At 37.9% G+C, this 60,948-nt stretch overlaps 1 protein-coding gene, 1 non-coding gene and 1 pseudogene across 9 annotated transcripts; 2 read left to right on the plus strand and 1 right to left on the minus strand.

Moving 5' to 3' along the window:
- Nucleotides 1–23,952: 23,952 nt before the first annotated feature.
- Nucleotides 23,953–25,124, minus strand: LOC118905687 (annotated as a pseudogene).
- Nucleotides 25,125–26,883: 1,759 nt separating this feature from the next.
- Nucleotides 26,884–26,954, plus strand: TRNAG-CCC. The gene has a single exon. It is a non-coding gene; the product is annotated as a tRNA-Gly (tRNA).
- A 260-nt stretch (nt 26,955–27,214) lies between these two features.
- Nucleotides 27,215–57,126, plus strand: TIA1 (TIA1 cytotoxic granule associated RNA binding protein). 8 transcript variants are annotated; one of them, XM_036872646.1, is made up of 13 exons: nt 27,235–27,516; nt 35,658–35,754; nt 38,779–38,877; nt 39,386–39,440; nt 39,611–39,643; nt 40,787–40,874; nt 44,089–44,164; nt 49,951–50,059; nt 50,447–50,542; nt 50,648–50,732; nt 51,198–51,321; nt 52,914–53,056; nt 53,979–57,126. In XM_036872646.1, the coding sequence occupies exons 1-13, from the start codon at nt 27,491–27,493 to the stop codon at nt 54,103–54,105; spliced, it is 1,158 nt and encodes a 385-aa protein (XP_036728541.1). In that variant the 5' UTR covers nt 27,235–27,490; the 3' UTR covers nt 54,106–57,126. The 8 variants fall into 8 exon arrangements, with proteins under 8 accessions (XP_036728542.1, XP_036728541.1, XP_036728543.1 ...); XM_036872645.1 differs by having other exon boundaries at nt 27,288–27,516; nt 52,911–53,056; XM_036872647.1 differs by lacking the exon at nt 39,611–39,643 and having other exon boundaries at nt 27,215–27,516; nt 52,911–53,056; nt 53,979–54,494.
- Nucleotides 57,127–60,948: the final 3,822 nt, after the last annotated feature.

Genomic DNA, 60,948 nt, shown 5'->3' on the forward strand with positions numbered 1-60,948 from the left:
CCAAGGAAGCCCAGAAACACTGTTCTTAAACAACACAGTAAACCAGTTTGACTTAATAGATATATAAAGAAAATTGCATTCAAAACAGCAGAATACACACTCTTTTCAAGTATACCTGGAACATTCTCCAGGATAGATCACATGATAGTCCACAAAATAAGTCCCAGTAAAGTTTAAAAGATTGAAATCATGTCAAACATCTTTTCCAACCACGACACTATGAGACTAGAAATCAACTACAAGAAACAAAAAAGTGCAAAAAACACAGTACAAACACGTGGAGGCTAAACAATATGCTACTGAACAACCAATGGGTCACTGAAGAAGTCAAAGAGGAAATCAAGAAATACCTGAAGACAAATGAAAAAACAAAAACGCAATGACCCAAAAGATATGGGACCCAGCAAAAGCCGTTGTAAGAGGGAAGTTTATAGTAATAGAAGCCCACCTCAGGAAACAAGAAAATTCTCTAATAAACAACCTAACCTTACACTTAAGGGAACTAGTAAAAGAACAAACAAATCCAAAGTTACTAGAAGGAAAGAATCATAAATAACAGAGCAGAATTAAATAAATAGAAACTAAAAAACAATAGAAACTATTAGTGAAACTAAGAGCTGGTTCGTTGAAAAGATAAAACAAAATTGATAAACCTTGAGCCAGACTCATCAAGAAAAAGGAGAGAGAGGGCCCAAATAAATAAAATCAGAAATGAAAAAGGAGAGGATACAAGCAATGCCACACAAATACAAAGCCTCATATGAGAGTACTATGAACAATTATATGCCAATTAAATGGACAACCTAGAAGAAATGGACAAAATCCTAGGAATGTGCAATATCCCAAGGCTGAATCAGGAAGAAATAGAAAATATGAACAAACCAATTACCAGTAATGAAACTAAATCAGTAATCAAAACACTCCCAACAAACAAAAGCACAGGATCAGATAATGTCACAGGTGAATTCTAACCAAATGTTTAGGGAAGAGTTAACATCTATCATTCTCAAAACTATTCTTAAAATTGCAGAGGAAGGAATACCTCCAAATTCATTCTATGAGGCCAGTATCACCCTGACACTAAAACCAGGCAAAGATATCACACACAAAAAGAAAATTACAGGCTAATGTCACTGATGAACATAGATGCAAAACTCCTCAACAAAATATGAGCAAACTGAATCCAACAATACTTTAAAAGGATCATACAACAAGATCAAGTGGGATTTATCCCAGGGATGCAAGGATAGTTCAATATCCAATAATCAGTAAATGTGATACATCACAGTAACTGACTGAAAAATAAAAACCATATGATCATCCCAATAGATGCAGAAAAATGCTTTCAACATAATTTGAGACACATTTATGATTAAAACTCTGAACAAAGTGGGTATAGACGTTACATACCTCAACATAATAAAGGCCATATATGAGAAACCCACAGCTAACATCATAATCAATGATGAAAAGCTGAAAGCATTTCCTCTAAGACCAGGAGTAAGACAAGAATGCTCACTTTTGCCACTTTTATTCAACTAGTATTGGAAGTCCTAGCAACAGCAATCAAACAAGAATAAGAAATAAAAGGAATCCAAATTGGAAAGGAAGAAGTAACATTGTCATTGTTTGCAGATGACATGATACCATACACAGAAAATCCTGAAGATGCCACCGTCTAGAGCTCATCAAGGAATTTTGTCAAGTTGCAGAATACAAAATTAATATACATAAATCAGTTGCATTTCCATATACTAACAATGAACTATCAGAAAAAGAAATTATGAAAATGGTCTTATTTACAGTCACATAAAAAAGAATAAAATGGGGGTTCCCTGGCGGTCCAGTGGTTAGGACTTGGCACTTTCACTGCCGTGACCCTAGGTTGAAACCCTGGTCTGGGAACTAAGATCCTGCAAGCTGCATGGTGTGTCAAAAAAAGAAAAAAGGAAAAAAAAAGAATAAACCACCTAGGAATAAACCTACCTATAAAATGCTGATGAAAGAAATTGAAAATGCCACAAACAGATGGAAAGATATACCATGTTCATGGATTGGAAGATTTCATATTGTTAAAACAAACATAGATTGTCCAAGGCAATATACAGATTCAAGGCAATCCCTATCAAAATACCAATGGCAGGGGCAGAGTCAAGATGGTGGAATGGGAGGACATGGAGTGCACATCTCCCCACAACTAGGTACCTACCAGATGCTGGTGGGGGACCTCAACACCGAGGGATGGGAGGAACCCCCGAGTGACCAGGTAGGACGTGGGGGGGAGAGGGGGGGAGGAGAAGTGGAGGCTGGACAGGACAGGCGCCCCTGAGGGGTGGCTGGGGGAGGGGAGGGGCTCCCACACCTGGAGGGACACTTGGGGGTTCAGAAGATTGGGGGGGATGTGACTAGCATTTTCCCTACCCAGTAGGGCCCAGGGAAGACTGATGGTGCCCTGGGTTGGGTCCTCTGCCTTCTGGGACCCCCTCCAGCTGCATGGGTCCTAGGGGCATGGAAGGGAGGGTGGGGGGAGAAGAAGAGGAGAGGGGGATGGGGAGGGACCCTCCAGGATCAGAGGATCAGGGGAGATGTGGCTACTTTCCCCTACCCACTCGGGCCCAAGGAGCCTCCTGGGGTCCCGGGCCTGGTCCTCCACCCTCCGAGGCAGGAGGCATTCTGGGGCTCCTCCTGTCTCACTGATCCTAAGCTCCACCCCCACTCCCTGAGGGCCTTTTCCGGACACATGGGTCCTAAGCCTAGACCATGCCTCCTAAAGCCTGCCTCTGCCTAAGCCCCTCCCCCCAGAGCCATGGCCTTTTCTGGAATTTTCTTTTCCCTCTTTTTTTGCTTTTGTGGTTTTGTTTTACCTTCTGGTTGTTGTTCCATCTATATTTTTATTTTTCCTAACAGATCTGTTAGTTTCTAATCTTACTTTATTTTTTTACTCTTTATTATTGTTCTGCTCCTTTTTTTTTTTTTTTTCCACCCCGTGCAGCTTGCAGGATCTTGGTTCATGGGCCGGGGGTCAGGCCTGAGCTCCTGTGGTGGGAGCCCTGAGTCTGAACCACTGCACTAACAGAGAACCTCAGACCCCAGGGAATATTCATCAGAGTGAGGTCTCCCAGAGGTCCTCATCTCAGCATTAAGACCCAGCTCTACCCAACAGCCTGCAAACTCCAGTGCTGGAAGCCTCAGGCCAAACAAGCAGGAAGACAAGAACACAATCCCACCCATCAAAAAAAACCAAAATGAAAAGACAAAGAAATATGTTACAGATGAAGGAGCAAGGTAAAAACCTACAAGACCAAATAATGAAGAGGAAATAGGCAACCTGCCTGAAAAATAATTTAGAGTAATAATAGTAAAGATGATACAGATTCTCGGAAATAGAATGGAGGCATGGATCAAGAAAATACAAGAAAGGTTTAACAAAGACCTAGAAGAAGTAAAGAACAAACAAACAGAGATGAACAACACAATAACTGAAATGAAAAATATACTAGAAGAAACCAATAACAGAAAAACTGAGGTAGAAGAACAAATAAGAGAGCTGGAAGACAGAACGATGGAAATAACTGCCGAGGAGAAGAATAAAGAAAAAAAATGAAAGGAATTGGAGACAATCTCAGCGACCTCTGAGACAACATTAACTGCATCAACATTTGAATTATAGGTGGCCCAGAAGAAGAAGAGAAAAAGAAAGGGTCTGAGAAAATATTTGAAGAGATTATAGTCAAAAACTTCCCTAACATGGGAAAGGAAATAGCCACCCAAGTCCAGGAAGCACAGAGAGTCCCATACAGGATAAACCCTAGGAGAAACACAGCAAGATACATATTAATCAATCTAACAAAAATTGAATTCAAAGAAAAAATATGAAAAGCAGCAAGGGAAAAGCAAAAAATAATGTACAAGGGAATCCCATAAGTTTATCAGCTGATTTTTCAGCAGAAACTCTTCAGGCCAGAAGGGAGTGGCAGGATATACTTAAAGTGATGAAAGAGAAAAACCTACAATCAAGATTACTCTACCCAGCAAAGATCTCATTCAGATTCAATGGAGAAAGCAAAAGCTTTACAGACAAGCAAAAGCTGAGAGAATTCAGCACCACCAAACCAGGTTTACAACAGTGCTAAAGGAACTTCTCTAGGTGGGAAACACAAGAGAAGAAAAAGACACACACAAAAAAACCTAGAATAATTAAGAAAATGGTAATAGGAGCATACATATCAATAATAACCTTGAATGTAAATGGATTAAATACCCCAACCAAAAGACACAGACTAGCTGAATGGATACAAAAATAAGACCCGTATGCCGACTCTTTGGTGGGGCTAATGGCAGACTCTGGGAGGGCTCATGCCAAGGAGTACTTCACAGAACTTCTGCTGCCAGTGTCCCTGTCCCAACAGTGAGCCACAGCCACCCCCTGCCTCTTCAGGAGACCCACCAACACTAGAAGTTTCCTATTTTTAACTTGAAGAGATAAGGAAGGAATACAAAGTAAGATCATCCTCCCCTTTTGGAAAACAGAGAAATGAAGAGTGAAAATCCTCAACTACAAGTATTTTACTTTAAATTATGGAAGTGAGTTCACAGATAAATGAGAAAGAGGGAGAAAACAGGAGATCAAGGCAGAGCTGACAGGAAGGGGATTAAGATGAGACGTGAATCCCCCTTGTGCCTCTCCATCATTCCTTCCCCTTCTTCCCCCTGTGGCCATCAGAGCAGTGGATGAACAGAGCTGGAAAATGGAGCACAGGGTAAAGCCGTGTAGCTGACAGGGTCTTGGTGCTGTGGCCAGGTGTCAGGACTGTGCATCTGAGGTGACAGAGCCAAGTTCAGGATATTGGTCCACCAGAGACCTCCCAGCTCCACGTAATAACAAACAGCGAAAGCTGTCCCAGAGATCTCTATCTCAATGCTAAGACCCAGCTCCACTCAACAACCAGCAAGCTACAGTGCTGGACACCCTATGCCAAACAACTTGCAAGACAGGAACACCACCCCACCCATTAGCATACAGGCTGCCTAAAATCATAATAAGGTCACAGACACCCCCAAAACACACAACTGGACGTGGTCCTGCCCACCAGAAAGACAAGATCCAGCCTCATCCACCAGAACACAGACACCAGTCTCCTCCACCAGGAAGCCTACACAACCCATTGAACCAACCTTAGCTACTGGGGGCAGACACCAAAAATCAACGGGAACTACGAACATGCGGCCTGCAAAAAGGAGACCCCAAACACAGTAAGTTAAGCAAAATGAGAAGACAGAGAAACACACAGCAGATGAAGGAGCAAGGTAAAAACCCACCAGACCAAACAAATGAAGAGGAAATAGGCAGTCTACCCGAAAAAGAATTCAGAGTAATGAGAGTAAAGATGATCCAAAATCTTGGAAATAGAATGGAGAAAATACAAGAAACATTTAACAAGGACCTAGAAGAAATAAAGAGCAAACAAACAGTGATGAACAACACAATAAATGAAATTTAAAATTCTCTAGAAGGAATCAATAGCAGAATAACTGAGGCAGAAGAACAGATGAGTGACCTGGAAGATAAAATAGTGGAAATAACTACCGCAGAGCAGAATAAAGAAAAAAGAATGAAAAGAATTGAGGACAGTCTCAGAGACCTCTGGGACAACATTAAACGCACCAACATTCGAATTATAGGGGTCCCAGAAGAAGAAGAGAAAAAGAAAGGGACTCAGAAAATATTTGAAGAGATTATAGTTGAAAATTTCCCTAATATGGGAAAGGAAATAGTCAATCGAGTGCAGGAAGCACAGAGAGTCCCATACAGTATAAATCCAAGGAGAAACACACCAAGACACTTATTAATCAAACTATCAAAAAATTAAATACAAAGAAAAAATATTAAAAGCAGCAAGGGAAAAACAACAAATAACATACAAGGGAATCCCCATAAGGTTAACAGCTGATCTTTCAGCAGAAACTCTGCAAGCCAGAAGGAGTGCCAGGACATATTTAAAGTGATGAAAGGGAAAAACCTACAACCAAGATTACTCTACCCAGCAAGGATCTCATTCAGATTCGAAAGAGAAATTAAAACCTTTACAGACAAGCAAAAGCTAAGAGAATTCAACACCACCAAACCAGTTTTACAACAAATTCTAAAGGAACTTCTCTAGGCAGGAAACACAAGAGAAGGAAAAGACCTACAATAACAAACCCAAAACAATTAAGAAAATGGGAATAGAAACATACATATCAATAACTACCTTAAATGTAAATGGATTAAATGCTCCCACCAAAAGACGTAGACTGGCTGAATGGATACAAAAACAAGACCCGTATATATGCTGTCTACAATAGACCCACTTCAGACCTAGGGACACATACAGACTGAAAGTGAGGGGATGGAAAAAGATATTCCATGCAAATGGAAATCAAAAGAAAGCTGGAGTAGCAATTCTCATATCAGACAAAATAGACTTTAAAATAAAGACTATTACAAGAGACAAAGAAGGACACTATATAATGATCAAGGGATCGATCCAAGAGGAAGGTATAACAATTGTAAATATTTATGCACCCAACATAGGAGCACCTCAATACATAAGGCAAATACTAACAGCCATAAAAGGGGAAATCGACAGCAACACAATCATAGTAGGGGACTTTAACACCCCACTTTCACCAATGGACAGATCATCCAAAATGAAAATAATAAGGAAACACAAGCTTTAAATGATACATTAAACAAGATGGACTTAACTGATATTTATAGGACATTCCATTCAAAAACAACAGAATACACGGCCTTCTCAAGTGCTCATGGAACATTCTCCAGGATAGATCATATCTTGGGTCACAAATCAAGCTTTGGTAAATTTAAGAAAATTAAAACCATATCAAGTATCTTTTCCGACCACAGTGCTATGAGACTAGATATCAATTACAGGAAAAAGTCTGTAAAAAATACAAACACATGGAGAGTAAACAATACACTACTAAATAACCAAGAGATCACTGAAGAAATCAAAGAGGAAATCAAAAAATACCTAGAAACAAATGACAATGGAAACACGACGGCCCAAAACCTATGGGATGTAGCAAAAGCAGTTCTAAGAGGGAAGTTTATAGCAATACAATCCTACCTCAACAAACAAGAAACATCTCAAATAAACAACCTAACCTTACACCTAAAGCAATTAGAGAAAGAATAACAAAAAACCCCAAAGTTAGCACAAGGAAAGAAATTATAAAGATCAGATCAGAAATAAATGAAAAAGAAATGAAGGAAACGATAGCAAAGATCAATAAAACTAAAAGCTGGTTCTTTGAGAAGATAAACAAAATTGATAAACCATTAGCCAGACTCATCAAGAAATAAAGGGAGAAGGCTCAAATCAACAGAATTCGAAATGAAAGAGGAGAAGTAACAACTGACCCTGCAGAAATACAAAGGATCATGAGAGATTACTACAAGCAACCATATGCCAATAAAATGGACAACCTGGAAGAGATGGAAAAATTCTTAGAAAAGCACAACCTTCTGAGACTGAACCAGGAAGAAATATAAAATATAAACAGACCAATCACAAGCACTGAAATTGAGACTGTGATTAAAAATCTTCCAACAAACAAAAGCCCAGGTCCAGATGGCTTCACAGGTGAATTCTATTAAACATTTAGAGAAGAGCTAACACCTATCCTTCTCAAACTCTTCCAAAATATAGCAGAGGGAGGAACATTCCCAAACTCATTCTATAAGGCCACCATCACCCTGATACCAAAACCAGACAAAGATGTCACAAAGAAAGAAAACTACAGACCAATATCACTGATGAACATAGATGCAAAAATCCTCAACAAAATACTAGCAAACAGAATCCAATAGCACATTAAAAGGATCATACACCATGATCAAGTGGGGGTTATCCCAGGAATGCAAGGAGTCTTCAATGTATGCACATCAATCAATGTGATACACCATATTAACAAATTGAAGGAGAAAAACCATATGATCATCTCAATAGATGCAGAAAAAGCTTTCAACAAAATTCAACACGCATTTATGATAAAAACCCTCCAGAAAGTAGGCACAGAGGGAACTTATCTCAACATAATAAAGGCCATATATGACAAACCCACAGCCAACATTGTTCTCAATGGTGAAATACTGAAACCATTTCTTCTAAGATCAGGAACAAGACAAAGTTGTCCACTCTCACCACTGTTATTCAATATAGTTTTGGAAGTTTTAGCCACAGCAATCAGAGAAGAGAAAGAAATAAAAGGAATCCAAATCAGAAAAGAAGTAAAGCTGTCACTGTTTGCAGATGACATGATACTATACATAGAGAATCCTAAAGACGCTACCAGAAAACTACTAGAGCTTATCAATGAATTTGGTAAAGTAGCAATATACAAAATTAATGCACAGAAATCTCTTGCATTCCTATACACTAATGATGAAAAATCTGAAAGAGAAATTAAGGAAACACTCCCATTTACCATTGCAACAAAAAGAATAAAATACCTAGGAATAAACCTACCGAAGGAAACAAAAGACCTGTATGCAGAAAACTATAAGGCACTGAATAAAGAAATTAAAGATGATACAAACAAATGGAGAGATATGCCATGTTCTTGGATTGGAAGAATCAACATTGTGAAAATGACTCTACTACCCAAAGCAATCTACAGATTCAATGCAACCTCTATCAAACTACCACTGGCATTTTTCACAGAACTAGAATAAAAAATTTCACAATATGTATGGAAACACAAAAGACTCCAAATAGCCAAAGCAATCTTGAGAAAGAAAAACGGAGCTGGAGGAATCAGGCTCCTGGACTTCAGACTATACTACAAAGCTTCAGTAATCAGACAGTATGGTACTGGCACAAAAACAGAAATATAGATCAATGCAACAGGATAGAAAGCCCAGAGATAAACCCATGCACATAAGGTCACCTTATTTTTGACAAAGGAGGCAAGAATATACAATGGAGAAAAGACAGCCTCTTCAGTAAGTGGTGCTGGGAAAACCGGACAGCTACTTGTAAAAGAATGGAATTAGAACACTCCCTAACACCATACACAAAAATAAACTCAAAATGGGTTAAAGACCTAAATGTAAGGCCAGACACTATAAAACTCTTAGAGGAAAACATAGGCAGAACACTCTGTGACATAAATCACAGCAAGATCCTTTTTGACCCACCTACTAGAGAAATGGAAATGAAAACAAAAGTAAACAAATGGGACCTAATGAAACTTAAAAGTTTTTGCACAGCAAAGGAAACCATAAACACGATGAAAAGACAACTCTCAGAATGGGAGAAAATATTTGCAAATGAAGCAACTGACAAAGGATTAATCTCCAAAATTTACAAGCAGCTCATGCAGCTCAATATCAAAAAAACAAACAACCCAATCCAAAAATGGGCAAAAGACCTAAATAGACATTTCTCCAAAGAAGATATGAAGATTGCCAACAAACACATGAAAGGATGCTCAACATCACTAATTATTAGAGAAATGCAAATCAAAACTTCAATGAGGTATCACCTCACACCAGTCAGAATGGCCATCATCAAAAAATCTACAAACAATAAATGCTGGACAGGGTGTGGAGAAAAGGGAACCCTCTTGCACTGTTGGAGGGAATGTAAATTGATCCAGCCACAATGGAGAACAGTATGGAGGTTCCTTAAAAAACTAAAAATAGAACTACCATACGACCCAGCAATCCCACTACTGGGCATATACCCTGAAAAAACCATAATTCAAAAAGAGTCATGTACCACAATGTTCACTGCAGCTCTCTTTACAATAGCCAGGACATGGAAGCAACTTAAGTGTCCATCGACAGAAGAATGGATAAAGAAGATGTGGCACATATATACAATGGAATATTACTCAGCCATAAAAAGAAACGAAATTGAGTTATTTGTAGTGAGGTGGATGGACCTGGAGTCTGTCATACAGAGCGAAGTAAATCAGAAAGAGAAAAACAAATACCGTATGCTAACACATATATATGTAATCTAAAAAAAAAAAAAGGTTCTGAAGAACCTAGGGTCAGGACAGGAATAAAGATGCAGACGTAGAGAATGGACTTGAGGACATGTGGAGGGGGAAGGGTAAGCTGGGATGAAGTGAGAGAGTGGCATGGACTTATATATACTACCAAATGTAAAATAGATAGCTAGTGGGAAGCAGCCGCATAGCACAGGGAGATCAGCTCCGTGCTTTGTGACCACCTAGAGGGGTGGGATAGGGAGGGTGGGAGGGAGACACAAGAGGGAGGAGATATGGTGATATATGTATACATATAGCTGATTCACTTTGTTGTACAGCAGAAACTAACACAACACTGTAAAGCAATTATACTCCAATAAAGATGTAAAAAACAAAACAAAACAAAACTGCAATCAGGTATCTTCACCCTAGTCAGAATGACCATCATCAAATATTCTACAAAGAATAAATGCTGAAGAGGGTGTGGAGAAAAGGGGACCCTCTTGCACTGTTGGTGGGAATGTAAATTGATACAGCCACTGTGGAGAACAGTACGGAAGTTCCTTAAAAAATTAAAACTAGAACTACCATATGACCCAGCAATCCCACTATTGGGCATATACCCTGAGAAAACCATAATTCAAAAGGACACATGTACCCCAATGTTCATTGCAGCACTATTTACAGTAGCCAGGACATGGAAACAACCTAAATGTCAAACAACAGATGAATGGATAAAGAAGATGTAGTACATATATACAGTGGAATATTACTCAGCCATAAAAAGGAACAAAATTTGGTCATTTGTAGAGATGTGGATGGACCTAGAGTCTGTCATACATAGTGAAGTAAGCCAGAAAGAGAAAAACAAATATCATATATTAACACATATATGTGGAATCTAGAAAAATGGTACAGATGTACCTATTTGCAGGGCAGGAATAGAGATGTAGACATAGAGAACGGACCTGTGGACACAGGGGCAGGAAGGGGAGGGTGGGACGAATTGGGAGATTAGGATTAACATATATACACTACCACATAAAATAGATAGCTAGTGGGAACATGTTATAAAGCACAGGAAGCTCAGTTCAGTGTTCTGTGATGACCTAATTGGTGGGATGGGGGGGGGGGGGGGGTGGGAGGGAGGTCCAAGAGGGAGGGTATATAGGTATACATATAGCTGATTCACTTCATTTTACAGCAGAAACTAACACAATATTGTAAAGCAATTAAACTCTAATAAAAAATAAAAATAAAAAAATTAAAATGTCTGAGAAAAAAATACCAATGGCATTTTCCCCAGAACTAGAACAAATAATTTTTAAATTCGTATGGAGACACAAAAAACCCTGAATAGACAAAACAATCTTGAGAAAGAACAGAACTTCAGATATCATACTCCTTGACTTCAGACTATACTACAAAACCACAGTAATGAAAACAGTATGATAATGGCACCAAAAAATGACAGATAGATCAATGGAACAAAATGGAGAGCCCAGAAATGAACCCATACTTTTATGGGCAATCAATCTATGACAAAGGAGGCAAGAACATACAATGGGGAAAGAACATCTTCGGTAAATGGCAATGGGAAATGTGGACAGCTACAAAGACTCAACTCAGCCAATAAGTAAATAAATTTATAAAATAAAAAAAAAGGGACTTCCCTGGTGACGCAGTGGTTAAGAATCCCCCTGCCAATTCAGGGGACACAGGTTCGAGCCCTGGTCCAGGAGGATCTCACATGCCGTGGAGCAACTGGGCCCGTGAGCCACAACTACTGAGCCTGCGCGTCTGGAGCCTGTGAGCCACAACTACTGAGCCTGTGAGCCACAACTACTGAAGCCTGCACACCTAGAGCCCATGCTCCACAACAAGAGAAGCCACCGCAATGAGAAGCCCACATACTGCAACACAGAGTAGCCCCCGCTCGCCGCAACTAGAGAAAGCCCACGTGCAGCAACGAAGACCCAACACAGCCAAAAATAAATAAACTTAAAAAAAAAAATTATTTTGCATGTAGCTCTTTTTTTACAGAGCTACATGCAAAATAATTAAACTGGAGTACTTTGTCACAGCATGCAAAAAAATAAATTCAAAATGGATTAAAGACCTAAATGTAAAACCTGAAATCATAAAATTCTTGAAGAAAACATATAACTCTTTGACATTGGTCTTAGCAATATTTTTTGGATGTGTTTCCTCAGGCAAGGGAAACAAAAGCAAAAATAAGTAAATAGGACTACATCAAACTACGAACTTTTCCACAGAGAAAGAAACTATCAACAAAATGAAAAGGTCACCAACTCAACTGGAGAACATATTTGCAAATGTTATATACAATAAGGAGTTAATATCCAAAATATACAAAGAACTCACATAACTCAAAACCAAAAAAACAAACGAGCCCATTAAGAAATAGGTAGAGGACCTGACAAGACATTTTTCCAAAGAGGACATATAGATTGTCAATAGGCACATGAAAAGATGCTCAGCTTCACTAATCATCAGGAATGCAAATAAAAATCACAATGAGATATCACCTCACACCTGTCAGAATGGGTATCATCAAAATGACAACAATGGGAAATTCCCCAGTGGTTCAGTGGTTAGAACTCCAAACTCTCACTGCCGAGGTCCTGGGTTCGATCCCTGGTGGGGGAACTAAGAACCCACAAGCCAAACGGTATCGCCAAAACAAACAAAAAAAATTACAGCAAATAACAAGTGTTGGTGAGGATGTAGAGAAAAGGAAACTGCTGTGCACTGATGGTGGGCATATGACCTGGGCAGCCACTATGGTAAACAGTTTGAATATTCAAAAAAAGTTTTACAGAATTCCCTGGCTGCCCAGTGGTTAGGACTCTGTGCTTTCACTGCCAAGGACCTGGGTTCGATCCCTGGTAGGGGAAATAATCCCACAAGGTGGGCAGCACGCCTCCCCCCCCCAAAAAAAATTTACGATATAACTACTATACAATCCAGCTGCTTCACTTCTGAGTATTTACCAGAAAAAAACAAAACACTAATTCAAAAAGATATGTGCACCCTCATGTTCATTGCAGCATTATTTACAATAGCCAAGATATGGAAGCATCTTTTTATTAAAAATTTTATTGGAGTATAGTTGATTTACACTGTATTAGTTTCAGGTGTACAGCAAAGTAAATCAGTTATATATATACATATATCCACTCTTTTTTTAATTCTTTTCCCATATAGGCCATTACAGAGTATTGAATAGAGTTCCCTGTGCTATAGAGCAGGTCCTTATTTGTTATCTATTTTACATATAGTAGTGTGTATATGTCAATCCCAATCTTCCAATTTGTCCCTCCCCACCCTTACCCACTGGTATCTGTAAGTTTGTTTTCTACATCTGTGACTCTATTTCTGTTTCATAGATAAGTTCATTTGTACTCTTTTCTTAGATTCCACATATAAGTGATATCATATGATATTTGTCTTTCTCTGACTTACTTCACTCAGTATGACAATCTCTAGGTCCATCCATGTTGCTGCAAATGGCATTATTCCATTCTTTTTTATGGCTGAGTAATATTCCATTGTATATATGTACCATATCTTCTTCATTCATTCCTCTGTTGATGGACGTTTAGCTTGGAAGCATCTTAAGTGCCCATCAATAGATGAATGGATAGAGACGTATATAAATATACATACATATATATATATTTACTATATATAATGAATATATAAAATAAATATATATAGAAAAAATATATAGAAAGAAATATATTAGATATATATAAAAGTATATATTAGATATTCCTTCCTATATATTATGTAGCAAGGAATATATTATACATAATATATATAAAGGAATATTACTGAGCCAGAAAAAAGAATGTAATCATGACATTTGTGACATCATGGATGGACCCAGAGGGAATTATGCTAACTGAAATAAATCAGACAGTGAAAGATAAACACTGTACTATTTCACATATATGTGGAATCTAAAAAACCAAACAAATGAACACACATAACAAAACAGAAACACAATCATAGTTACAGAGAATGAACAGGTAATTGTCAGAGGAGAGGTCATGGGAAGGAGTGAAATAGGTGAGGGAGATTAAAAGGTACAAAAACAAACAAATAAAAAACAGGTGAAACCTGAATGTATGTCAATGAATGCCATTTATCACTTATTCAATTTGCCACAGAAAAAAATGTGGCATATTCTGTGGACTCTTTGCTGCTTTTAAAATAACAATTAATTAGATACATATTAGTTGAACTGGAGAATATCTATGATGCAAGTTTAAGCGAGAAAAGGAAGTTGCAAGTAATATCCATGGTGTAACCACATTTTTTAAAATAACAAAACTCCAAAGTACTTATATACATGTGCATCTATATGCATGCAAAGTAAGATGTGGAAGCTTACAAACTAATGGGGGGAGGATAAGGTGATTATTAATCATTTCCTTATTTATCTACATTGTTTCACTTGTGACAGTGAGCATGTGTTACTTTTCTGAAAATAAAATAAGGTCCTTTAAGAAAAAGTAAAAAATAAGAGAAATCTCCCAAGGAAGAACATAGAAAATGGACCAGTGTGGCTAACGGGGGCCAAAAATAAAATGGGGCAGGCAGTCATGACAGACCTGGGGTTCAGTCACATACTCTGTGTTCGTAGAAAAACCACGAACAAAAACTTTAAAGACTTTTATTCTGCTAAGGGTCCTGTTTAGAAAAGCCCCAATCAAGAAGCTCCAATGACAGCCAATCATTGATCATGATGGGAGGACTTGTAGTCAGTCTGCAAGGGCCATCCAATCCCCTTACAAGTCTCCTAGCTATGGCTTCTGAGGGTTTCACTTTTAAAAATCCCTCACCCCTTTCCCCCACTGGGAACACAATTTCAGTTTCAGCTGAGGGCTGCATATCCCCAGTTTGCAAAACTTGTGAACAATAAAGCTGTCTTTTTGCTTCAAGTTAACCCTGATTCTTTTCTGGATGTTATTTCTAATTTAGGACAACACAGTTGTAACTTTAATACTTTATTAAAATTTTTAATAAAGCTTTTTAAATAAATATAATATATAATAAAATAATAAAGTTTTAACAAACTTTTCTTTTTTTTTTTTAATTTTATTTATTTATTTATTTTTGACTGTGTTGGGTCTTCACTGCTGCATGCGGGCTTTCTCCAGTTGCTGCAAGCTGGGGCTACTCTTCGTGGTGGTGTGCGGGATTCTCATTGTGGTGGCTTCTCTTGTTGCGGAGCACAGGCTCTAGGTGCACGGGCTTCAGTAGTTGTGGCACGCGGGCTCAGTAGTTGTGGCTCGTGGGCTCTAGAGCGCAGGCTCAGTAGTGGCACACGGGCTTAGTTGCTCCGCGGCATGTGGGATCTTCCCGGACCAGGGCTCGAACCCGTGTCCCCTGCATTGGCAGGCGGACTCTCAACCACTGCACCACCAGGGAAGTCCCATTAACAAACTTTTCAAAGCTTAAAAAAATACTTCTGCTATAGCCATAGGAAGGAATTTTATTTGGAAAAAAAAAAAAGAACGAAGTATTTTCTTTTAATTTTGGTTGTGTTGGGTCTTCGTTACTGCACGCAGGCTTTCTTCATTTGTATCGAGCGAGGGCTACTCTTCGTTGGGTGCGCGGGCTTCTCATCGCAGTGGATTCCCTTGTTCCGGAGCACGGGCTCTAGGCTTGCGGGCTTCAGTAGTTGTGGCACACGGGCTCAGTAGTTGTGGCTCACGGGCGCTAGAGCACAGGCTCAGTAGTTGTGGCCCACGGGCTTAGTTGCTCCGTGGCATGTGGGACCTTCCTGGACCAGGGCTCGAATCCATGTCCCCTGCATTGGCAGGCGGATTCTTAACCACTGCGCCACCAGGGAAGCCCAGGAATGAAGTATTGATACATGCTATAACATAGATGAACCATAAAAGCATAATGCTAAATGAAATAAGCCTGTCACAAAGGACCGCATATTTTATTATTCTGTTTATACTGACGAAATAATATTATTTTTAAGGCAGGACAAGAAAATTTTTAAACATAAAATTCTCTCTCTGCCTGTTTGGGCTACTACCCCTCTTGCACTGTACATCTGTATGATCCATTAACCAGATCTCTTTAGCAGATGTAGGAATGCCTGCTCAACCATAAAAACAATTTTTTCCTGGTGCCAGCAAGGTAACTTCTTAGGATATAACATTCATTTTTTAATCTTGTAAGGGGTCACCAATTACCCACTTCTTGCCTTATACAAGGAGATCTGAACTACATAGACTGTCAATACATCATTTGATATATAACCTTTTGTCTCCAAAATGTATATAACTGTGCTTTAACTTCTAAGGGGCAAAACAGTCCTCAGAGCTTTCTGAAAGACTGTCTTCTATTGGCTCGAATAAAATTCTTTATTTCCTTCTTAGATTGACTACTAATAATTTTTCATAGACATTTGCATGGCATAGCCAGCAGGATATCAGAGATACCCATCAGAGGACACCTGGAGACTACCTGAACTGGTTGTTGTTCAGTACCAGCTCAGGTCCTTTGAGTTCCACTGGCTTCTCAGTGCTTTGCAGGTGTTCCAGTGAGCTCTCCTGATATCCAGATCTTATTGTTTTAAGTGAAGGTCCTACAAATTTTATTCAAGCTGATTTTACTTAAGACTTGGAGTCTTAAGGAGCACTGGTACATTTCTTAGGCAGGGACTTAGGGGGATCTGGGTGGGAGGCTCAGGGAAACCCAGATAGGTGGCCAGGTTTTTGTTAAATTTGGCTTAATTGAAAAACAAGTAGATATATGGTCTAAACAAACGGCTAGTGAAATGAGGCTGAATTATTCCACTCCGAAGAAAAGGGACATTTGCTCCTTCTGGCCACAAGGTGTCCTCAGGCAACTGAGAACTTAGTGGAAATGTCTGAGGATTAATCCTTGTGACGTGGAGCAGTCTCACAGGGAATCCCAGTACAACTATTAAGTCATTTCTGCTCTTCCTGAGACACATGATGTAAAGACTGATCATCTAGTGCTCTGAGCACCCAAAGCAGTTTTAGACTATCAGAGGGAAAAACAGAGACACGTAAAAGAGTCAAACCAATCCGAGGTTAACTCTCTGAGGAGCTATTCTCAGAAGCAGCAAGCATGCAATCCACCGCACTGTTCTCATAAAGGTGTTGAATTAGGCTACCAAATTAATAATGGGAAGTTGTTCCTCAAAGGCCAAACAGCTCCCTGACAGACAGGTACCTATGGGAACCCCAGCTGGGCTTATGTATCACACTTATGGAACTGATACCTGCAAGAGCTTACTTAGTTGGGAACTGTGGAAAGTCACGCCCTGAAAATGACAAAGATGGGGCTCTTTTTGACATTCCCAAACTGGCTTTGCATATGCAGTTATATAATGCCAGCTTGATAAACATCTTCTCAGAATTCGGACCCTAAGGGAACAAGATCTTCTAGGAGGGACTTGCTTTTCTCTCCCTATGCCTTGAGATGTAAATGTTCTACCAGGACTCTCAGGAACTCTTACCTTACTCTTATATAAACCATCTCCAATTCCTGAGACTGAGAGGAAAAAAGGTGGAAAAGAGGCCTTTTTAAACTCATGCAGATAAACCTAACTTACTCCAATTGTTATTTACAAACTAGTGAGTTTATATTGTAATACCTGATTCATGACTAGATTTGAAAATGAAGCTATGAGATCTTTGGTTGTGTCTGTCTATACGTGTGTACGTTATAGATATGATATATCTTTACCTTCAGATGGCTTTATCAAAATTAAAAGCCAATTAATGTAAATTAGCTCTATTTAATTGGCTTAAATAAAACTAAGCTCTTATGTAAATACTCAGAAATATAAAAGAAACTAATCCAAATGAATTTCAGGTTCACATGATCTGTAAAATATTTAATGTTAAATTAATATTTGGTATCAAAATTAGTTTAAATTTTTTGGTTTAACTGATAACAGATATGTCTGTGGAACCATCAACATTAAGTACTAGGTTTGCTAGAAGTCAAATAAGATCTTATAATCTCTGTTAAAAAATTTGCCAGCAAGAAAAATAACTTGATTTGATGAAACCAAGTTTCTTTGTCAATTGCATTGTAATTAGATCTTTAACCATACCTTTTTTTTTTTTTTTTGTCTGTGTTGGGTCTTCGTTTCTGTGCGAGGGCTTTCTCTAGTTGTGGCAAGCGGGGGCCACCCTTCATCGCGGTGCGCGGGCCTCTCACTATCGTGGCCTCTCTTGTTGCGGAGCACAGGCTACAGACACACAGGCTCAGTAGTTGTGGCTCACGGGCCCAGTTGCTCTGCGGCATATGGGATCTTCCCAGACCAGGGCTTGAACCCGTGTCCCCTGCGTTGGCAGGCAGATTCTCAACCACTGCGCCACCAGGGAAGCCCAAACCATACCTTTTAAAGTCTTTTTATCATTTACGGACAGCTATTGTTGTACTCCGATGCTTTTGAAAAAAAATGCTTCATCTTCAAGAATATTCATAGAAAGAACATTTTGACAAGTACAGGTTTCTGATATCTTTCAAATCATACCACTAATCTGGGTAAGAAATTAAAGAGTTCTAATGGAAAACCAAATGGCTTCATAAACTGTTAACAGATGATCAAGATCAACAAGGATTAGCTACTTAGGACTGAGTGAACTGATGAATACGGTTATAATTTTTATGGCTTTTTGTCTGAAATATTTTTGGCTTTTAATCTTTGTTTTCCAGTTTTAAGGAAATCTTTCCTCTTAAGCTAATAATGACTTATAGCAACTTGGTAAGTTGTACGTTTTTAAGCAGAATTGAAATATTTATCCTTTCTCTCAACTTAATTACTCCAGAATTTGGAAAGTCTTAGTGAATATTCTTATTTTTAGGCAGTATAGTTATTTGTATAAGTTCAATAAGAATCTGTTCTCCTTATAATTGGAAACATTGGTTATATTACCATGGTTTTGACTGGAATGTTGTATTACAGAATATGATAGAATCAGATATGACAAATAACTTTAAAGAACTAAGGTGAACTTTATGGAGCTATAAAGCCCCTTGGAAAACAACCTGGTACCCTGCTTTCAGTGTTCTCAGCAGCCTTACCAGGTAAATAAAGAAGTCCACCTGCTGGCTGGTGCAGGAATCTCAAGATATTTTGGGGACCTTGAGAAGAGAGGAATTCACCCAAATCTATAGATACCACAGGCAGAATCTGATAGCAAGACCTTGATGTGGCTTGCCCACCCTTGACAGGGCTTTTAAAAGTTTAACCTGAGATTCCTTATGAAAACTTCCAGCAAAGCCAATTTAAAGAGCCTATATAATCAATTACACTTATGTAAATAATTAAGATGTTTATTGAAGCCAGGCTTATTTTGCAAACAAATTAGTCTTAATTTGGCTATATTTGGTGGAAATGAGGATAATTTTAGAGAGAAAAATTACTTGTGGATATTAAATTCTAGTGCTGTTCGTGCCTTTGGGGTTTTATATTTACTACCTAAGACTCACTTCCTGAAGGGCTCCTCATTACTATGTTATATTATTGTAAAGTTTAATTAAATTTTTAAAGGACATTCTAAGTTTCTTTCTGAAGCTTATCCCAGTAGTCTGTCTTTGGACAAAGATCAGGTGCCCCATGACCTGCAACCAGGCAGATTATGCATACTGGGAAAGACATTATTTAAAGGGCCATCTCCAACCTAGATAGAAAGACCCTTACCAGGTACACTTGACTAGCTCATACACAGTAAAACTAAAGGAAATTGACTTTTGGATTCTTATTTCCCACTTTAGAAGGGCCCTGCACTGGGCTGGTCTATAGAGAAGACTGCTGACCTCAACTCACTTTAAAACAGTACTCAAATAGAAGAGAAACTACACCCACACTAGGACAAGAAGACAATGACATCAGAAGTAGACAGCTATCTTGAGATGCTGGACCTGACTTATATGATTATTTATAGTGTTTTATTGATTTCATGGACTTTTGCATATATCAATTTTTTTCTATCATGGGCACAAAGCCTAAGTAGGGTTTAAAATTAATTCAATTGTTGGCTTTACAGTCAATAATCTACGACTGATTCTTCTGGGTGTACCTTGGTGGATTTCTTCTCTCCAAGACTCTAACTGGATGGCCCTTAGAAATTTTATTTTAGAAGAAAGATATGCTAGGACTGTGCCAGCTACCACTGATATCACTAAGTGGGACCCTCTTATTCAGCCAATTAATGACATTTGTTCAGAACCTGACTATAAATACTCCTTTTCACTAGATATTAAATATGTTACTTAGGGCTTCCCTGATGGCACAGTGGCTGGGGGTCCGCCTGCCAATGCAGAGGACACGAGTTTGAGCTCTGGTCCGGGAAGATTCCACATGCCGCGGAGCAGCTAAGCCCGTGAGCCACAACTACTGAGCCCACTTGCCACAACTACTGAGGCCCGTGCGCCTGGAGCCTGTGCTCCACAGCGGGAGAGGCCACTGCAATGAGAAGCCCGTGCACCACAACGAGGAGTGGCCCCTGCTCCCCGCAACTAGAGAAAAGCCCGTGCGCAGCAACGAAGACCCAATGCAGCCAAAAATATAATAAAAATAAAATTAATTAATTAAAAAAAGAGGTAATGGTTATAAATTTATATATATATATATATATATATATATATGTTACTTAGCTCCTACTAGGATCCAATGGATTTATCAAACAATTTTATGGCCTTGGCTCTCCCCAGGTTGGTTAGGAAGATGCACAATTGGTTTTACTCATGCGCAAGGTCACCTAGAGGTAGCCTTTGAAACTGTCCCTGCCAATTTGCCTTTAATGTGAACACACTGGGATCAATCAGTCTTCCACTGGTATGATCGTTTGGCCACAATATTTATCCCTTCACTTGGAATTGAAGATGTCATTATTCACAGAGGCTTTAACAAAATTCACCCAGCAAGCCTTAAATGATAGTAACCAAGCCATTAGCTTGCTCAATTTAGAAGTTTCCACGATGAGAAAAGAGGTCCTATAAAATCACATGGCCCTAGATATTTTAACTGCTTCCCAAGAGTCTTCTAATATAACCCATATTGTGACACATATGAAAACGCAAACTTCCACTCTAAATGATCTTCTTCCCAGTTTAGGAGAAATACTAGGAAAAAGGTTTGGTTCGGGGGGGTCCTGCTTTAAATCTTTACTAATGGCATTCTTACTCCTGTTGGTAATTTTGACTACAGTTTGTGTAACTTATAAAGTGATGGTTTCTTGCATTTCGTGCTATGTATCACCAACTTCTACTAAAATAATATCTAAACTGCTTGAAACTATTGATTACATCTATAGTTCTCTATAAAATAATGAACATGCACAATGCACATGCAATGTAAAATTGACATAGTCTTATTGGGCAACTTGGAATTCACAGTCAGTCCTTGACAGACATTACACCAGTACAATCTCCCTAAAAGGAAAGAAAGAACCAGGCTTTTAGAACTGGGAATGGAAGGACATGACAGACCCAGGGCAGGTAAGCAACCACAGGTGGCATCAAGGGACCAAATATTTGATCATCTAATGCTTTCTATCAAAACATTAATGATCAAAAGAGGGAATTGATGAAATAAAACTATTTTTAAGGCAGGACAAAAAAATTTTAAACATAAAACTTTCTCTCTGCTCATTTGGGCCAATACTCCTTTTTAGTGTGCACTGTGCTTCTACAATTATACATAAACCAGATCTCCTTAAAAGACACAAGAATGCCTGCTTGATGGTAAAGAGCAATTCTTCCTGGCACCAGAAAGGTAATTCCTTAGGATATAACATGAGGGATCAGACATAACATGAGGGATGAGGCAGCATTGAACATGGTGGTGTTTTATTTCTTTTCCTTCTCAACTAAAGAGGGTTTTCATTTCCAGCTCAAGTGTATTTTATTTTATTTTATTTTATTTATTGCTATTATTTTTTGGCTGCAGCACACAGCTTGCAGGATCTTAGTTCCCCGACCAGGGATTGGACACAGCCTGGGCAGTGAAAGTGCCGAGTTCTAACCACTGGACCGCCAGGGAATCCCCACATTCCTTTCTTAATCCTTAATCAAGATGACTCACTACTTGCCTTGTACATGCAGATCTGGACTATGTAAACTGTCAATACATCATTTGATATATAACTCTTTGTCTTCAAAATGTATATAACTGTGCATTTTCTCTCTTTTTTTTTTTTTTTTTTCAAAGTACAGACATCCCAGCAACAGCACATGGTAAGCTGTTGTTGAGGGCATAGGTCTTTTTTTTAAAATTTTATTTATTTATTTATGGCTGTGTTGGGTCTTCGTTTCTGTGCGAAGGCTTTCTCTAGTTGCGGCAAGTGGGGACCACTCTTCATCGCCGTGCGCGGGCCTCTCACTGTCGCGGCCTCTCTTGCTGCGGAGCCCAGGCTCCAGACGCGCAGGCTCACCAATTGTGGCTCACGGGCTTAGTCGCTCCGTGGCATGTGGGATCTTCCCAGGCCAGGGCTCGAACCTGTGTCCCCTGCATTGGCAGGCAGATTCTCAACCAATGCGCCACCAGAGAAGCCCCGGGCCTTGGTCTTTATTGGAGGAGGGGTACAGGCAGGGCATGAGGAAGGTTCCCCCATTCTAAGAGGATGGGAACAGTCCTGGCTGCCGCACAGTGGGTTGTGGGGGGGTCTCTGGCCAGGCCACAGTCCACATGGGAAGACACCAATCAGTCACAAAGTCATGGGAATGCCACACAAGCCTGGCTGTAGGCCCAGGCACCATACAGGCGCCCGGGGCAGGTCCCCTGCACATTCATTGCTAAACTATACAGGATGAGGCTGTACATGAGTTAATTACAAAAGAGTCATATTTACAAAAATCTGTACACACATTTGAAAAACTCCCAAAATTGTCATCTATGTATCTCAAGTTGCTAAATGAAAATAATTAAAAATTGAATAAAATTATACATTTCTTTTCTCAGTTCTTTTCAAAAGGATTAATATTTTTAAAGCACATATGCTACTTTCCTTAGCAAATTCCACGAAGAGACTGAGCAGCCCAGCCCTCCTTGAGCCCCAGAGGACTTGAGCTATGAATGGGCCTGGCCAGGGGACACTGCCCAGAGTCGGGGAAGGGGATCCAAGCCCACAGTGCAGAGCAGAATGCTGAAACACAAAAAAGGAGGACGATGTCTCTGGCTGCAACTCTGGCATTAAATGGAAGAGGCAAACAGGATGGAAACATGCAGCCCTGCCAGCCAGGTTGGGGCAGAGTAGGGGAACAGGCGGCCTTGAAGCCTGGCTGCAAGAGAGGTGGGAACCAGGCCTGGGCACGTACCTTGATGGGAGAAAGTTGTGTTTCAACCAGCTGGGTGTGCCTACTGGGCCTGGCAGGGAGCGTATGCATGAAAGAAACAGGGAAGGGCAGGTGGGCCACCTTGGCCACAGCCAGCTCATCCAGTAACTAAAGTGGATGTAGTACAAAAGTTGCAACCAAGTACTATGGACATGATACCTGCTTGCCTTAAGGGTCATGTGGCAATGTTGGGCCAAAGGCAGGACCTTGTCCTTGTCCTGGGTGCCTGGGTCCTCAGCCACAGAAAGAGCCCCAAGTTTTCCCAATGTGTGTGGGTCAGGGGAGACAGACCACTCTCCCCTTACATGTTAGCCGAGAGCTCCTGGGTCCAGGTATCAAGGCTCAGAGTTTGTGCTTCTCTTTGCAATCTGTGTCCCCTGTAGGCACCAGCAGGCTGAGAATGGACAGAGGAATATCTGGGCCTCTCACCCCATGACAGAGCACCCAGCCTGAGCTCCAACTCAAAATATCACAACAGCCCTTCCACACTGACAAGGTGTCCAAGAAAACCCACAGGGTGGCCTGCTGAATAGGATGCGAGGCACAGTTCCATGGGGCAGAGGGGCATGGGTGGTGCTGATCCTAGGGGAGCTCCGTGGTCCTCAGGTGTGCACCAGGCCTGGGAGGGCCATAAATGATCACCGAGGCAACATGGTTGTTCTGCATGACCTCAAAGATCACCCGCTGAAGACCAAAGCAGAATGTGGAGCCAAAGGGGTTGGTGTTGTCTGGGGAGGAGGACCTGTGCAGGGCAACAGGCTTCTCCACAGGATGGCCCAGAAGCTCTTGGATGTTGCCCCCCCCCTTGCTGTAGGTCATGCATGTTTCGGTCTGACCATCTGTGTTTTCTGTCTTTACAGTTAGTGGGATCTTGAACTCACAGTGGTGATAAATGTTAAAATTATAATGTCCAGGGTAATTGGCGTGTGGGACAAAGTTCTTCACTTTGAGTATATTCGCGTCAAAGAGGATGTTCACTCCAAGAGTGAAGTAGTTAAAAAAGTAGTCATTGCACTTGGATGGAACTTGCTTATCAGGAGAAGGAGAATGAATCTTCATTTTGTCTTCTGACTTGTAGAAGACCTTGTGTGGAGAGCTAAGCATGCTAAGAACATCTTGGCAGGAATTGCCAAAATACACTAAGAATTCAAATACCCACATCTTGGCATCTGCTAATACGCTGGGTCCGCAACCTGTGGCGAGTAGGCGAAATCATAAACCTGAGGGTCCAGTTCCATCTCAAAGAACATCTATACTCTCAGCACACACATTGCCCAGGAAACAGCTCAGGGGCATCATGGGAACCTTGGTATCCTGTAGGCTGTTTCCACTGTAGATGTACATTCGTTTCACAATTGCTTCTTGGGTTGTCTGGAGAGAAGCCAGACCATGGGCAAAACTGGGTTCGTACTTGGGAGCCTCGGTCCATGAATCTCGCTGAAAAGAGAAAGACAGTCTTCTGAAGTTGAGGTGGAAGAGCTGCTCAGTGGAGTTGTACACGCCAGGATGGGTTGCACCGAAAAACTGGTCTATCTGCTCAGTGGTGGGAGCTATGGCTTGAGAATTGAAATGCACACCACAATATTTTAACTTTACTTTAGTCAAGTCATATATTTCAATCACCTTAAGTCTCTGATAGTTTGATCCCATCCTGAGCCAGGTTAGAGATGAGGTGATGGCTTAGAGGAGACCAGTGCAAATTCCCATTGCTCGTTTCCCAGAGGACGCTGAGGCACCATCTCCACACCCAGCATTGGTTTGGTTCGCTGATCCGGCGGCCTCCCTGCCGCAGCGCAGACAGACCGGAGCTCACCTGACCGGAAGCAGCCTCGGGCGGCCCTGTGCATTAACTTCTAATGGGCAGAAAAGTCTTCAGAGCTTTCTGAAAGACTGTCTCCCGGGCTATAATCCTCAGGTTGGCTCAAATAAAATTCTCTATTTCTTTCTTAGATTGACTATTAATCAAATTTTTCATGGACAATATAATGTCCAGAATAGACAAATCTGTAGAGACAGAAGATTAGTGGGTTGTGGCGAGGGGTGGAATGGGGAACAGGAAGTGACTTCTAATTGGTAAGTGTTTCATTTTTTTGGGGGTGAAAAATGTTCTAAATTTGATTATAGAGATGGTTGCACATCTCTGTGATTACACTAAAAAAACCACTGAACTGTACGTTCTATCTTTATACATTTTTTTCCTTTTTTTTTTTTTTTTTTTTGCTTTTTGGCTGCCAGCTTGGGGGATTTCAATTCCGCGACCAGGGGTTGAACCCAGGCTGTGGTAATGAAAGCCCGGAATCCTAACCATTAGGCAACCAGGGAACTCCCAAACTGTATATTTTAAATGGAAGAAATGTATGTTATGTGAATTACATCTCAAAAAGTTGTTTTAAAATACTATCCACTATTAACATTTGTCTTATTCATTCCCAAAAGACTAATATTTGATATCTTTGAATAAAATCCCAAGAATGTGCACCAGATTCTAAAGACAATTCTAAAAATGGTTATCCAAAAGTATCGAAGTCTAAAGGAACTAGTCCAAAGAAAACACCACATTTTGGGGCATGTACATTTTCCAATGTTTAAAAACTTTTACGTAACTTATAAAATGCAATACAAAATACATAATGAGTATACTGAAGTACATTTCAGAGCCCTAATTTTTCTGCTTCCCTGGAAGAGGGCTGAAATTTGTATATATTCTGAGTCAGTTGGTTTTAGAATTCTTGGGACCTACTTGCATTAAATAACTATTTCTTAAATATTTTCCAGTATACATTGAATATACCAAGGAAATTCAAATATAAAGAAAAATTCCGCTAAGATCTAGAAATACATTCCAGGCTCTCAAAAATTTGGTTAACACCAAGAAGACAAATTCTTTTAACATCTTTATTGGAGTATAATTGCTTTACAATGGTGTGTTACTTTCTGCTTTATAATAAAGTGAATCAGCTATACATATACATATATCCCCATATCTCTTCCCTCTTGCTTCTCCCTCTCTCCCGCCCTCCCTATCCCACCCCTCTAGGTGGTCACAAAACACCGAGCTGATCTCCCTGTGCTATGCGACTGCTTCCCACTAGCTATCGGTTTTACATTTGGTAGTGTATATATGAAGAAGACAAATTCTTAATGAAACTTTTTGTTTTTTGGCCGTGCGGTGTGGCTTGCGGGTTTTATTTCCCTGATCAGGGATGGGACCCAAGCCCCCTGCAGTGGAAGCGCCGAGTCCCGCCACTGCACCTCCAGGGAAGTCCCTTGAAACTCTTTTAAGTTAAAAAAAAAAAAATTTTTTTTAATGAGATTTTTTCCGTACAGAAAAAGCAGGAACATCCATTCAACTGTATCGGAATGAGAGAAAAGAAATCATTTCTTATATGAAAAGTAACAGATTATATGGACTCTCAATTAACTTTTATTTTTAAATAAATAAACAAATCTTCCGGGAATAAACGTTTGCTTGTACGTAATCCTAAAGCATTTCAGCAACAGCAGTTTCCGTGAGCGCCGCTGGTGTAGTGGTATCATGCAAGATTCCCATTCTTGCGACCCGGGTTCGATTCCCGGGCGGCGCATCCAAATTTTGTCCTTCCCTTAAATAATTTTTATAATCTTTCTTCTTCTGGAAACACTACTTTTCATTTCCATGAAGATTTATATTTCACTATAAATTACTGTTGACACATTCGAATCTGGAGGTGGAATTCAAAAAAGTTTACTCAAGTCATGAACTAGTTAACCTTTACGCCTGCGCAGTCTGAGACATCCCCGAGCGTCGCTGGAAGAGCGGCTGCGCAACGACTGAATATAAGGACTGAGGTGCAGCCTGGCGGCCAGAAGGTTGAAAGTGCAAGATTCTTCTGCGCCTGCGCGGCCCGGGTCACTTCGCTGGCTGCTCCAAGGCTCCCGGTTCGCCGCCATCTTGTGTTGGGGCTTCATTGTTCGCGCTGGGCCGGGTGGTTTAGTGTAATTGCCGCCGAAGCAGGGGGCGGAGTAACCTCTGGTCCGCCGAGAAACCCCGCTATTTCACAGACATAGCAGCTCGAAAGATTTGTGAGGTAGTAAAGGGTAGAGAGCTGGACCCGGAGGCGCCGCCGCGACAGCAGCAGCCATGGAGGACGAAATGCCTAAGACTCTGTGAGTCTGGGGCAGCGATGAGGGGGGCGGGATGGTGTTGGTCCCGGAGCGAAGCTTCGGCTCTGCGCCTCTCCCCAGCCTATTGTTCCCCGCGGACGCCGCGATATCATGGGTTCCTCTCCTTAGCGCTCACCGGGATGCCTAGGGACCGAGACCCGGGCTGTGAGGGGACGAGATGGACGGAGACGGGGCTCAGCCCTCTAAATTAGTCCCTACACCGTAACTACCCCACAGCGTGGCTTTTGGCCTCGTCCCGGGCCCTCTGTGGTCTTAGGCGTGGAGAAAAGATTGTCATTCAAACCCGTTTTTAGAACTCGGCTAGCCTTTTTGTTCTACGCTTTTCTTCTCTCCCCCCATCCCCCTCTCCCGCTTCTCGATTAACCTCTTTTGATTTTTACGGCCGTCTCCCTTTCATTTTACTTTCATTTTCTTTAGAAACTCTTTCTTTCATTGTCTTTCGTTGATAAGAATTTTTGTCTTGAAAATGCTTATACTGATTTTCAGGGACTTAAACTTTATTCTCGCAGTTGCCAACTGGAAAAAAGCCAAATGTTTTTTCTTGAACTTCTCTGTGGCTTTCCTTCTGTGGCACCCCCTCCCCCGATCAAAAAGCCCCAAATCGGACCCCTTAAGGATTTTGAAACTGCTTTTTAAAAAATGGAACTCGACCCCGGAGGTATATATCAACTGAGGGGAAGTGGATATAATGCATTTTTGTCGTCGCTTGCTACTTTTCTGATTGACATGTCGTTGAAGGAGCGGGGAGTTTTTAATGAAGCAACAATTGATAAGTACCTTAACATATTTAGTCACCTCTGAGAATTTTTAGACTTAGTGTTAAGTGATCTTAGTTTGGGATCTTTTCTTTGTCGTGTTGCTCTCCCCGCCCCCTCTCCTTTGTTTTTTTCGAAATATTATCCGCTGAGGTGATCCTGCCTTTGTTGCTTTTCTCGAAAAGAAGAAAAAGCCCGATGAGTTTTTGACGTAGCTTTTTTGTTTTTGTTCTTAGAATACTGGCAGTTTGAGAACTCAAGGCAATAAAAATACACTCTTAGGTTTCTTTTTGCAACGCTCTGGATATCACAGTTGTTACGAAGTACAACGTAATCAATTATTTTTTTCGCCACCAAAATAGTTTCAGTTTTGTAATCTATATGAGAAATATAGTCACTTGTTTTCTTAATGAATAGGTAAACTTTTGATAGTTTATCTCATAATGTTAGTTACATTATGTGTCTTTTTAATAGGATGCAGCAATTAGCGCATGACTTTTGTCTTTTGAAAGATTGTATCTGTAGATGAATACTCCCTAAAAAATCAGCCCCATAGAGTTTATGGAAACCTTTTTTCCCTCTTGCCTCTTCGCTAGAAGTATGATAGCCAGCAGCATATTGGATTAAGAACTCATCTTTTATAATGTCTTTAAGATTCTTATTTTGAAATTTTTAATTTCAGAAACTGCCAAAAATAATCTGAGAACTTAACCTTTTTAGTACGTTGATTTGGGAGTATCAAATAATGAAGACAACTTAAGCTTTCCCAGGCCAGTCTACAAAAGCAAGCAGTACTAGCTTGGGCACAGGGGACCAACCATTGCAGGAGAATTAATGAAGTTTTATTTATTTATTTTAAATTATTATTTATTTATTGAATACTTACCGTTTGCCATGTGTTCTCTGTTAAGTGCTTTATGAGCTTGTGTAATCCTCATCAGAATTCTGCAGTAAATGGGTCCATTTTACAGCTGAGGAAAAGCTAAGCTTAGAATTTAAGTAACTCATCCCAAGTCATATACCCTTTTGTTCATCATCCTGCAACTCTGCTGTCCTCAACTCTTGACACTTACATTCATGACTAATTTTGCTTTGTATGCTTTACTAGAACACCCCATCCAAAAATCTTTTCCCCAAAGTAGTCCATGCTTTAACATTTCCTATTATCCCCTCCCTCGCTTCTACCTTTCTCAACCAAAACTCCCATTCTTCCAGTCAGACCAATCTTGATTAAATATGAGTAGGTGCTCATCCCTAATTTTTCCCAGCAATGTTTCTATTTTTAATATAAAATGTTTGTTTGAAAAACCTTGGGAGTCAGAGGCTTTTAATATGTTCTTAGCAATGTCTGGTCCATGGTAAGTGATCAATAAATTTGTTTTAAAAACTGGTACAGTTTCAAGCAGTGAATCAAGATTTTACTCATTCTTGAGGGTAAGATACAGTCTGAATTTCAGTATTACCTGTGTACCTGAATGGCTCAGAGGAAGTGCCTTCCTTTGCCACAAATGAGTGTTCAGCAGTGCCTTGTTAGAGACTGCCAGTATTCAATTTCTTGTCAGCAGTACTCTGGAAATGTACAGTTGACCCTTGGACAAGGCAAGGGTTAGGAGCTCCAGCCCTCAAGCAGTCAAAAATCCATGTATAACTTTTACAGTCAGACCTCTGCTTCTGTGGATTCAACCAACCATGGATCATGTAGTACATATTTAGTGAAAAAATTCCATGTGTATAAGTGGATCCACGCAGTTCAAACCCATGTTGTTCAAGGGTCAACCGTATTGTGAGAAGTGGTTTGATTCTGGAAATGTTTTGAAAATAGAGAATTGCCAGTGGTTTGGATGTTGAATATGAGAGTGAAGTCGGCAATAACTTTAATTTGCAAACGCGTAATTATCAGCCATCTAGAATGTTAGTTTGTTGTAAAATATAATTAAAAACGAGAACTGTCCTGAGAGCATGGATATCTTATTAATAAGTCTTCTGGGCATAGTGTTAGATACTTCCGTTCAGACTGGTTTATGTACAGTTGGCCCTCTGTATCCACTGAAGTGGAACCCTCAGATATGGTGGGCCAGTTGTAAGAAACCTGAGCATCCATGGGTTTTGGTAACCATGGGAGGGGGCAGGTCCAGGAACCAATCCCCTGGGAGTACCAAGAGTTGGCTGGCTGCATATGGTCTGATCTCCAAGTGAAGGAGGTGCTAGCTGATAAAATAAGAGGGTTTCAGCTATCATGCAACAGAGTGTCCTTTGTGAAGAGTAGACAGTTGTTAAATAATAGTAAGGTTGGGGCTTCCCTGGTGGCGCAGTGGTTGAGAATCTGCCTGCCAGTGTAGGGGACACGGGTTTAAGCCCTGGTCTGGGAAGATCCCACATGCCGTGGAGCGACTAGGCCCGTGTGCCACAGTTACTGAGCCTGCGCTCCTGCTCTGGAGCCTGTGCTCCGCAACAAGAGAGGCCCGCGCACCGCGATGAAGAGTGGCCCCCGCTTGCCGCAACTAGAGAAAACCCTCGCACAGAAACGAAGACCCAACACAGCCATAAATAAATAAATTAATTAAAAAAAAATAGTAAGGTTATGATGCTGGTATATAGTATTTGTATTATGTACAACAAGCATTTACTGTCATACATAATTTTTTTTTTAATTGAATATAGTTGATGTACAATGTTATATAAGTTACAGGTGTACAGTATAGTGATTCACAATTCTTAAAGGTTATACTCCATTTATAGTTATTTTAGAAAATATTGACTGTATTCCCTGTGACATATAATATACTCTTGTCATAATTTCATAATTAGTAGGAGACATACACCTTTTCCCCCTGAACTAGAGTGACTCAGGCAAAATGGGTTAATTCCCTAGCAAATTGCAAATGTTCAAAAGTAATTCTGAGAGAGTACAGTTACCTCTTTGACAAATATTTATAGAGCACTTAAATATTCCAGGCAGGGTTCTAGATAGTAGATATATAGTATGAATGAAAATAAAAATCTACTCTTACAAAATTTATCATTAGATTAAAATGTATTCATGTTTTTCACTCAGATTTTCAGAGGCCTCATATCAAAGTCTGCATTTTTTTTTTTAAAGTCTGCATTTTTATACAACGATTGTGGCTCATAACAAACCCAATACAGCATTCTGCCTTGTAAATTTTTCTTTGTAGCTTAAATTTTCTAGAGCTGTACTAATCAAAATGAATATTTAAAATGTTTTGGATTCCAATGTTATAACTGTTTGAACTTAATATCAGCTTTTAAAATATATATTAAATTGACATGAAATCCTATCCAGAACTGTCAAGTTTTCACTAGCATTGATGACATTTTCCATTGAATTTTCTCAGGAAGCTTTTTTTTAGATTTATTTATTTTTTATTTTTTATTTTTACTGTATGCGGGATCTTTGCTGTAGCATGTAGATTTCTTAGTTGCGGATGCATGTGGGATCTAGTTCCTCGACCAGGGATTGAACCCAGGGCCCCTGCATTGGGAGCACGGAGTCTTACCCACTGGACCACCAAGGAATTCCCTCAGGAAGCTTTTTATTTTGAAAAATTTAAAACCTATGGAAAAGTAGCAAAAATAGTATGTTGTAGACTTAGATAACTTTCATGTGGCTTTACCAATTGCTAATAGTTAGCCAAATTTGCTGAACCATTTGAGAAGACATCATGACACTTAGGGGCTAAATACATCTAAGAATAGGGGCATTCTCTTATGTAACGGCAATATAATTTTCATATTAAGGAGACTACATATTAAGGAGTCAGCATTGTTAACTAATACACAGTTTATACTCATATTTTATCCAGTTGCCCAAGGAGGATGTTTACTTTCTAGTTCTGCACAAGATTGGTACATGATCTCAGAGGTGATATAATAAATATCAACATGGGATACTTCAGTCTATGCTGTTAACAAAAAGTTCATGGAACACATAGAAAGGGATATTTTAACGTTCTTGAATAAAAAGCATCTTGAAAAATTAAAACTACATAAATGTAAGAAATTTACATTTTTGTTTAGTAGTCCAGTTGACATTGTGACAGGGAATCTTGGCTTACAACTGCTCCAGTATCAGTTTTTGTATCACTCAGAATTTTCTTAAACGCAAGCTGCAAAAAAATTCAGGCATAAAAGGAATTTGTTTAAAAAGATATTGGACACTCCCAGAATTTGCAGGAAGGTTATGGAACCTGGCTTAGAAAATGTTCAGGAAAGAGAGACAACTAACTGTCAGGCCTACAGTCCTAATCAAGCCACAGACCATCCCAGAAAGGATACTACTGCCACACCTACTGAGGACCTGATACTACAGCTTCCACTTTCACTGGGCATGGAACTCTGCGGCCGTTTGCCACCAAAGTGGATTCTCTTCAGCCTCTGCTTCTTTCACCCCTATCTTTGTCTTCTGTGTTCAGGACTGGTATCTGTAATTGAGCTAGCCCAGATCACATGCAAGGGAGACTATATAACCATATTTAGCCTTTTCATCTTCTGAAGAGGAGTCAGGCTTTGCCACAGGGTGAGGATTTCTCTAAAAACAGGAAGATATTTGGCAGCCTAAAAAAAAAAAAATCTGTTACACAGGTAACTTAAATCCATGCTGTTAAGAGGAAATCCTTTCACTTCAGAAACAGAATAGTATGTGACAAAGTATGGGACAACTAAAGAAACATTTTTATATAAAAATGGGAATGAACTACAAGTATATATGTTACTTGTAGTTTATTGTAAAGGTGTCGAAGGTTGAGAGCAAGTTGTTGTGTAACTTCCTCTGAAGAGACTTTCTCTAAACAGCTCTGTGTAGAGTTAATTGATAAAGCCTCCTGGAACATATAGTATATAGCAGGCCACATTAAATAAACAAATATAAAGGCCATACAGACCTTAGTGCTTTTTAAAGTATCTTTTATTATTATTATTAGCTATCTTCAAACTACGTAAATCACTTAGAAAATATTTCTGAGAAAATCTTAAAGTTTTGCAAAGAGTAAATGATAGACTCCGGGTTCCCTAAATACTGTTCAACTTGTCACTAGATTATCTACCTTTAGCAAAGCAGATGTTAGAATTAAATTTTCAGAAGAGCCATTTTTTTCATTTAGACATATGCAATCCTTAGGATTTCTTATAGGCACAAGAGTCGGGTAAGAATAGATACAGAAGAGTTGCAGAGATAGTACAGAGTTCTCATTTGACCTTCACCCAGCTTCTCTTAATGTTAACATCTTACTTATATAACCATGATATAGTTATCACAACTAAGAAATTAACATTGGTACAGTACTGTTAACTACAAATTTTATTACCATTTCCCCATGCCACTAATGTCCTTTTTCTATTCCAGGATCTAATCCAAGATACCACATTGTGTTCAGTTGTCATGTCTCTTTCCTGTAATATGTAAGGAGATATCTTTCATTACTGTGGCACTTTTGAAGGGTACTGTTTCTCCACTGTACACTGACTACTATTTTTCTCGACATACTCTGTCAGTTAGAATTGAGTCACTAAGAGTAGCCGACCCTCAGGGAGAGGGAAATTAAGCTTCACTTCAGAGAGGGAGGTGTATCAAAGAATTCTTGCCAGTAGCGATTATTACTAAGGTGTTTTAATGGTGATTTCTCTCATTTCTTCTACATTTATTAATTAGAATTCGGTAAGAAAAAGCTATTGCCCCCCCCCAACCCTAATCTAGAATTCAGTCAAGGATTATTCATTGTATTAGGTTGTCAGTGTCTTTTAAGTCCCTCTTAATCAAAAACAGTCTTCCCCTCTTTTTACTTTTTTTTAGGACAATCTTTTGAAGATAATCAAATAAGTCGCCTTATATAATATCCCACATCTGGATTTGTGTAATTGTTTTATATGCCCAATATCCTGTAAACTTAGATCTAAATTTAAGCTTAGCTAGAGTCAATTAGATATTTCTGATTTGAATACTTCATAGATGATGATATATTATTCATATTGTACACACAATGTCTCATTGTTTATCCATAAAATGATTTAAAGTTTGAACACTGGGTCAAAGTGGCCAAAAGCTCTCACTTTTAAGGTGGGTTTTCCGTTTGCAGTTGTTAAGTGATCTATGTGATAACTTAGGCACCCTGCAAATATCCATTTTCTTACCAACCTTTCACCTAATAGTTTTATATCCATTAATGGTTCATGCCTGAGTCAGTTTTTCAGTCGGGCTTACACATTGCTAATTTAATGCTCTCTGTCTACATTTATTGACTAGCATTTTTCTATAAAGGAATTGTTCATTGTTCCTTAAGACTCAGCACTTCTCCCTTTGCCATTTTAACCTATACCTGTGCCTTCACAGTAAGCATTCAATATTCTGTTGAATGGGTAAATGGAAGGAAGGAATTGAATCCACATTTTCTGGCATGTATAGATGTTTATTTTTCTGGGGAGAGAGGCCATACCTTTCATCACATTCCCTGAAGGATTCTTAGCAGAAGAATGAGAAACTACAGTTGTTGGGAGACAACATTCTCTGATTTCAGAAGTAATAAACCTCTAACTCTAACATGTCTGGAGGTAATCTCATTTTAAAATCCCATTATTTATAAACCCTTTAAATAAGGATCATCCCCCTTCCCCCAGAAAAAGTAAGGATCATCCCAGTCATGTGGTCTTATAATACATTATTTACACTAATTAAGTTTGTTAGTCACCACTTCATATTATCTGTTAAAAGTCTCTCCTAGACTCTTTCTACTCCCTTTCTATTATCACTGATCAGTGGAAGGTTTCCCATTGAAAGGTTTCCCATTGAAAGGTTTCCGATTCTTTTGTGAGCATGTACAATACCTGATAAGTGATTTATCCATGATTTTTCAAAAATATGTTTACTGTGTAAGCCAAAGTATACCTAAATTGGACAGTTTTAGGGAAATCATGTGAATTAAAAATTGAAGAAAATTTAATGTTCTCAGTAATACTGTAGAAGTAGAAATAATTGCAAAGCTTTCCAGGATCGATTGTATAAAATGTTCTACATATTTAATGATTCATTTGAGAGATTTTAAGCATATCTTCCTAAGGTAAGCCTAGAAACTTAGAAACAAGCAACAGGTTTTATTTGTACAACCTTGAATAAAAACACAGACACACACTAGCTTCCCCTCTGCTAACAGTGTCTCATTAATATATTTGCAAGTAACGTATCTTCCATATGTTTTGAAAGAGATTTTGAAGTTTTCACAAACTTTTAAAAAGTTCCCAAATAGTAGATCCCAAAGATCTACCTATTCCCCATATTCACTCTCCAGTAATCAACTTTAGGAACTGATAAAAAAGAAGCAAATTTAAAATGATGAATTGTTTTTCTTTGTGTTTCAGATATGTTGGTAACCTTTCCCGAGATGTGACAGAAGCTTTAATTCTCCAGCTCTTTAGCCAGATTGGACCTTGTAAAAACTGCAAAATGATTATGGATGTAAGGGTATTTTACTTAGTTAACTTTCTTTTTTTTCTTTTCTTTGAGGTTGTCCATGATACATTATTTAAATCCATTACTTCCAGGAACTCTTAAATTGGTTTATATAGTCTAAATTCATTGGGGTTTTAGTAAATTTGTAATGAATCCGTTTTGGCCACAAAGTTTGTTTTAGTAAGTAAAGAAGAGAATGGTACTAATCATGTCTAAAGCAGATGACAACTATATGTGGGCTCTTGTTTTAAAGTGTATTGAGGCATCAGAATTGTTTGTTTTATATGTGGTATCAGTTGATTGGCTAAACTAGAAATTCAGTTATTGCAATTAAAATGGGAAATTGGGTAAAAAAAATAATAGACTTTGATACTGTGAAAGTGTTGTTAACTTAATTTTGAAGGTCATGATGCAAGTTTTTCTTGTACTGTGGCAGTGCCCATCCATCAAACCTTAATGTATAGAAAAAACATAGAATTCACTCATCTAATTGGTATTATTCCTGAGTCATAATGTGTGTTAAAGGCACCTTAAAATTCTTTTGATGAGAAAAACAGTGCTAAAGAGAAATCCTTTTATCCCTGGTCTCTCCTACCTTTAAACTTTTGGTTTTCTTTTCTCCAGGAAAGAAAATCATATGTGTCTGTATCTACTACTTTCTCTTCTATTGTATTTCAATTTAACTTTTTTTTACTTGGTATTTTTAAAAATAATTATTTAGCCAGTTGGCTTTGGTTTGTTGTCTCAGATTTTAAAATGTCAAACCTTTCTCCTGGGATTTCCCTGGTGGTCCAGTGGTTAAGACTCTGCCTTCCAATGCCAGTTCGATCCCTGGTCAGGGAATTAAGATCTCATCTGGCGCAGGGTGCGGCCAAAAACCAAAAAAAAAAACTTTCTCCTAATGTGGTAGGGTCACCTACATATAATATAGATGGATTCAACAGATGTTTTTTGTCCTTTACACTCTTCTAAAGTGTTTTCTTATCACATTTAATATCTGTATGCCTTTGGATAAAGAAGAAAAGATTTCTGTACCCTTAGAGAAAGACAAGAGGGAGAGATAGGGGACTATGATGGAGAATTTAAAACCAATCTTTCATCTGGGGCTCCTTCCTTATCTTAGTGATAGCATTTATGGAATGCCTACTGCCTGTTATTTTAATGCTGATGCCTTATCACAAATGCTCAATAGAAACATTACAAAGCAGATGTTATTCCTTTTTTATTATTATTTTATTTTATTTATTTACTTTTGACTGCTTTGGTTCTTTGTTGCTGTGCACGGCTTTCTCTAGTTGAGGCAGGTGGGGACTACTCTTCGTTGCGGTGTGCGGGCTTCTCATTGCGGTAGCTTCTCTTGTTGCGGAGCATGGGCTCTAGGCACACGAGCTTCACTAGTTGTGGCTCACAGGCTCTAGAGCGCAGGCTCAGTAGTTGTGGCGCACGGGCTTAGTTGCTCCGCGGCATGTGGGATCTTCCTGGACCAGGGCTCGAACCCATGTCCCCTGCATTGGCAGGCAGATTCTTAACCACTGCGCCACCAGGGAAGCCCTTCCTATTTAATATATATAGAAATGGGGCAAAGCAAGGATGTAAACCCAGATTGATCTAGTCTCTCCATAGGTCTGTAGGCTGCTATTCTCTCTGTGTCTGGGTCTTTCTAGATATTTGCCTATTAAAGATCACTAGGCAAAATGTTAATGACTGCTGGACCTACAAAAAAGGCTAGCTAGGTTACCTCTGCCACTTTGTATAAATTTTGGATTTTGGTCACTCAAAGGCTTAGATTAACTATTCCTCCTCCTCCTTATCATTATTTTATTATTATTAAAGTCTAAATTCCAGTCTATTCACATTGATGCACTGATGTTCATATTTAGGAATTTTATACTCCCTAGAGTATAAAGGCTGATAATGTATATGCTTAGAATTTTTTTTTAATCTAAAAAGTAGTTTTTTTTTTTTTTCTGGGTACAAATTAAGTAAAATGAACATTCTTATTTATTTGATTGTTCTACTCTTAGGTGTAAGCCACTTTTCTAACCACATTCTGATGCCTGTCAACATTGATCTTGGTAATAGAATTCCCATTAAATATAGCATTAGTTTGATTATACAATTTTAAAAACATTTTTATATTCTCTAATGTTTTTAAAATAAAATAATGGATAGTTTCAATGTCATCAATTTTGTGGTTGCCTCCTTGCTCTAAAATTCTTTAAAATCATTGCCAGTGACTTTTTTTAACTGTTAATTGTGCTTGAAACAAAATGGCATATTTCTTTCTTCTGTTATCATCCTAGTCTTTTCAGTTAGTTTCTTATTTTAACAGTTCTGCTTAAGAGATTATGGAAAGAATTAAAAAGTCATTTGGTATTTTGTACTGATGGGTGTAAAATATTGGGTGTTTTTTCTGCTTCTTTAATTTATCAGAAAACATCCAGGCTTCACCTGTCATCAGACCTCAACTACTTGGAACACCAGTAGAAAAGAGGAGAGAGGTTTTTTTTTTCTTTTTTGGCCGCATGGCGGCTTGTGGGATCTTAGTTCCCTGACCAGGGATTGAACCTGGGCCCCTTGCAGTGGAAGCGCAGAGTCCTAACCATTGGACTGCCAGGGAATTCCCGAGAATTTTTATTTTTAAAAGATTTCTAAGCAGGCAAAAATTTTGATGTCAGAAAGTCCACATTCTAAAACCTATTCTAAAACTTTACTTACCAGAGAACCTCTTCAGTTTTCAGAGCCTGTTTACTTACATTTTAGTAACAGGTTTAAGAAGGTTAATTAGAACACTTAGTCATTAATAAAAGATTAAATTATATATAGTAGTATAGTATAAGCTGTTGAAGAAGATAGCTTTCTATAAAAATAGTTCATTTTTTAGTGTTTACTGCCTTATCGAAACATTTATTTGCAGAAAAGACCCTTCATTCTCCATGGCCTGATACTGAGATGTATAAAACTTTGTATAGTTTTAAGGTATTGGGAGTATAAAACTTAAAATTGGCTTTTGTGTTTCTTCTTCAACAGACAGCTGGAAATGATCCATATTGTTTTGTGGAGTTTTATGAGCATCGTCATGCAGCTGCAGCACTAGCTGCTATGAATGGGCGGAAGATAATGGGTAAGGTAAGCTGTCATAATTAAAGAAGGTGACTTGCACTGGAAATTTCTAAGTTGTATACGGTTTTGTTTCCTTTTTAGAAGCATTGTATTCGCTTTACAGAAAATGATCACATTAATATTAAGAAGCTGGGATAAAGCGTTTAGAGGGTATGTTTATGTTAGTATTCTTCATGGTGCCTTGCACATGGTAAATACTAAGACATTTGTTGAATTATTCAAGCTTTGATGAAAGATCTAGGAACATTGGATACTAATGGGGAAGAATAAAAGAAAAAAAATTTATTGGTACTTTAGAAAGGTTAGTTGAATGTTAACAAAGAAGTATGTATAGTTAGGATTTGTTAACATTATTTGCATAAGTGTACGTTAAAAAATAAGTATTGAAATTTTGACCAGAAAGTTTGAATGCTTCCTCTCAAACATATACCTATGTGTTCATAGATGCAAATCTTGTAATATCTGATTATTACCTTTATTTTTATGGAGTATAAATGTAGAAAAATTTTTTTAGGAAGTCAAAGTGAATTGGGCAACAACCCCCAGCAGTCAAAAGAAAGATACAAGCAGTAAGTATATTTTATACTCTTTGAACTTTTGTGTTTATTGTACATAGTAGTTTTATTGTAAAGCATATAAACATCATACATTTGCAGTAATGTTTTGATCGTTATCCTAAGATATGATTGAATGTGTTTGTGTTAATAAATTTAAGAACAAATCTAATCTTTGTCATCAGGTAGTACCGTTGTCAGCACACAGCGTTCACAAGGTAATTGTATCTTCTTAAACATAAAATGAAATCTCTTGAAAGGGTGTTCACTAACCACCTGAAGTTTTTTTGTTTGATATTGGGGGGAGCGGGGAGGGAGGGGTCGTATTTCTATTTGTCTCTCTGGCAATATTTTTCCCCCTTTTTCCCACTGTTGACCAAGTGTGGTTTGTCCACTACTTTGGTGGTATTTTAAGTTCTCTGATCCCCATTGGTAGCAGCTGATGCCTTAGAAATACTTTCACCACTGAAGGGCAGGATACCCTGTTTCCTTGAGGTCATGATCTGTGCTTCATACCAGATCTTCTGATTGCTTGAGTTGCTCCTGAAACTGTGTTTCCCAAATGGCAACCCAATATGTTGCTTAAGGCCTGCCAAATAGGGGTAACTTTTCTTTCCAAATATACTTTGTCAGAATTGATATATATGTCCATTTAAAGTGTTGATCCAACTATTTTGTATTTTTAAAGTGTTTCTTTTTTTTTGAGCATTGTCTTTTTAAGAAAACTTCACATATGGGAACGTTTTTTTCTCTCCAGTGCTTTTTTAATGGCTCTGATATAAAGTGAAGGGATTACTGTTTTCATTCTGTTGCCTTCAGTCTTAGTTCACTTGCACATGGATTCACATAAACTGAATGGTGTAATGTCTGGGCAACCAAAACTGTTGGCTTTTGAGAAAACTGTCAAATACTTTAACATCAAACTGTTGCAATGCAAGGTATTTCTTTGATTGTTCTTCACAAAATATGGTTAAACCAAGTATATCACATAGGTAAACTGAATAAATGTAAATAAGTACTATTAGAATGGTAATGAAGTCATAAATATATATATATATTTTTTGCAAAACTTATTATTATTAGTTTATTTTCTTAGGCCAGTATAATAATTGGCTATAAGTAGAAATATAACTGTCAGTTTCCCATTAGATATATCACAGTCCTTAGGAGAATCTTTCCTGTATTGTCACCTTGATTCATTATGTTTAAAACTGATAGGATTTGTCTAGGTATAGGATAGTGTTATACTTTACTATAATCCATAAATTATTTTAAGAATACTTTACTGAATAGATTTTAGCATTTTTTAAAATTCTAAAATTATGTTTTTCTTTTCACTTCCCCTTCCTTCCCCTTATAAGATCATTTCCATGTCTTTGTTGGTGATCTCAGTCCAGAAATTACAACTGAAGACATAAAAGCTGCTTTTGCACCATTTGGAAGAATATCGTAAGTAACAGAAGATAAATTTTAAATGCTTTATATTAGAAACAATCTTACGTAGAAGTAATTTAAAAATCTATTGTGAATTTTGGACATTAATTTTAACTCTTGAATGTGATGTATTAATATTCACTTGAATAAGTGTACTGTTTAGAGACTATTCAAGCAGTTAACAGCCAAAGATTTTTTTCCCATTGATAAATAAATCTTTGGTCTTCAATTATCTTAGAAGTCTTTTTCAATTAGCATTAGCTTTTAAGAGACAAATGTGCTGTTGTGCATATTGTTTCTTATATGAGTGTCTTGCTAGCTTGGTCATAATCTTTAGTGAACTTGTGCTATGACTAAGGAATTTAGACCCTTTGGCACTTCTATGATACCATGCATTTTCTGTTAATATATTTTAACAAAAAGAAACCTTAACAATTCAATCTAAAACGCAGTTATTAAATGTTAATTCCCAGGTATCTATCCTTTTGTTGTTGTTGTTGCTATTAACAATAATAATAATGCCTTTTAGTGTTTTGTGAAGCACTGTCTTGCTTGCATTTGTTATTAATTGTATAGTTTAGGCCTTTTATAAAAAGCTCACTCAAGGAGTATTCATCATAAAAGAACTTTATATTTTGAAAAGCATGCCTGTAATAGAGTAAGAATAATAAGTTGATGATTGCACGTTCTTAGAAGTAATCATTGAATTTAGAAAACAACATTTTTAGAGTTTCTCGTTGCTTTATTATTGTTATTCCAGCTAGAAGAGTAGGAAAAAGGAAATGTTAGCTTTGGTTTGGTTTGATGAACAGACCAACAGCAGAGATGAGAAGGAGACTGGACAGTAAAAGCTGGTGGTATTGGTGTTGAATTTTGGAAGTTTTCGTTTGAAGAGTTTTAGTTCATTGGTAGGAGGATGAAAATGCATAGTGACCAAGGAATGACCATAAGTAAGGGGCCAACTTTAAAGGCAGTCACACGATTAGGGTTTACAAGTGGACTCTTCTGTTAGGTGACATTTTTCTTTGTCTCTTAGAACTGACTTCAGGAAAATAAAGTTCTAATTTCTTGACTGTTCCTTTTAATCTGTTTTAGGGCTTTGATTATGGTTAGCTGGCTTTCTAGCTGGCTTTCAAATATCTAGATTGGAAAGGTCTTAACCTTTGGCCTCTCAAAGTTTCTATAAATCTCTGTATGCAAAATTTTATGCTTGTTTTCATTTTGGTGTGGAGTATCTTTGTAAGTTTTATCCTATTTTCAGATTAGTCACAGGACCATAAAAGATAAAGAACTCTGATATAGATCTTTGCTGCTTCTTCCTTAGAGAATCCTTTCAGATATAAGTAAGAATTAAATATATTTCAAGGCTAACATTCTCTGAAACTTACCTTTAAAAAGAGAAGGCTTTTCTAACATTTTAACAGATTAAATGCTATTTTATTAAATGTTTCGATTTTGTTTGCAGTAGCTTTTCTGAAAGCATGGGAATTTTAGTTTGGCATTAGATAAAGATTGTTTAACAATTGGTGAGTTTAAGTTAAATGACATTCAAATTTTAGTAATTTCATTACTTTTTAATCAAGGATCAATAATTTCTTTTTGTTAAATATGTTGGTATCATAATTATAGTCTGTAGATTTTCTTAGAGTCAACTATGATTACTGATGTATATATCATTTTTTCTTGGTAAGGCCTTTAAGTTTTATAATTTTCAGTCGAGATAATGTCTAAGTTTTAGGCTACCCAAAGAGTTAGTGTTTCTAAATTTGAAGGAACCATTTTCAGTTGGTAGCATCATTTCCTGATTTTTTTCAATTAAAGGAGATAAGTTGATAAATATATATATTGAAAGGTTCTCATGATAGTCAGGTATTCCCTGTAGAGATCCTACAACAGTGCTTGATTTATAAAAGGTGTGTAGTAAATGTTGGCCTATTAAAATATTTAGTATATAAAATACAGTACTTTCTTTCCCTAATTTATATAGCTTAAACTTTTCCTGTTCCTTGAGTTTAGGGTAGTCTAACAAATTTTGCTATAGAAATGAATCAGCTACAAATTAAATGCATGTGTACCATACAGATAATTTTAATAAGTATTTTTACATATTGAGAAGTGGCTTGCATTAGTTTTCCCCTTTCACCTTCACCTCTTTGTCATTTTGACCCTAAACACTTAATAAATCACTCCTAAATTGATCAAAATATGCTTATGTATACTTTAATATAAAATTATATTGCATGGCTTTCTGACTTGGGTTTTTGTTGTAAAAGTGCCTGTTTTGTTCATGTGTCCTGAGAGAACAAGCATTGTGACATACCTGGCTAACTTAAAAGCAGATTGCCTGTGAAGCACAATTTGAGTCCAATTTTTTGAGGTATGGAGTTTTAGCTATCATGGCTGGGTTTTTTACTCAATCTCAAATAATAGGGCTCTGGTTATTTTGCAGAGTATCTCTGAAGAATGGACAGAATTGCCCTGGCTAACTACAAGCTACGGTTCACAGTGGATAAATGTTGGCGTGCTTTTTTACTTTCTGACTTTTTAAAATTTTGCTTTTATATCTTATAGTTTCCAATCATTCTTATATGATTGCTATTTTAGAATTTAGTATAAAATCTTCTCTTATATAGTATAAAACTAAAGTGTGTGTCTAGTATTTTTCTTCAATGATTTAACGTTTCTGAAAAGTCAAGTTCTCAAAATTTACCCATAGTCCGGAAGGGGGGTATGAACTGATCTGAGAAAATGAAAAAATTTAATTAATTTAGGGAATATACAACTTTTTCATTCTTTTAGTTTCCAGTTTTCTATTTTAATTTTTTAATGATTAGGTAGTAAGTATATAGTATCAAATAGCAAATTATAAATTGCATGGTTAAAGAAAGCCATTCATTTAGTGTGCCTGTGAACCCTATAAGTTAAGTAAAATTCATGTGAATAGCTGCTTTTACCATGCTTAATATTTAAAATTTAAAAAATTTTTTGAAGTGGGAGGCAGTTTCTGTACAATGTATACATGTATATTTAAGAAGTTATTGATTTGCATGTTTATAAAATTAAGCCTCATTTGCTAATACATGATAAATTTTATAGAATAAAAGGTGAATTTACATTAAAGGTTCGTTTTAATGAAGATGAAACATGAAAATGAGTTGTGTATGAAATTCTCACTTGATATCCAGAGGAGAGTTTGCAAACCTAAACTTCCGATTGTTTCTGATTTCAGAGATGCCCGAGTGGTAAAAGACATGGCAACAGGAAAGTCTAAGGGATATGGCTTTGTCTCCTTTTTCAACAAATGGGTGAGCTAAATAAAAAGTGCATGTGTAGTGCTTTAAGAGTAAAGGATAAAAATATTCATTCTGTTTCGATTGTTAATCATTTTCCTCATCTGCCATTTGTTCACTTCACTGATAATTAATACCCTTACTAGAGGATATCTTTTTTCTCCTGTTTGGTCATTTAGTCAGCATTTATTTAGCACCTGATGCATGCAAACTACTGATAAAATGTTTTCAGAATATAGAAAGTAGAGGTGTTTAAATCATCAGCCAAAGTTAGATATTGATAATCTCATTTATATATTTAATTCATTACATCCCTGTTTCATATTCCCATGGTAATTCAAAAGTAGCTAATAAAATGTTCCAGTGGGTGGGAACCTTTCTTAAAATTGTATGTTAATGTATTTGAAAATGTCTCATCATTTCCTTCATTCAGTAAACATTACTGAACATGAATTTGCATGGACTTGAAATTTCTGGGTTTTGCAGAGAAAAGGAAGGATAGCGCATTTTGTCAAATGAGAGGTGAAAGGAGGGTATAAAGAAGGAAAAGGCTCATATGTAGTGTGACGGCTGGATAAAATCTTTGGTATGTTCTCCATACAATATAATACTGTGCTGTTGTTTACAAAAAAGAAAATGAATGAGGAAGCTCTGTAAGTACTGGTTATGGAAAGATTTCCATGGTATATTGTCAGGTGAAAAAGCTCTTTTGTGTAAAAAAGAAGGAAGTGTGTGTGTGTGTGTGTGTGTGTGTGTGTGTGTGTGTGTGTGTGTGATTTCTTTTCCCCCTTCAGGGATAATAAGAAACTTGTAGGGTTTCCTGTTTGGAGGGTAGGTAATGAGAGTTAGGCAGATGGGCAGCAGGGCAGGAGGCTTCTATCTGTATTGTACTGTTTGAAGTTTGAACCTTATAAATATTTACAAATTCAAATAAATAATTTTTTTAGTGTGATAACTCAAGGTTCCAAACAATTAAATGCAGAGATATCACATTTCTAAAAATATAGGGATGGATGGTAGGAGAATTTAATGCACTAATCTTGGAGTATACACTAAGGTTTCATTAACCTTAGATTTTATTGTATTGCCTCTATGTTACGACTGTTGTTTGCCAACAGTTACTACAAAAATATTGTACTTTCTGTGTAAGAGTACCTTAGAATGAGCCATTAAAATTTTTGATAATATAAAATGTATTTTAGAAAGGATTTTCTTACTTTAGTAAATGGAGTATTTGAAATAGATATCATTTCTTGATGACTTCAGGTCAAATTTATGAGCATCATTCTGAGTCTTTTAAAAATACACCCGTTCGCAGTTATGCCAAATAGTGTCAAATTGTCTTGTTTTTTTCTAGTTCCTGTGTCTGCTTACATTGAAACTGTTTGGTTATTCCTCCCTATGAACTCTTACTATCCAGATACTTGTGCTATAGCAGTCAGCTTGCAACTATTTTGCCCCAAATTTACTTTTCAAATAAAAAAATCTGCCCTAAAAATGTTTACATGGCTTGTAAGTTAAGGCAAAAGAGGGTAGAATGCACTGTAATGGTATGTCTGCTGTTTGCACAGTAACATCATATCTTGCAATCACATTGTTTAAATGTATAGCTATCATCTTCCTCTCATGAAGTGAAAATGTCTTCTAAGAAGTAGGTTAGCCTAAGAGGTCAGGAAAAATCTGTATATTAGAAAAAAGTTGCACATGGTAAAGCATATTGAGAGGTGAAGGGGTAAAAGCTCTGTCATGTATGTGTCCCATCTACCAAGTATAAGATGAGATAAGAAAATAAAAACTATGAGAATGTAGCTGGTTCTCAAAGCTTTACTGTGAATCACAGCATAATATTTAGGAAAGGTAGAAAAATACCTCATATAATGGATTGATAGCCACAATTAATATGAGTTCCTTAAAGGATTGATAAATAGGATATTAGTGTCTTGTGCTACTTGGGGAAATAGGTTGAGGGCTTTGGGTTGACTAAGAGCTCATTTTTTCCATTTGAGATTATGGAATATATACCCCTGCTGTATCAAAGTCACTATTTAATGCATATTTAGTATGAAAGTCAGATAGCAAACGATGTCTGTGTGTGGCCTCTGGAGTTAGCCAGAGATGGATTGTAATCCTGACAATCATCATATGATAGGTGTAACTTTGAGTAAGTGATTTAACATGATCTTCCCAAATTTATATTTCAGTTTCTGTACATTTGGGATATGTGATTGGTAGGCATTCTCAGTGCCACAGCGCTGACTGAAATTACCCCTGGCTCCCTTGCCTCTTCCTGTGTTGTGTGTGCTAGGCAAACTCCAGTACTGGTTGAACATAGCCTCTCTGCCTACTCTGAAGTAATTGAGTATTGCTAGAGAAAAACTGAGTCAATGGTTTTGCTTCTAATTTAATGGTCACACATTAGATGAGTACATGTTACTGTCTTTGCAAACCTATATTTCTCTAGCAAATTTGATTTCCTGTTCTTTGATAACTATTTCATGCCCCCTCATTTCTCCTCGGATATTCCTCACTCTTTTCTCCATCACCACCCTGAGCTTCAGCTGAGAAAATAGAAGCTATCATACAGGAATTCCCTGAGCTTTCAACCACCAAACCTACATTAAATGCACTCACCTTCTCCCTCTTCCTCCTATTACAGTGGAGGAAAGGTCCTGTAAAAGACCAAATCACTTATGATTGGGGTCCCACCACTCCGTCCTTTTTAAGGACTTTGATCACGTGGTTATTCTGGTTTTTTTCCCGACTAAAGCTTTATTGAGATATAATTCACATACCATAAAATCCACTCATTTAAGGTATATGACTCATTGGTTTTTAGAATATTCACAAAGTTATGCAGCTATCACCACAATTTTAGAATATTTTCATGACCCTGAAAAGAAACTACATACTCATTAGCAGTTACTAGCTTTTTTCTTCTACACCCTCTCCCCTCAGCCTTGAGCAACTATTAAATCTGCCTTCTGTCTATATAGATTTCCCTGTTTCAAACATTTTTTATAAATGGAATTGTATAATATGTGCTCTGCTTGTTCTTTTGTCCTGTGTCATCAGTCTTTCCCTCTTCACTGAATCATTCCCATCAACCAAAAAACATGTTCTGGTATCTCTTAATAAACTTAACCCCATATCCCTTCCTTATCTATATCCGCATTTCTCTTAATAATTCAGAATCCAACTTCTCAAAAGAGTTGTTTGCATATTCTTCCACTTCTTTGTCTCCCACTCACGATACACATACACCCCACAGAAAAAATTTTCCCTCTTCTGTGAGCAGGTAATTGTATTTGTTTTCTAGGGCTGCTGTATCAAGGTAGCTGAATGACTTAAAACAACAAAAATGTATTCTTTCAAAGTTCTGGAGGATAGAAGTCCAAAATCAAGTTGTCATCATGGCCATGTTCCATCAGAAGACTGTGGAAGAATCCTTCTTTCCGTCTTCTTAGTTTCTGGCAGTGACTGGCAGTCTTGGTATCCTTGGCTTGTAGCTGCATCACTCCAGTCTCTGCCTTGGTCTTTACATGGCCTTCTTCCCTCTGTGTGTGTCCACGTTAGCTTCTCCTCTTCTTACAACGGCCCTTCTTAAAGGGCCCACCCTAATTTGTATTGACCTCATCTTAACTAATACATCTGCAAAGACCCTATTTCCAAATAAGGTCACATTCACAGTTATGGGGCAGGGTAGATAGAACTTCATATAAATTTAAGGGACACAGTTCAACCCACAACAGTAATTAAACATTGTATGGAGTTCAGACTTGTTAGTGTGGTAAGCAATATTTGTTTCTTTTTTAAGAATATGCATTTCCTTTTTGTGTCTCAAGAACAGCTTTTAGTTTGCCTGTTCTTTTGTGCTGGTTTAAGCTGACATTTGACATATGCAAACCAAAGCTGAATCCCATCTACTTTTCACTCTACTCTTTTTTTTAATAAGTTTATTTATTTTTTTGTATATTTATTTATTTTTGGCTGTGTTGGGTCTTTGTTGCTGTGTGCGGGCTTTCTCCAGTTGCAGCGAGCGGGGGCTACTCTTCGTTGCAGTGCGCGGGCTTTTCATTGCGGTGGCTTCTCTTGTTGCACACCATGGGCTGTAGGTGCGCGGGCTCAGTAGTTGTGGCTTGCGGGCTCTAGGTGTGCAGGCTCTAGAGTGCAGCCTCAGTAGTTGTGGCGCACGGGCTTAGTTGCTCCGTGGCACGTGGGATCTTCCCGGACCAGGGCTCGAACCCATGTCCGCTGCATTGGCAGGCAGATTCTTAACCACTGCGCCATCAGGGAAGTCCCTTTCAGTCTACTCTCAAGGTGGCTTTTGTTCTTACTCTATACCAGCACTACCCTTTTCAAGTTCATCTCTTGACTTCTGCTTGCTTGACTCTGACAGATTTTTGAGGGTTTCTTCCTTCATCACTGGCTATTCCTTCTTAGTCACCTTAGCTAGTGATCTCTCCTTTACCCAGATTTCAGATTTTGCTGTTTTTCAGGACTATCCCAGGATGCTTTCTTTTCTCTCTAGTCTTTCTTCATGACTCTGAATCTTATATCTCCGGCTCCGTTTACTTCACACTTACTAACAAATGGTCTTCATTTGGATGTCTTACAGATATCTCAAACTTAATGTGTCTTAAATCGTCTTTGTTTCTTCCTCAAACTTGTTGCCCTCCTCCCTCCCAGGCTTCTCATTTCCATTAATGCTAGCACTATCCTCCCTACTGCCCAGGCAAAACCTAGGAATTATCTTTGATTCCTCCCCTTTGACTTACTGTGCACATCCCTCCCCACCAGTTCTCTTGACTCTTCCTTTAGATTACATCCACTGCTACTGCATTAGTCCTGGTCACCGACTTTTTTTTTAATCTGGATATTGCATTAGTCTCATAAAGTGTCTTTTTCCTTTTACTATCTCCCCAAACTGTTCTCCTTCTTAAAACATAAGAATGGCCTTCTTAAAACATAAATCGAATCATGATAATCTTTCTTAAAATAATCAGTTTTTTCCTCTGGCACTTTTCCTTTTTTGCACACTAGATTCCAGTAAAACTAGTCATCTTTCGCATGCTTCTTTAAGATGCGTACCAAATACTTCCTGCCTTAACACACCTTGCAGTGCTTATCCCTCTACCAGGAACACCCTGGTGTTTTGACTTTTCTAGCTCCTCTTCCTCTCTACTTCAGCTTAAATGTCATTTCAGAGACCTTCCCTAATCATGCTGCTCTAAAGTAGATTCCCATGCCTGTATCTCAGCATGGGATAGTTTCTCTCTCAACCTTTTGTTTCTGTCATGGCATTTACCACACTCTGTAATTACTTTATTTGTCCCCTGCAAAAGAATGTAAGTTCTATGGCAGCAGAGACCATGTCTACCTCATTGACCAACGTTTCCCTAGCACTTAACCTGCTGTCTAGAACATGATAGCTGTTCAGTATTTACTTGTAAGATGAATGAGAAACCACTGTCATTAAAAGCATGTTGGATTGTATAAAGTGCAATTTTCATCCATAATAGTATGGGTTGTTCCATGAACTTTACAATGGCTACCTCATAAGGGCTTTTGGGCTCGAGTCTTTCAGGTGATTAACATTCCCAAAGTCTGATATCCAAGTAAAAGAAAGACAGTTTAAAAGCACCATTGTGTTTTAGGAAAGCTGTCATATATTGTGTATTTCACAAAGCATTTCATTAAAAAAACATTTGTGAAAAGCAACCATGAGTTTTCTCTATTGCTAACAATTGTTTAACGTCAACTAATAGTGGCTTCTTTGTCATTTCTAATGTTGTGTGGAACAGGATGCTGAAAACGCCATTCAACAGATGGGTGGCCAGTGGCTTGGTGGAAGACAAATCAGAACTAACTGGGCAACCCGAAAGCCTCCAGCTCCAAAGAGTACATATGAGTGTAGGTGAATTGGAGAAGAAAAGGAAATGTGGAATTTTGGAGGAAAATACACTAGATTTTAAATGTTAGAGCTGTTCCCGGAGACTTATTGCAGAAATAGATGAGAAGCAAATCAAGACTACTGTTCAAAAATGTACTTAGTTTTCATTTTTGTAATTATAAATAATAAATTATATCTCTAATGTCAAGTCTCCTATTAAATAGAGAATATTGAGTAATTTTTAGACATTCTTGGGGGAGGTTTAATCCTCAATCAAATGTAATATGTATTAAATAAGCATTTTGATCAAGGTAAATATTACCATTACAGTAGTGTAGTTAATGTTGCTTTACTCTTTCTGAACATTTTATTTAATGAATTAAAAATATTAAATTTTTCCTCCCCAGCAAACACCAAACAGCTATCATATGATGAGGTCGTAAATCAGTCTAGTCCAAGCAACTGTACTGTATATTGTGGAGGTGTCACTTCTGGGCTAACAGGTATGGGGGCTTTACCTATGTGGCATCTTGATATTAATTTTTAAACTAAAAGGCTTGGTATTTGTAGGATTTTAATGCAGGTTGTTTTTGTTTTTTGTCTAACAGAACAACTAATGCGTCAGACTTTTTCACCATTTGGGCAAATAATGGAAATTCGAGTCTTTCCAGATAAAGGATATTCTTTTGTTCGGTAAGGGTGGTTTTTAAAAAAACGTTTCCCCCCAGATCATTTTTGAACATTTAACTTAGTGGTTTTCTTTAAAATTTACTTTGGTTATAAAGAAATAGAAATTTCTCTAGTGTTTATCATATTTGCCACTTTTTTAATAGCTCCCTCCTTCCAACACAAGGCAAATAAAACATTCTATTAAAAGAAGTTTCCCCAGAACTATAAGATCTTTGAAGGGGAAAAAAAAAATGAAAATATTCCATTTTATTGATTCTTTTATATTAACTTCCTGTTATACTTCAGGCTCAGTTTGATTTTTAAAAATAGGTTTTATTCATAAGCACTTTAAACTATTTATTTTTAACATCTTTATTGGAGTATAATTGCTTTACAATGTTGTGTTAGTTTCTGCTGTATAACAAAGTGAATCAGCTATATGTATACTAAACAATTTATATTGGTAATTCTTAATATTATTTTCAATAGGTTCAATTCCCATGAAAGTGCAGCACATGCAATTGTTTCTGTTAACGGAACTACCATTGAAGGCCATGTTGTGAAATGCTACTGGGGCAAAGAAACTCTTGATATGATAAATCCCGTGCAACAGGTGAGAAGGTTCTTGACTTTGCAGAGTAATTGCTGGGCTAATAGGTATTTTTAAATGAAATTGTTGATAATCGTCGTTAATGCTGCTAGCTAAAATGATAGCATATAAGGGCTCTTCATGTATTATAGTTCCAGAGTAGTGGTTCATGGATGCAGGGGTGACATGATGAATGTGACCACCTCAATTGACTCATGCTCACACAGTGGATTTTAAAATGCTGCAACAAACTTAACAGGGTATTAAATTTTTTCTAATACTTAGTAGATTTATTTACATACTATTTGGAGAACTCACAAGCATGTTTTATTTATTTATTTATTTATTTACCCATTTTTGGCTGCATTGGGTCCTTGTTGCTGCGCGTGGGCTTTCTCTAGTTGCAGCGAGCGGGGGCTACTCTTCGTTGCATGCACGGGCTTCTCACTGTGGTGGCTTCTCTTGTTGCAGAGCATGGGCTCTAGGCACGGGGACTTCAGTAGTTGTGGCACATGGGCTCAGTAGTTGTGGCTCACAGGCTCTAGAGCGCAAGCTCACTAGTTGTGGCACATGGGCTTAGTTGCTCCGGGGCATGTGGTATCATCCCGGACCAGAGCTTGAACCCATGTCCCCTGCATTGGCAGGCGGATTCGTAACCACTGCGCCACCGGGGAAGTCCTCACAAGCATGTTTGATTCAGTTGAAACAAAAGCTATGAATATATTTAGGACGTTGGCATTTTCTTCCAGATTTTGCTGCCTTTGTTTTTCCAGGCAGTTCTAGTGGTTAAAACTTGATCCCACAAACATTTCTATGAGGAAATGGAGCATCAAGATAGGAGTAAGAAAATCCTAAAGTATATAACTTTGTTAAGTAAACTGAATATAGGAATAAATAGTCTTTATCTTCCCTATCTTCCCTAGCTAAAGGAAACAGTCATATGGATAATTTACAAAACACCTAAACATTATCCTGAGTTTAATAACCCTAACCCTAACCTACTGCCTTACAAAGAGTATGCCATTTAGAGCATCATTGTAGAGTTAAAGCAGTATAACCTCACTTTTTTTTTTATTAGCCGTGACTTTATAAACTTTTCTTTGTCCTTTAGTGGTTTTTTTAAAATATATATATAAATTTATTTATTTTATTTATTTATTTTTGGTTGTGTTGGGTCTTTGTTGCTGCGCCTGGGGTTTCTCTAGTTGCCGCAAGTGGGGGCTACTCTTTGTGGAGGTGCACGGGCTTCTCATTGCGGTGGCTTCTCTTGTTGCAGAGCATGGGCTCTAGGCACGCAGGCTTCAGTAGTTGCAGCACACGGGCTCAGTAGTTGCGGCTCACAGGCTCTAGAGCACAGGCTCAGTAGTTGTAGCGCCCGGGGCTTAGTTGCTCTGCAGCATGTGGGATCTTCCCAGACCAGGGATCGAGCCTGTGTCCCCTGCATTGGCAGGCGGGTTCTCAACCACTGCGCCACCAGGGAAGCCCTATCCTTGAGTTTTAATTGTAATGATGGCCCTATGTGTTATGGCTATGTATTTGTGGTATATTAGGACTGTATGTGCACCTATAACTTTAAATAATATTAAATTATCTGTTACAATTTTACTTAATAGCAGAATCAAATTGGATATCCACAAGCTTATGGCCAGTGGGGCCAGTGGTATGGGAATGCACAACAAATTGGCCAATATATGCCTAATGGTTGGCAAGTACCTGCATATGGAATGTATGGCCAGCCTTGGAACCAGCAGGGATTTAAGTAAGCATACTTGTTCTTTTCCTTTATTATTAGCCTTTGAAAATGTCAAGAACTTGGGAAGAGATTTTAAGTAATTAGTAGGTAATGTGCCTTCTTTCTAAAGCATAGCCTTTGAAAGACTTAGAGAGGTTTTTACTTTATAGTTTTTAGTGTATATCTTTAAAAGTTTGCCTAGAAATGTGTTGTCTTGATTTATAACCAGCGTTATGAGAATTTTGGTAATGCTTGGCAGTGAATCAACAAATATTTAAGTAAGGAAATAAGAACTTAATAGTTGCTAGGCTTATTGGATACAGTTATTTTGATCCTAGTTGCTTTATTCATTATGCTTTTTTTTTGTGCAAGAGGGTTTATTCATACATTGTTATATGAAAGCTTCTTTATACATCCTGAATTACAATTTTACTTAAATTTCTGAAAAACAAAGTGGAAATTAAAACGCTTTGCCATTTTTATTAAAAGGAATCTTGTAATGTTGAAAAAATTTATGAGCTTACATATACTAATAATTATCTTAATTTCTTCTTTGAGTAATATAAATGCAAGTCCGTATCATACCAAATGATTACGTTTCCTTCAGGTAGTGGCTTGTTCAACATATGTCAAACCCCCGATGGACAGTTTTCTGAGATTAGAGATGAGTTTTTCTGAGTTCAAGGGAATAAATGTTTATAGATAAAGGATATTTTCTTAGCTATAGTTAAACTAACAGAATTAAACTGTACAAATTAAAGCTACAAGGATGCTTGTTTTTAAAAGAAAAAACCTTTTGCCTTTGCTTTCTCTGGCATAACAATTATTCTTATATTTGGGCTTAAGAAAAAGGATATTTCCCACGTATGTGTTATTTATTCTTGGCATTACATTTTATTTTAACCAGTGGATTTCCCCTCCCCTCTGCTTCTTTCACGTTCTCCACCAGTCAGACACAGTCTTCTGCACCGTGGATGGGACCAAATTATGGAGTGCAGCCGCCTCCAGGACAGAATGGCAGCATGATGCCTAATCAGCCTGCAGGGTATCGAGTCGCAGGGTATGAAACCCAGTGAAAAAGGACTCCAGAATCTAAAGCCAGTGGCTTAAGGCTACAGGGAGTGTAGTAAAGCCGTTGTTTACTTAAAGATTTATCAAATCAGTCAGTGCAAATGTCAGATACAATGTATTTATTTAAAAGATTCATTTTTTAATCATGAAATTACTTACCATCCGCATTGTTTTAAAAAGAAACAATACGCTGGATGTCTGCCAATTTTTGCCTTCATTACCTTTTTTGATAAAGTTTCTCAAATCCTTGTTTCAAATACAAATGCAGGGATTGCTGCCACTTTTTTAAAATTGAGGCAGAAAATTGCACAATGTTGAACTTTTTTCCACTGAAGTAGTGTGCAGTTCTAGTTTGCATTCCTGATATGATTTAAAACATGTAATATAAAGATGTAAAAAAAAAAAGAAAAAAGGAAAACCAAAACTGTGCAGAGTCTAGAAGTTCTTTGTAATCTTCAGCTTATGCACAATTCTATTTTAGGTTTTTTTGAAATAGGCATTGTTTGAGCTGTCCCATCTCCACTGTTTTCCCTTTGGGGTTTTTAAATATAAGTTATTAGTTTACATCATTTTTGTATCTACATTTTTTTCACAAATTTGTCTTGCCTTATTAAAGTTCTATAAAGTATACTTAAATGGAAAAAAATGATCTTTAGATTGAAAACTTTTCTCAGATGGATTGATAATTGCATTCATCTTGTGTTTTATATGAGAAGGTGCCTCAAGAATTCCCTGTTGAATTTGTTTAAAAGGGTTTTTATCTTCTGTGATAAACTTTGCTGTGTACCAGGAAATATAAAAACAAAAACTTGTTACTAAAGAAAATCTCTGAAATGTGATAAGTTCTTATGAACCCATGTTAATTTCATGTGTCAACTTCTACATTTACATGTATCATTTCATTATGTAAAATGTTTTAGCAATTTAATATTTTGCACAGTTAGCAAACTTTGTATGTCATTTCCTCCTTAAAGGCATCATGCAGAGTTGACAGGAGATTTATAAGGTTTTGTTTGCATGTGAATATCCAATACACACTTTGGTAGTCTTTGAATACAAAGTCATCTGCTCTTGTTTTTCAAGAACTTTGAGACACAAAGTTTTATGTAAAGAAATATATTAATTTGCCATATTCTAGTTATATTTACTCAAAAAGAGTAAATCAACTTGATTTTAATATGTACAAATGATAGCTGTGAAACTGTAGAATATCCTTATGTCAGGCTTGGAGTTTCTTGTGAACTCCAAAATTAGCCTGAATGACCAGCCGGGCAAAGCATTTTTTAAATGTTCAGAGGCCAAAAGATAAACAAACAAAAAACCGTGAAATCCTACCTCCTTAAACAGCCTTCAAAGAGGAGAATCCTCAGTGCAATCATTACTTTGATTCTTTTGGTACCTGTTTTCCTGGAGTTCCCAATTTTATTATTTTGGGGTGGCTCCGAGCATTAAGAGGTTTAATCTTTGATGGCATTGTTCTAGTTTTGAAATTTCTAGTATATTTCAGTCTCTTAGAAGAATTGTGGGAGATTTTGTTTTGTTTTGTTTTCAGCGAAAGTCACAAACTCTCCTCTTCTTTGACTCACAAAGGGGAAGGGTCCCCAGTATACATATTTGGATGCTTCGTTGTTTTTAAGACCAGAGAGCTCCTGGTGTTTTATTTAGGAACAGAAAAGGCCCATGGAATCCTAAGAGTTTCCTGGCCTGTATCCTCCAGGTAGGAGCAGATGACTCGAAGCTGGTCTCTAAGCCAATACTCCTGTAAACCAGAGCCCAGGAAAGACAGCTCATAAATGTATAATTCTCTGGAGCTCAATTCTATGCAGTTGTACTGATGTTTCATCAAGTCACTGTGTATTTTCTAAGTGTTGATACATTAAAAGTTGCTTTATGGAAGATGAGTAAATTTTTTAAACACTTGGAAATTTTATTTCCTTGTTAATTAACCTTCTACAGATCAGGGCATGCAACCAAAAGCAGCTTAAATACTCAAAAAATAAAATAACAGGATGCTGTTTTTAGATTCTTCTGGTTTATGTTCCTATTTTAGGACCCTCACTTTTCTCTTATTCAAAAGTATTTTATGTCCTATACATCTGTGGATTGCAGGGTAAATTATTTGGGCATAAATAATCCAAGTAAAAGTATAGTTTTTCTTTCATCTTGACTATCTCAAGAAATAACACTTTTTATTAGCCAATATTTTCTTATTGCACAATTCTAAAATGTACATTGACTACTTTTTGAGAAGAAAGTAGCATTACTCAAAGGCTTATTACTACTGAACAAATTTGCAATTCAGGAACATTGCTAACTTTGCTTTAAATCTTACTCTCAGTGTTAAATCATTTAAAAAATTTACAGTCTAAAAATCATACTGGTATTAGTATCAGGTAAGGAAATTAAAGTTTTTTAAATGGATTCATTCTCTGCAATAAGCATTCAGATTTTACTTTAAAATACATCTGGTACTGTAAAGAACCTAAAGTGGTTCACACTTAATGGGTCATTAATCCAGTATTCTTTGCCCTGACTGTTTGGATATTAAAGTTCCTTTATGTTTTCTATAACCTTTGGGATCTTCTTGCAGTGATTATTGTGTGTGAGAGATTTTTTTTTCTTTTTGGTCTAGTCATATTGTTATATTCACTCAGGTATTTGTTAGATTTCTTTTTAATCTTATTTCAGAAACCATGGTTTGCATTGGGTTACTGTTTGATACCACAAAGAATTGCTGTAGATTTAACTCACTATGAAATCAGGATCTCATTTTCCTTGTTAATATTCTCTCCCTGTTGAAAATGAGATTCACATTCTAGTTTTATTCTTCTCCTGTTTTGTCCCTGTGCTTACTCAGCTTCCTTTTGTATGTATTAGAGTTCTATTACTTTTGAGAAGGCAGTTGATAAGGACTAGTTTGCATACACAAAGAGAGTTAAGTTTACCAAGAGCTACAGGGTGCTCTTGAGGTTACAGTTGAATTGGAAAAATAAAATGTGTTTGTAGGAAATAAAGAACAAACCCTTTCAATGAAAGAGTGATGATTTCTAAAAACAAAATCTTTTTGTAGGGGGTTGTTACGTTTTTTCCAGTCACTGCATTTTGACTATTTAGAACTTGAAGAACATACCTCCAAAACAACAAATTTTAATTTAAGAGCCTTGATAAAATGTATGTGAATGTTTCTGAGTTGAATAGGACTTTACGCTATGGTCTCTAAAGTTGAAGGCTGAAGTTATTCTGATAGTAATTCACCTAAGAAAGGGAAAAGTAGCTTTCTGACTCAGGGTTAATAAGCTCGGGTGAGAGGCTGTGCAGAAAATAGTTATTAAGCAGTTTTATATACTAGATAAATGAGATCCCTAGCTCCTTATTTGTGTTCAGCTCTAGAAAACCAACAGCCACACTTAAACACACCAGGCAAGATTTGGAGGCTCCTACTGTGGAAAAACTAAGCAACTCTTGAGTGAAAAGACAGATGCTGACATTTGAGGGTCCCCTCCAAATAGTAACTGGCCAAGAGTCCCCTTACAGTGGAGCGTACCAATCAGTAAGCCCTGCCCACGTACACAAACCTTCCAAACAGGTTTTTAGTGCTTCACTTCTAAATAAAGACAGCCAAAGATCACCAGAAATTGAGAAAAACTGTGATTGTAAAAGGTAGAGCTAAATAAAAGCAACTCTCAAGAATCAGAAAACTTCAACAGCTATCATATCCTCAAATAAGATACTGTACTCAAGAAATTAGAACAGAATACTAATAAAATGTCACAACAAGAAATTAGAATATGAATAAATTCAGTGAGAGTATTAAAAGATGAGATGTTCTATGACAAATCAAAAGTATAGGGAAAAAAATAAATATGGATCAATTCAGGAGGTTTAATATTAAATCAATAGGAGTTCCAGGAAGAAAACAAAATAGAGGATTGGGTAGAATTTATTAAATAAAGGAAAATTTCCCTGATGAAATTTTGAGTTTCAAGGTTAAAAAAAAAGCTAATGTTGAATTTGCACAATAAATATAAAAGACCCATACGAAGCCACACCGTTATGAAATTTTAGGATGCCAGACCTATAAAGAGACTATTCAAAAATTTACCAGATAGAAAAAGGATCGAGGAAAATACTCAATGGCAACATTGGAACCTAGGGATCAATGGGGTGCTGTCTTCAAAAGTTTGAATGAATTATGTCTTAGGTGACAATAGAATAAAGACATTTTTAGACATGCAAGTTCTCAAAAGATTTTCTTCTTGTTCACTGATTCTCAGTTACTGGATAAACTCCATCAAAATAAGAGTAAATCAAAGAAAAAATATGATGTAGCGTCTAGAAACAGGATCAAACACGAGTGAGATAACGGGAAGTCCCAGGATTGCAGCTGTGAAGCGACCTGGCAGCCAATCCAGACTGATGGTCAGAGGGCTAGACTTAAGGTTATCTGAGACGCCAGCCTGTGTGTTGTGAGATGTTTTATGGAACTATGGAGCATGTGAAAAGACTAAATACTGGAAGAAAATCAGGCAAATGGAAAGAGACAATTGTCAGGGAAAGCATTCTATAAGAAAGGAAACATTCCCTGAGCCAAGTACATGCATCAAGGTAATATTTCATGTTTTCCTGAATTATATTCACAAATATTTGTATCAATACTACTCCACTGCTTTGGTTTTCTTTGGCAATTCCAATTGTGTGTTGGATTTCCTCTGCCTGACATCGGTTTCTATCATTTGTTCTTAATTATTTTTATCTTTTTGTTTGCTTTTTTCATTTCTAATCTCCGTTCCTTAATATGCTTCCTGTGGTATCCAGACTCACTTGTGTTCCTTTTAATGTAATCTTCATTTCTGAAAATAAATTTTTTTTCTGTTTTCTAAATTCCACCAATTTTTGTTTGACTTCAGGGATGTCTCTTCCCTGAATTCTTGTTTTTCTTAGCTGCACTTACTTCATTAGATTTTTAAAATTCATATTGGAATGTCTATATTATTTTCAACTGCTTTGTGGGAACATTTTTCCTGTGAGTCTTCTCCAGGGAAACTCTAGGTAAGTTTTGCTGTCTTATTTTTAATTACAGTATCTTGGTACAAATGCTGTGCTTATTTCTATTTGTTCATATTTGAAACAGTTGGTTTTTCCTAGACCAAGTACCAGCAGGAGGATGAAGGGGAAAGACCTTGTTGAAGTTTCTCACCTCCCTCTGTGGCTACAATGAATTGTCTCCTTAAAAGTGTAGCCATGGGTCTTCTCTGGGATGTGATCTTGTTCAGAAGTTCTGTGCCAGCCCTGAGCTCCCTTGGTTCCTTCATCTGCTACATTAAGGGACCTAACTCCTGTCTTCAAGGAGATCCCCTGACTTGCTTTCTGAAAGACATCACCTCTGCACCCCTTAGGCACTTCACACACCTTCCCTCCCTGCCTCTCCCACACTCATATGCTTGTTCAGTCCTCCCCACAGCAGGCTCCACTCAGGGTTTGGCTCTCTTCTCAGAGTGAATATTTGCGAGTGATTTCTGAGATCTGCCACCACCAGCCCCCTCCTCACTCCCTGTCCTTCCCCCATGGCACTCAGTTGGCCTCCCATCCAGTACCACACTTCCACTCAATGTGGAATGTATAAGTTTTCTTTGCATCCCTAGTTTCACTTAAGATACTGTTTGTGGGAGTCAGTTGGTCATATGTTTTCCTTGTCGCACCCTGTGGTTTCCAGGAGAAGTGGAAAGATCCAGAACCAGGCTGCTAACATTTCTACCAGAATCAGAAGACCAAAGGAATCTTTTAACAGATGTAAATCTGATCATGACACTCCCCTGCTTGAAAGTCTTTGTTTCAAATTGTATTTAGCAGTAATCTAACATCTTTAATGTGGCCTGCAGAGCCTTCTAAAGTGCAATCTGTGCTTACCCAACTTCACAGCAAGCCATTCTCCAGTCTCCCATAAGCCCTTCCGCTCCATGGTCATCTTTCAGTTTCCTGAATAAGTAAACACTTTATATCAGTTAAGGTCCAGTCAGGAGACAGAAGCCAACACTAAAATTTGAAAAGGGAGATTTTAATGTGAATAGTTGTTAAATAGTAAAAAGTGGTTAACTACTAAAAGGGATCCAGAAATTGCAGGTGCAAAAAAAAGTAGCTACTATTTATGGACAGAGTGGACAATGCAGAAACGAAGGGTTTAAGAGAGCACTGAGTTTCTCACCTCTTCAAAGTGGGCTTGATTATCATAGGAACGTGCCGCCTAGTGAACAAACATGCCAGAGGGCGTGGGCCAGAGCTGGTCCTTAGAAGCTGCCTACCATTGGCCAGAGGTGGGTGGGCTGGAGATAGTCTTTAGAAATGGTCCACCAGGTGGGGGAGCTAGGGTTGCCAGATTCAGCAAGTGAAAGCACAATCGCAAATATTGCAAGAAACATACTAAAAGTTACTTGTTGTTTAACTGAAATCCAAGTTTAACTGGGTGTCCTGTATTTTATCTGTCAGTCCTTGAGAGGGTTGCAGCCAAAGCTGCCATGGAAACAGCTGCAGGTAAGGAAAGTGTGGCCTGAGGGTGCAGCCGGGGCAGGTCCAGAGAACCACTGACGGGAGGGCCACTGGGTCTTCTGTACACTGATCCATTGGCTTGCACACTGAATAAAAAGATAGAACCAGAACCCATAAGGAATGTGCCTTCCTGTCACTATCACCTTGCCATGTTTCCCCAGTGCCCTCTATTGACAAAGCCTAACATTGAGCCAACTGGCAAAGAAGAAATGTTTCACAAAGCAAGGCCAAGAAGGGTGGATTGGGGACCAAGACTCCCATTGCAGAGCCCTGCCATGTGAATGCCTTTTGTCTGCTCTTTGTCT

Source organism: Balaenoptera musculus, chromosome 13 (genome assembly GCF_009873245.2).
Source record: "Balaenoptera musculus isolate JJ_BM4_2016_0621 chromosome 13, mBalMus1.pri.v3, whole genome shotgun sequence".
NCBI classification, from domain to species: domain Eukaryota; kingdom Metazoa; phylum Chordata; class Mammalia; order Artiodactyla; family Balaenopteridae; genus Balaenoptera; species Balaenoptera musculus.

What these genes read in the sequence shown, in the direction of transcription:
- TIA1 (XM_036872645.1), top strand. Translation starts at nt 27,491, where the DNA reads ATGGAGGACGAAATGCCTAAGACTCT. An exon ending in GCACCATTTGGAAGAATATC is followed by an intron (nt 40,875 to 44,088) that starts GTAAGTAACAGA and finishes TTCTGATTTCAG; the next exon opens with AGATGCCCGAGTGGTAAAAG. An exon ending in TGGAACCAGCAGGGATTTAA is followed by an intron (nt 53,057 to 53,978) that starts GTAAGCATACTT and finishes GTTCTCCACCAG; the next exon opens with TCAGACACAGTCTTCTGCAC.